Source organism: Thalassophryne amazonica, chromosome 14, assembly GCF_902500255.1.
Source record: "Thalassophryne amazonica chromosome 14, fThaAma1.1, whole genome shotgun sequence".
In the NCBI taxonomy this organism is placed as follows: Eukaryota; Metazoa; Chordata; class Actinopteri; order Batrachoidiformes; family Batrachoididae; genus Thalassophryne; species Thalassophryne amazonica.
Genome location: NC_047116.1, coordinates 18,498,831 through 18,559,778, shown reverse-complemented (window position 1 = coordinate 18,559,778; position 60,948 = coordinate 18,498,831). Strand labels below are relative to the sequence as shown.

The 60,948-nt window shown below is 40.2% G+C and overlaps 3 protein-coding genes and 1 pseudogene across 4 annotated transcripts; 2 read left to right on the top strand and 2 right to left on the bottom strand.

Annotated features, from left to right (window-relative positions):
• Positions 1-2,842: 2,842 nt before the first annotated feature.
• Positions 2,843-8,295, top strand: LOC117525170 (annotated as a pseudogene).
• A 6,596-nt stretch (positions 8,296-14,891) lies between these two features.
• LOC117525339 (protein-lysine methyltransferase METTL21E-like) lies at positions 14,892-25,461 on the bottom strand. The gene is made up of 5 exons (XM_034187177.1): positions 25,290-25,461; positions 17,852-17,902; positions 17,326-17,480; positions 17,135-17,252; positions 14,892-15,289 (listed from the first exon to the last, which is right to left on the bottom strand). The coding sequence occupies exons 1-5, from the start codon at positions 25,459-25,461 to the stop codon at positions 14,892-14,894; spliced, it is 894 nt and encodes a 297-aa protein (XP_034043068.1).
• Positions 25,462-29,567: 4,106 nt separating this feature from the next.
• Positions 29,568-30,477, bottom strand: LOC117524868 (lectin-like). 2 transcript variants are annotated; one of them, XM_034186683.1, is made up of 5 exons: positions 30,445-30,477; positions 30,273-30,361; positions 30,032-30,172; positions 29,818-29,929; positions 29,568-29,714 (listed from the first exon to the last, which is right to left on the bottom strand). In XM_034186683.1, exons 1-5 carry the CDS (start codon positions 30,449-30,451, stop codon positions 29,647-29,649), a joined length of 417 nt encoding a protein of 138 aa, XP_034042574.1. In that variant the 5' UTR covers positions 30,452-30,477; the 3' UTR covers positions 29,568-29,646. The 2 variants fall into 2 exon arrangements, with proteins under 2 accessions (XP_034042574.1, XP_034042575.1); XM_034186684.1 differs by having other exon boundaries at positions 29,824-29,929.
• A 13,763-nt stretch (positions 30,478-44,240) lies between these two features.
• Positions 44,241-58,863, top strand: jam2b (junctional adhesion molecule 2b). Its single transcript, XM_034187001.1, has 10 exons — positions 44,241-44,394; positions 49,863-49,928; positions 51,291-51,401; positions 51,572-51,721; positions 55,597-55,778; positions 55,900-56,008; positions 56,085-56,192; positions 58,243-58,261; positions 58,342-58,390; positions 58,547-58,863. The coding sequence occupies exons 1-10, from the start codon at positions 44,358-44,360 to the stop codon at positions 58,583-58,585; spliced, it is 870 nt and encodes a 289-aa protein (XP_034042892.1). The 5' UTR covers positions 44,241-44,357; the 3' UTR covers positions 58,586-58,863.
• The last annotated feature ends 2,085 nt before the right edge of the window (positions 58,864-60,948 follow it).

Below are 60,948 nucleotides of genomic sequence, written 5' to 3'. Positions count from 1 at the left end.
GATAGAAGAATAACCAGAATGGCAAGGCTCACCCATTGATCAGCTCCAGGATGATCAAAGACAGTCTGGAGTTACCTGTAAGTGCTGTGACAGAAGACGCTTGTGTGAAGCTAATTTATTTGCAATAATCCCCTCCAAAGTCCCTCTGTTAAATAAGAGACGTGCAGAAGAGGTTATAATTTTCCAAAGAACACATCAACTGGCCTAAAGAGAAATGGAGGAATATTTTGTGGACTAATGAGAGTAAAATGTTCTTTTTGGGTCCAAGGGCCGCAGACAGTTTGTGAGACGACCCCCAAACTCTGAATTCAAGCCACAGTTCACAGTGAGACAGTGAAGCATGGTGGTGCAAGCATCATGATATGGGCATGTTTCTCCTACTATGGTGTTGGGACTATATATCGCATACCAGGTATCATGGATCAGTTTGGATATGTCGAAATACTTGGAGGTCATGTTGCTTTATGCTGAAGAGGACATGCCCTTGAAATGGGTGTTTCAACAAGACAAAGACCCCAAGCACACTAGTAAACGAGCAAAATCTTAGTTCCAAACCAACAAAATTAATGCCGCGCAGATGTGAAGAAATCATGAAAAACTGTGGTTATACAACTAAATACTAGTTTAGTGATTCACAGGATTGCTAAAAAAGCAGTTTGAACATAACAGTTTTGAGTTTGTAGCATCAACAGTATATGCTACTGTTATTGTGGACACCCCCTTTTTTACTTTTTTTTTTTTTTACTAATTGCTCAATTTCATAGCCTTAAGAGTGCATATCATGAATGCTTGTTCTTGTTGGATTTGTGAGAATCTGAATCTACTGGTACCTTGTTTTCCCATGTAACAATAAGAAATATACTCAGAACCTGGATTAAATTTTTTTAGTCACATAGCACTACTATTATTGTGAACACTACACACCATTAATCCATTGCTATTTTATACCATGTTGTGGTAGATGAACATCAGTGAGGTAGCCTGATTATTACAGGAAACTTGATCGATGATCTGTCAGAACGCTAATCATCCCTCCCTTTGGATATAGAATTCTTTATACCCCGTTCTGTCCCTAATACACTAAGTCCTACTGAATGTGACCATGTACTGTATGACCATGAACTCGCAAGTCATTTAAAACAATATAGATGACTAGTCATCCTGGTAGCAGCAAAAACTGCCATGATAAGGGCACCATCAAGACTTATAAGATTACATCACCTAATAAAGGACCAGTTAAAATTAGTTAAGGTACCATGAAGTCGTGAAACTAGATACGTTGTGTCAGACACCATTAAGACGATGGTAATGTGTATGATGCAACTCCAATGGAAATGATGTCACCTGATTGGGTATAAAAGTAGCACGACAAATGCCCAGAACCCTGACTGACAGGAATAAAGAGGATTCGTCAAACTTCCACAGTTGTTTTTAAATGGTTGAACCTGTTGTGGGAGCATTTATAACATCATGACTAAGCGTGACCAAGATCACCATCAGGACCTGTTGGTATTTAAGGGTCTTAGTCTGAATCCATTCTATATGGTTTAGAAGCAGTTCTGCTTTTCCTATCAAAAACTGAAACTCAGTTTCTGAGGATGAGCCAGTTATTCTGCAAAGAAATCTCATTTAAACCCTTTGTATCCACACTGGTGTCCCTCGATAGAGAATCCACACTATCTTCTGTTATGAAGAGTTCTAGCCATAGTTGAGAAGGCATTCTTCAACTTAACAGTCTGAAGCAAGATACAAGAGATCACAAAAGACAATCCCTTGGACAAACATCCTTAAGCCAAAAATGCTACATTGTAAACAAATAGCAAAGCAAATCTGTGCCAATTTCTTGTTACACTGATGCTGCATCTGGAATAAAACTTGGGCCAAATCCACATGCAGATCGATATGATACACTTTATTGTCTTTTCCGGGAAATTTGTCATTGGACTCCAAGGGCTGCACAAATACAGTAAACTGCCATGGCATAATTACATAGCTCAGCCATATTGTGCATACCCCTGTTGCACAACAGTCTTGCATAGATGGCTCATGCATATTGCACATATCCCTAATACCATATCCAAATTGCACATACTCCTATGCACAGCAGTCTCACACACGATTCATGCATAATGCACATATCCCTAATACACATACCCATATTGCACAGCTGTCTCCCACATATGGTTAAAAAGAAAATGCTGACAATATAGTGAATGACAATAACACTGAATAGCAATGCATCTTGGGTCTGCTGTGGCGACCCCAGTGCAAACAAGGGAGAAGCCAAAGGGACTTGTATAATATTAAGTATAGATACAAGCACAAATTCATTGTTTGATTCCCCCACACCACAAACTATAGATTTCAAATTATCTGCATTGAAACTGCACAGAAATTCATGTTGGGTATTACTAATTGGATTATACCAGTGGGCTTGATTTTGATACTGTCAATGAATGCAAACACTGGTAGACCAAAATGTGGGGTTGGCAGACGTGTTTGTGTGGTCAGTGATACTACGGGAAGTCCACACACTTGTAGAAAGTTTGTATTTTTTTTAAAGGGTATTAATTGCAACCATTATATTTCACAGTATTTGATCGTTATATTTACCTCTATCTGCAGGGTTTGTTCATTGAATTGTATGGACCCATCATCTATTGTAAATTAGGGTTTGTGGTATTCAGAGTCACTCAGAATCCACTGTGGCGAGCCTGAGTAAAAGGAGAGCAACCAAACAAGAGCCATACATTACAAGCACAGGAGTGTCAAAAATGCTAAACGGAAATATGGTTTTGGTTTGTAGACCTTTTATCCTGCCTGATGTTTTAATATTCAGCAGGTGGTTGATTCCAAATGTCATGTTGGTAGTTACTTGCAAGTTACCAGTTGATTTGCTGGTAAATGTCCAGCTCCCCGCACTCTATCATTCTGTCCCACTGTACACTCTGACACTGTCTGGGGCATTAGGGTGTTAGTGGATTACAGAAGGTGTTGACTCAGGTGTGTGCGCGACTGTGAACGAGGGCGAACCTGTGCTCAATTGCTGGGACCTAGTTCGGACACCAGTCTGAATTCTCTTATTTCTACCTCTGGCTGTATGCTTTGCCATCTTTTGTTTGCTTTCTCACCTTTCCTCCCTACCTAGTACCTTTTTGTTCTCTTGATTATGTGTTCCCTTTGAGTCTTTGAGCCTTCAACATGGATATTGGTGGTCTGACCACGGTCGTAGCCAATTCTGCATACATCAATGCTCGTGGTAGCATTGATGGTACTAATGCAGCAGCTGTGCGGGATAAGAAGTACCACAGTCGGCTCAAACTACCCCACATCACTGTGTGTGAGGGCCTCAGGGAATCCTTTGGATTTGTCGTTTGACTCGGTCTGTGTGGAGCAACCGATTGGCAACGCCTCTCAGGGAGTTCTTGGATGCAAATCAGGAGTATCATGGTGCTGCCGTTTGTGGAAAGACATAGAATCCTACGACATGGCAGAGGACTCTGACAGAGCTACCAAGGCCCGAAGATGGTCCAGCGTTATCTGGATCCCTCTGCCAAGCACTACTGCCTCTTCCTGTCTGAGGATGTTATAACGAAGGTGAAGGAAAACCAGGAGGGTGTCGGGGATGACCTGTTTGCTCCAGTGTTGGCATCAGTGTTAGACTTCCTGCGTGAGGCTCCATACATGTTTTTCCTGGAGAGCATGTATTTGAAGAGGTTCCTGCAGTGGAAGTGGCTCGAGATGCAGCCCATGGATGCAGACTGGTTCCTAGACTTCCGTGTGTTGGGGAAAGGTGGGTTTGGCGAGGTCTCCGCCTGTCAGATGAAAGCCACCGGAAAACTATATGCATGTAAGAAACTTAACAAGAAGAGGCTGAAGAAGAGGAAAGGTTATGAGGTGAGTGATAAACTATTCCAAAGGTTGTCACTACCTGGATTTTGTCCAAATAATATGTCTGACAAAGTTATTTGCAAGGTCAATGTCGAACCAGTTGTACCTGAGCAAACCAGTGCGGTATGACGAGGCATTGTCAGGCTTTTGAGCTGCTGCTTGAGAGGAACATTTGAGATGCATGCAGTGATTTGATTTAGATTTATTATGGTTATGCTTTAGCGAAATGTCAAGCACTGAGCAGCAGGCTGTGACGGTGCTAATCATCTTTGTCTCTGCCTCTCTTTTTGGCTTTAGTCTGCAGTGTTACCCTGAGACGGGGGATATAGAGTGATTACTGGCTGCATTAGTGGAAAGCTCTGCTCGATGGAACTCTTTGGCACAGTTACCTCTTGCCTTTGAATTGTTTGAGGGTTACGTTTTGAAATGTACTTTTGTCCCATCATTAGCTTCCACATAGAGAGCAGCAGCTGATGAAATGTTGATGGATTTTTCACTTGCTACCTTGTGTTCCCACTCTTGGCAGGCTGATTAAACAAGTGGTTAATCAGTTGTTGTCAATTAAATGTACTTTGAAACCATCTCCCTTTAGTGTCCATTTAAATGCAAATGGGTGCCTTAAAACAGTGGAGATGGGTGTTTTGAAACGTTGGATAACTTACCAATGTTGGATAACAGGAAACCATAACTTGAACAGAGACAATACAGATAGTAGCTGTTAAATAAATGTTCATTTGAGCAAAGAAATAAGTTCCATATTGGCCCTGAGACCCATTAGTGTCTATACTGGTGGACTGTGTAGCATGGAGCAGATGAGTCTATGACTCTCCTTGAACAGGCTTTCAGTTTGCTCCTCCAGCCAAGGCTGGTACCGATTAACAGCTGGGTGGACTGGGACAGTGCAGATGAAATATTTATCCAAGGACACAGACATAGTGAATGGGAATCGAACCCCGGTCTACATATTAATAACCAAGCTTCATCCTTTGACCTACCTGTTTGTCGCCACAGCAGATCCAATATAGATCTGCATGTTGACTTAGCACAGGTTTTATGCAAGACACCCTTCTTGGTGCACCTCCACATTACATGGTGAATGGGCACAGGTGGTCTTGAACTGAGAACCTTCTGCTATGGAAACAAATGCACAAACTGCTTGGTCTACACTTCAGAGAACAAAACTCTTGTATTCTGTATTGGCCATCTGCCTCCCTGACTGCATTGGTCATTAAAACCCCATATTGGTCAGTTACTATTTCTGGCAAATGGTAATAGTATAAGACCATGTTTCTGCTTTGTTTGTCACAATATAGACTAAACAATTCAATCAGGATTTGCAAACATTAATAAAGCAATTGTTGTTCCAAGAAGACTTTCATTTATAGTTTTGGAATTTCAGCATTGTTTCATTTCTGACTTCATCCTATAGGGGGCAATGGTGGAGAAGCGGATTCTTGAGAAGGTTCACAGTCGCTTCATTGTGTCCCTGGCTTACGCCTTTCAGTCAAAGGAGGAACTCTGTCTGGTCATGACCATCATGAATGGAGGAGACCTCAAGTAACGTCACAAACATTATTAATAACTTTCATTTGGCAACCAGCACATAGATTTTCTTTTATTTTTTCGCCATCTCCAGCACCAACATTACTCACAGATGACGTGACTTTATGTCTTGTGCACATTGGTTGCTATGAACAACTGAAACTCTGTGACTGTGAAGCCAACACATTCACATAGTTATACATATGTGAATGCTTGTTTTGTGTATCTCACTAATACATATTCAGCACCAATTGCTTGACATATGCGCCAGACTGCAAATGCCTTAAATTCTTTTTAACCTTATTTTTGTCATCAAAGTGTATCTAAATATCTATGCAGCAACTGTTCCAACATCTAACCCGAATGTGTAAAATTGCACATGTGAGATTCTAACATGACATCACTGTCTTTTCTTGAAGGTACCACATTTACCTGGTGGATGAGAATAACCCGGGGTTTGAGGAGCCCAGAGCCTGCTTTTACATTGCTCAGATTATCCAAGGCCTAGAGCACCTGCACCAAAAACGAATCATCTACAGAGACCTCAAACCTGAAAATGTGCTCCTTGATAATGATGGTAATCATTTGTAGGCAAATTCAGGAAAGGTTTGTGAAAACAATTATGAAAATGGAGATGCATTGTTTTGTCCTCAAACAGGGAATGTGCGTATATCTGACCTTGGTCTTGCTGTGGAGCTGAAAGAGGGAAAGACGATGACCAAAGGTTATGCTGGAACACCAGGTTTGCTCATTTCTTTCTGTGTAATCAGTAGTAAGCAATATGTATCCTGTCGGGCAACCACCCAAGCAGACAACTGATCCATCCCCACCTCTCGAAATAACCTATCTGCCATAGTCAGGTGAAATATTGGTGTCCCCCTGGCCTTCTCTAGCCACTGTGGTCCTCAACACTGAGGCACTGGATCATGCACAGTGCCATATGGCAAAATGTCTTGTTTTACATAGCTGATGTTCCTCAACACTGTCAATGATCTCTCTAAGTAACCCATTCATTTTTGCAGTCCAAAGCCATTTCCAGGTGGATTCTCCCAACAGAGACCTCATAGTAGGGGACATTACTACTCACCTTAGGTCACCTGCTTGATGTCCCAAGTTCTCACAACCATACATTAAGATAGGAATACCAGGACCACAGAAACGGCAACACACACCTACCTGCCAACTTTGTGGATTTTGGGTTAGATTCTGGGTAAAGAGCAGATTAAGGAACTTCTACAAGGGCTTCTTTTAATGCTACAAAACGTTATGTGAGCAGAGAACTGGTGCTATAAGCACAGCCTTCTGTCTTTGACATATTGCTTCCAGGTTACATGCCTCCAGAGATGCTGAAAGGTGAAAAGTACGACCTGTTACGGTCGCCTACTTCACTCGGGCGTGACGCTCTACGAGTTCATGGCAGCTAAGAACCCTTTCAGAAACAGAGGCGAGACGGTTGCTACGTTTCTGTCCAGTCGCATCAGTTTTATATATATAGAGATGGGCTCAGTGGTTGTTCGCCTCTTGCCCAGGTCGAACGTGAGGAGATGAAAGAGCGAATTCTGACGGTGATCGTGAGCTATCCGGAGACGTTCAGTGAGAATGCTAAGTCTCTGTGTGAGGGCCTGCTAGCTAAAGATGTGAACCAGAGAATGGGTTTTAAAAATGGAAACTGTGATAAAATCAGAGCTCACCCGTTCTTCAACAGCATCAATGGAGGAAGCTGAATGCAGGTACGACACGCCATTTGATTGTTCCACTTACCCAGCTAAGGAGCACGTGACTTGTATAAGTTTGTGTATTTCACCTCTGCAGGTATCACACCTCCTCCCTTTGTTCCTGACCCCAAAGTAGTGTACGCTAAGAATTTGGATGATGTCGGTGCTTTCTCCACAGTGAGGGGTGTGGGCTTAGACGAACCTGACAGGGTCTTTTTTGATGAGTTTTCATCAGGCAACATCCCCATCCCATGGCAGGAGGAGATGATTGAAATGGGCATTTATGGGGAGCTCAACGTGTGGGGTCCTGATGGCGGTGTCCCTAATGACCTTGCGTAGGGAATCCATACTAGAAAACCAAAGTCATCAACCCTGCTGCATATCGTAGAGTCACTGAAGGAACATGGAAGATAAAAGAAGCACAGAGTGCAGACGTTCAGGAGAACACACAGTGCAGAAAATACTTTTTGTGTAAGACGCTTCTTTCATTGGAGGCGAGAACTCGTGAAGGTGGATTTCCACCTGAACAGGACCTTTTGCATCGAGGTGAAAATATCTTGACATCTTTTTACCTTCACTTTCTTCTCTCTAAGTCAATCTGTTGACTCTTCTTATTTCTTCTGCTCTTCTGTTTCATGTCGTACTATAATTTGAGTGTTTCTTTGTCTGTTTGTTCCCCTTCCCGTCTCAGGTTCCATGGCCAATTTCTACCAAACGTGGATAAAAGTTGACCCTACAGTGGCATATAAATGGTTTGTTTTTGCAAAGGTGAAGATTTACATTTTCACTCTGATATCCACCGAACTTGACATACATGTCGGTGGGTTCTGTAATTGCTCAGGATAGATCAGATTTTCCAAAGGTTAATTACTGGCATCAAGACCATTGACATCAAGACCAAAATTTCACTTTTTCAGTCCAATTTGCACAAATCATAGCAGACAGATGGAGATGGGCTCTGTAATATGCCCAGCAAGAGCAAATTTTGCTAAAAGTCAATCATTATAGTCAAGGTCATATGGATCAAAGGCTAAAATTTTGATTTTCACGCCAGTGTTCACCAAACTTGGCACTCCATAGAAGTAGGCTCCAATTCAATTCAGTTCAGTTTATTTACTGGTATATAGCGCCAAATCACAACAAAATCACCCTATTGCCATTCACAAGGGTAAGGTTTAACCACAAGGTCAAATTTGCCAAAAGTCAGTCATTGGGGTCAAAGGTCAAAATTTCATTCCAATTTGCATCAAACATGGCACAGATATAGAGGTGGGTTCTGTAAAATGATCCCCAAGGGAAATTTTTGCCAAAGGTCAATCATTGTGGTCAGAGGTCAAAATGTGTTTCTAACTACAATTTGCAGCAGGCCTGACACACATATGGACCTACATTCCAGAATTGGCCAGGCAACATCAAATTTGCCAAAAGATAATCATTGGAGTCAAGGTTATGTCTGCTTATTGGCCTCCTCTTCCCAGGTACCTTTGCTAATTTCTATCAAACTTGGCACCCCAGTGAACGTTGACCCTGAAATTACCTTTAACCTCATAAGACCCGAGCTTGAAAACGAAAACAATGATGCCATTCTATATGGATGCTGGATCTCAGGAGGGTAAAGAATTCAGTTTGGCAAAGCTCAAGATACTGATTTTCCAACCTGATTTAGACCAAATGTTCTACACACGTAGGTGGGTTCCAGAACTGCTCTGTCAAGGCCAGCCAGAGGTCAATGATTTGGGTGAAGGTCAAGGTCATTGTTACCTATGCTGTCTTCATGTCCTTTGGGTACTAGTTACTGAGTTATTCTAATGCTTAGACATTTAAAATATAATCACCTTTTTTTTTTTGAAGCAGGTATTTAGTTAAGTTGTAACTTTGGTGCTGTATGAAGGCCACTTTGTTACCTCAGCCAGTCCGGTGGGTGGGGGGGGGGGGGGGGGGTGTCGAGGGGGGTGTTTGTGATCACCCTTTTTTTGTGTGTATGTGGACAAAATGTTTCAAAAAGTAATGGACAGATTTTGTAAGAGGCTGGTGGTTAGCTGTTCTTCAGTGGGGAACTATCTCTTTCTTTACCATTCAGTGATGAGCCATTATTGAAGAAAGTTAAATCTAGTTTTACAGGAAGCTACTCCTTTTTTTTCCACCAGTATCCTAGAGTCTATGTTTTAGCCTAGATGAACGTGAGTTATTTGTACCCAAACAGCCACTAAAGGGGCGGTAGAGATCCTGTGGTACTGTCTATGTACTGTCTACAAAATGTACACATCTAGTTCAGGATCCAAGTCTAATATAATCAAGCATGCATTCTGACATAGATAACAGATAATGTTCATGAATTTACTGTATTTTAACAGGTACAGTGACAAAGATGCATTAATGTTTTTAATCATAAATTCAAATATTGCTTGGCCTTGTCAGAGGTCTGTGCTCTCTCTCATCTTATACTTATGGAATGCTTAAGTGCTCTAGAAATAAATAAGGTATCATAAAATAATCATATAAATAAATATTGTGGAGTATGGCTATTGTGTTATGGGGAAAAAACTAAATGTAATAGATCTACATGCTGTTAATCCTACCCAGTTCTTACGGTAACACTGTCCCTTACAAAGTACTGTCAAACTATTTCGCACTTTTAAATTTATTCAAAGTCACAGTGGAAAAACAGGCCTGGATTCTGAAGAATTTCACTCTCGCAGGAGGTCCATCCGTTCAGAACCATGAAACAATGGACTAAAACAGTTTTTATAAAGCGCAACATGGGCGTGACAAAGGCAAACCTTATTTTGCAAAAACTTCCCTTATTGGTCCCCGTGGGCATTCAAGCAAGGTCTCGCCCCCTGCCCATAACCCGCTCAATAACGGGACATATGATTTATATTGTAACTTGAATCTCTTTGTTCTAAGTGGTAAAACCGGTTCATCCCAGGTCGACATGCACATTCAAACAAATAACAGACTAAAAGTATATCTAAGAATAAAATGATTTAAGTAAAGTATTTACTTAATACCAAAACAAATAGCAAAGAAAACAAAATAATAGATAAGCACACTAATATATCTAACAATATCCAAATGTTACTTCATCCTTATCATCTTTATAACAATTAATTTTAGGCATTTTTGTTTCACAAAGCATATTGCTGCTCTACACCCGGCCGAGTTTGGCACAGAGTTCTTTTCCATGGCACCTCGGCCAGGGGTTCAGTGTACTGCTTGCCGTTGCTCGGCTAAGTTGGTTGTTTAAACGTGTACCAGTTGTGAACATCTTTCTAATTTTTGGGGACTCATCCAAACTCCTGGGTGCCACTGTTTTGACTCATGCTCGGTGCAAATTGGGGTCACATTTTCACTCGGAGCATAGAAGACGTTAACCAGAGATGTCAAGAGGTGAGGACATGTTTGTCTGGAGTTATGCTGTGTTGTGTTTGAGCTGCCAGAGGTCATCCCAAGCTAAGCCCAGGCCAGACTGATGCATGGAGAGTCTGAGTTCTGGGAAAAAGAGAGAGACTTTTTCTTGCTTTTGACATCCTAAGAGGACTCTGTGCTAAACCCAGCCAGGGAAGACTACTTGGGGAAATTGCCTGGGGTGCAGAGAGTTGTTACGAGAGTTATGGCATGAAATGATACCAAACATGGCTTGTGTAAGAGCTTAATCTGTTACTAGCTAATGGCATTGCTAGCTGTAGCTGCTAGCTACCACAGGCCTGGATTCTGCTCTTGTCTCTGTTAGATAATATCTGTGCTAACTCCTTTATGTTAGTGATCAAGTTTTTGCTTGGGCTATTTGATTGGACGTTTCTGGAATCTGGTTTCACATTTAAGCATAAGAGTTAAGTTTTACTTCCATCACTTATGTTTAAGTTTTAGATACAGGGAGGGCTCCCCCTATCTATGAGAGCCAACATTAGAAATGTGAGACGAAACTACACCCACTGTAAATGTCCACATTGTATAAAAAGTGCTGTATGACCCATTTTCTGGGCCTTTCACAAGATGGACACTGTCTGTGAGGGTCCCAGTCTGGTTTTCATTGTGACCTTTAATAAATTCAAAATGAGGAATACAATGGTTTGGTTCTTGGTAAGGGGCAGTAAATTACATAAAGAGCCGGGAGAAATTCCATCTCTATGGATCTTTCTCTCAATAACTGGAAATACGTAATCGTTGTGGAAACGGGGTTCCTGTCAAGTGTCAACACATCAGAAAAACATACCCAGTGTGAGAAAATGGAGCGAGTGTACATGGTGCCATTTGTTTAACCACTATTGTCGCTAACCTCTTCCTTGCTGTCGTTACGGAACTATTTGTTTACTTATTGCCGGAAAAAGGTTTCCACAATGATTTTGTATTTCCGGTCAAATACACGGAAGTTGGGTGAAAGCTCTATTAAAGATGGAAGTTTGTAATATCGATGTGCTGACAGGAGCATAACATCTACAGTGAAAGTTTAATAGCGGGTGTTATGTTTTTTTACTCGGGTGACAGCTGAAAATAAGCTTTCTGAATCTTTGAACCACATAGACCAACTACTTCACAAACAAATTCACTGTTTCAAAATGGCTGAAGGGTTTGTAAGTGCTACATTACGAACCCTAATGCAACATCTACACCATCAGCGGTGTGCCTTCAAGGGCCAAAACTGCAACCGGTCACCTCAGCATGTGGTTTCACGATTGGGCAGCATTGTCTCATTTGAGGTTTAAGTTATTATTAAGTGCTGATAATGAAAATATCAGTAAAAAGCACTTTGTCTGTGTGGAATAAATAACGACAAGAACTGCCATCTTCAATTGTTAAAAGTCCGGTTGTTGAAATTCCAGGTGCTTATAATATTCACGATATGCAAAGGTTTTGTTTTGGGTTGTGTATGTCTGTCCCATAGACTGTGGGTGTGTACATGTTTATTTGGAAGGGGGGGTAACATGAGGAGTTTTGATCCAATTTGGACCAAACTTGGTGGAATGATCAAGGGTCAGCCAAGGACAAACTGATTTGATCTTGAGCAAACCCATTTAGAGTCAAGTCCCAGGCTCAGCTCGAAATTTTGGTCTAATACTTATAAACGGGATATTTTATGACTTGTGTGAGGAATTCGTTAAAGACACACCTATGGTTACTGTCAAACATTAATATGAAGACATTTAACACCTTTGTATGGGTCACCTGACATTTGAGCTTTGGGTGATCTTGAAAGGGCAGACTCGAGTTCACAAATTATTAACTCAAATAGTTTGGAGCCGATATGGATCAAAAATGGTGGTAGGGTTGTGTGTTAGTCAAGGATAAAACGGTTGAGTTTGGGACAGAATTGATCAAATGTCAAAGCCACACAGTACCATAAATTATGGTATCAATGCATCACAAGGATTTAATTTGCATAGCTTGATGGCAAATATAAGGAATTAGTCTCATGCTCTGAATGGCCCTTTTGTTAATATGATTATTTCATCCTTATCCTTCATCCTTATTAGAGCACTTTAGCTTTCCATTACATTTAATGTTAACCCCTTAAGCCCTAGAGCCTATTTCACCAAAATCACATACCCATACATTATGATTTATTTCTCAGCTTGTACAAGGTCAAAAATGCAAAAGTTTGGATCAGCTCAAAGACAGGTCCTAGGGGATGTTGTGGATGCAAAAAATTGAAAGTAAATAATACTTGGTAGGAGTAAAAGGTTTTTTTTTTCCCAAAAAATGAATTCCAATTTATGTCTTTATTTGCTTGGCGTTTCAGCTGTGGTTAGTTGATATGTGATTGAAGTGGATACTTTTATAGAGGAGACTTCGCTTGACATTTTGATGTATAATAAGTGTATGTTGGTGTCAGTATTGGTTAGTTATGAGTGTTCAAATGTTCCAAAACAGGGCAAGTCCCCAAATTTGGGGACTCTAGAGTTTAAGAGGTTTTAAGCACATGTAGTTTGATTTAAATGGACTTTTCCCCCCTTTATTTCTTTATAAGTAATCACTGCTGTTGGATCACAGAAACTTGTGAGAAACCAGAGCTGCTACATTTTGTCAGAATGTGTTCACACGTTTCTTTCATGGTTAATAATTGATTCCTTGTACAAAAAGCCAAGACCAAAGCACTTTTGATAAAGGTGTAAGTTCAATTTTATGAGACCAATGTGAATATAACAGAAATGTTTACAGCAAAGCAAGTTGAACAATTCAAAACTATTAGATGTATGAAATAAAATAAGCAGTTGAGATAGAAGTTGGAGTTATTTGTAGTTAGTCCCCAGAAATCCATCTTTTTTTTTTTTTGTACTTGCTTTGTACTCCAGTTTTACTCCACGGGGGCTGGATCAGTCATAGGGCGTGAGGCGGGGCACACCCTGGACAGGATGCCAGTCTATCGGAATGTCACATTAAAAAGATCAAAACAGGATTTTATCCATCTATATCAGTTTCATAAAAATGGAATATCCCAGTTTTGGCGAATGGTAAATGCCCTTACATTTCTTTAACATCATATAATTCAGCTTTACTTTATTCAGGGAATCTTCTTGCTGATGCTTCTGCAAAACATCACGTCTCATGCAAGAACATTTTCATAAACATCTTTCAGATTTCTTGTATCTTTTTTACTCTTGAATTAGTGTGCAAAATCACAATAATCAAACGCTCATAAATCCAAAGAATTGCTTAAATTACAAACGTGAACCTCCTAAATTCCACCTGTAAGTCAGTGTGCGAGTAGAGTGTCCTACCATAAATAACACTCTGCACTCTGCCCACATATGTCAAAAGTGCCCAGTCAGGACAATGGAATGAGGAATACATAGGATTTTTTTTCTCCTCCTATCAGATGTGCACAGAAAACTGTGGGATTAATGAATCTGCTAAAGCCAGCAAATAGGGAAAAAATAATGAGGACATTTCCATCGCTGAAATAAAGAAGTATTGTTTGAAATTACAATAAAATAAAAGACATCTTGCCACAATGAGGCTATCACTGCCACAGCAGAGGGTCAGCGGTAAGTCTCCACCACGTAGATGAACTTAATATAATGTGCCACAAGTGATTTAAAGTTTCAACACTAGCTTGACTGAACAACCCCCGCCAGCGGCAGGGTCTTACCCATGAGGAGCACCTGGAGGGAATTTTGCATATTTTTCCGTGTGGGACTATGGAGTTTGACGATGGTACACATACCATCATCAAACTCCATGTGGCATGTTTCTCTGTGCCTGATCCAGTATGTTGAGAAGCCCAGCAGCTGGAGAAGGTTGAGGGGACTCTCACATTCCACCTGGTTGTGGGAGGTAGATGGTCACTTTCAAGAAATGGGAATGGACTGCCTGTGTGGTTGCCATCCAGGAGCTGGGGTGGTGCAGTGGATGCATCAACATGCAGCACCAGTGCTCCCAGACTTGATTTACTTGGACTGTGGAATATCTTGTAGCATATTAAACTAATGATGCTGCTGGGCTGCACGAACACATTTAGAATCATACCACATTTCAAATTGTGGAGTTACACAGGATGATGTCAACTTAATAATGATGAGAGTTATTTAGGAATTTCAAATTAAAACTGTTTCAAAATAATCACTTACTGAAAATTTCGGCTTGAAAGCAGCAGACAAACTATGGGCCTGGACCACTGTCAAAACTCTAATTGGTGAATCCAGGATGTTCTCTTAAATCACTCGTACACACCATTTATGAAAGAATCTGTTGGTGCAAGTTGTTCTTCCAGGAGGTCCATTGTTATTTCTTCTTTTAGCTCAGTCACTCCTTCGCCGTGGCTTTGTATATCCTCATCTGCTGCTGTGGCAGATCCGTCACCAGCATGGCATTAAAGCTGTTCATGAAGCATTCTGTGAACTGCAGGTCTGACGGGAAACGAATCTTATTGGCCCACAGCAGCGTAGTTTGACTTCCTGATCGGCAGAAGTGATGCATTGTTGCCAGCAGTTCCTTTAGATTGTTGTGGTGATAGACCACATCAGCTGCAAAGATGTAATCATAGTGATATGCAGCGTAGGGGAAGTCTCGATCCAGGTTCTGACCCCAGGTAAGGGCAGCCACCTGAGGTGTGTAGCGACAGCGTCCCTTGGTGTTCCTCAAAAGATTGTAGGTCAGATTTGGCAAGATGTCTGGCAGGTCAGTAGCTGTCACCCGCGCACCTGGAAAATGTGCAAAACAGTAATGTGGCTGAAGTAGAGATAGGATATATACAGGGTGTGATTGTATTGATCTTGCAGTGTTAGAATATTTCATCCAAACAAAGTTGTTGGTACAGTAACTAGTAACCAGGTCAGATAATCCACTGCAGACATATTGGATTTGACAGCCTGCACTTGGGAGTTGGACCAAACAGACCATCCTTGCACAATAGCTCATATACATCAAGATACTGGCAGACACATTTGGGATTTTCCTCATCGTTATGATTCCCTTTTTATTGTTGTCTCCTGTGCAACCTCAGAAAAAAATAAAGTGAAATAAAGATCACAACAGGCCTGGGGGAAAAAGTGACCAATCTACTTCTGTCGCTGTACATCCACAGTGCAAAAAGTATTTGCACTGTGGTGCAAATATTGCAAGTATTTGCAAGTATATACTTGCAAAATTATTCAGCCCCTTGTTATTTCACACATTTTAATTTGTTTATGACATTTCAAATACAAAAGGTAAACCAGGCTTCTCAATATAAAAATTTCTAAAATGATCTTCCTTAAACTCAAACTGAAAGTAAATCTCTACATCCTGACATAAATTAATTAAAAATATAAAAGCCAAGATGATGGGTTGCATAAGTAATGAGCCCCTTTGTTATAATACCTGTAAATATTCAGTTTAATTGCCAGTTTTCTTCAGACAAGTCAGGGGATGGATACATGAACATTTCCAAGTCACTGAATATGTCTTGAACTTTATTTACATCAGTTATGAAGAAATACAAACAGTATGACACTCTATGGTAAGTCTTGTGTAGAGTAGACAGTTCTCAAAAACTGAGTGATTGTGCAAGAAGCAGAAGAGTGAGGAAAACCACCAAGACACCCAGACAACCCAGAAGAAGTTATAATCTTCTGTGGCTGTGATTGGAGAAATTATGCACAGTGCAAGTTTTGGATTTTATATCCCCAGTTATACAGCTTCATGATGAAGTGGAGCAGATGAGGATTTTCTTAAAAAGAAGACTTGAAAGTTCACCTACAATATGCCAGAAGGTACATCTGAGATGCAAGCCTAGATTTGATGTTTTAGTGAAAGAAGACCCTCATCTATACCACTTCATCATGAAGCTCTATAACTGGAGATACCATTTCTTCAAACACAGCCACAAAACCCTAAAACGTTTTGTGGGTTGTCTGGGTGTCTTGGTGGTTTTCCTCACTGTTCTTCTTCTTGCACAGTCACTCAGTTTTTGAGAACTGTCTACTCCACACAGACTTACCATACAGTGCCATACTGTTTGTATTTCTTCATAACTGATGTAAATAAAGTTCAAGACATATTCAGTGACTTAGAAATGTTCATGTATCCATCTACTGACTTGTCTGAAGAAAACTGGCAATTAAACTGATTATTTACAGGTATTATACTAAAGGGGCTGATTACTTATGCAACCCATCATCTTGGCTTTTATATTTTTAATTAATTTATATCAAGTTGTAGAGGTTTACTTTCACTTTGAGTCTAAGGAAGATCATTTTTAGAAATTTTTATATTGAGAAGCCTGATTTACTTTTCGTATTTGAAACGCCATAAACAAATTAAAATGCGTGAAATACCAAGGGGCTGAATACTTTTGCAAGCCACTGTCATTATCAGATTATTTCATATGTGAAATTATCAGATAGCTACAAATTGTATTGAAACGCAGTTACTCAACCACCGCTGATTCCGATGACTTGATTGCCTTTGATGTGTTGAACCTAATGGGAATGTGCCTTTTGGATTCCAAAACTGGTCCAGTTCTGTATTCTGACCCTGTTCTGTAGTAGACGACTGAAATGACTTACCCAATAAACTGGCCACAATGGAGAGCAAGCCAGTCCCAGCTCCGATCTCTAACACAGTTTTGTCCATCAGATTCATTTGTTGTTGGTTATTCTCCAAGAACTGGCACAAAGCTACGGCCTGCAACACATCGGTCATTTTTACAGCTACAACAAGATGGTGAATGTTCTTTTACAATCACAGCAGTGCTTACTCCGGGACAGGTCACAGCACCATAAGTGTCCAAAGACTCTTGGATGCTGATTTCACTACTGGCAAAGTAGAAGGACTCGTTTCCCAGTGCGTAGTAAAAGCTGGGCTCCCAGACGTTCTTCCTGTCCATCGCCTCGCCTGCTATCACTTTCCTATCTGTGAGCGCTGAACAAAAGAATGTTACATGAGGATTCTGGTTTCAGTCCTGCAGCATTGATCGTTGATGTATAAAATCAGAAGGATTTAACTTTTTACACAAGTATAAAACAATTTTCAATTTCAATTTATTTTCATTTATGTAGCGCCAAATCACAACAAAGTTGCCTCAAGGTGCTTCACACAAGTAAGGTCTATCCTTACTAACCCCTAGAGCAAGCACACAAGTGACAGTGGTAAGGAAAAACTCCCTCTGAGGAAGAAACCTCAAGCAGAACAAACTCAAAGGGGTGACCCTCTGCTTGGGCCATAAACAATGAGTGAAAATATTGCAGAGCAAGCATGAACACATATGTAACTGCTAAAGTTACCTTGATCTGTGGGTTCCTGATCCACCCACGTGATCCCATCTTGGTTCTGGTCTTTCCAAGGCTCTTGCTTCTGTCAGACTGCTTGACTAATCTTGGACAGTTTCTCCATGAGGTCTAACTGTTGTAAGAAATTTGATCTTTTTTTGTTTATTACCTCCGCCAAGGAGGTTATGTTTTCGGTTGCATCTGTTTGTTTGTTGGTTCGTTGGTTGGTTGTTAGCAGGGTTACTCAAAAAATCTTCAATGGAGTTCAATGAAATTTTTACCAGGGGTGTATCTTGGCCTATTTTAGAAGTCATAAAATTTTGGTAATGATCTGGAACACGATCCGGATCCAGTAATTTTTTTAAGGATTCTTTATCATTGCAGCATAGGGCCAATTTCAACATCTTTGCATCTAACTTCATGAAGATGTGTCACAAAGGCTGAACAAAAATTAAGTTACGACACAACAATAATTTAGCATTTGGTTCTCCTCATTGAATAAACCTGTTATTAGAAAATTAAAAAAAAAACTTGTGTAGTTCATGCAGTTTCTCTTTATAAATACATTTGCTGAAGATCTAAGGGTTTAACCACTGAATCTGAAACATGACGGTAGATGCGTGAAACGACGTGGAATAAGTCTCTTTGCCAAAGGGTATTCCATGTGACGTCAGTGACCCTATGGCCTTGATGGAGGTTTGCGCTCTCCGAGTGTTTCTAGTTTGCATATTTTTTTCCTTTTTTGTTCTTAACAAATAATATCTTTTTAGACATTTTCTCCAAATATTGTTTTAAATACTGGCCATAATACCACATGACGGTTTATTCTTTATTCTGGTACTTTTATTACTATACATACATGTTTGCTAGCCGGCTGAAAAAGTAGACAGCTCCTAATTATTACTGGGGGGGGGAAATGCAACTTTACAGAACATTTGCTTATTTTCATCTGTTTCTTTGCTTTAATTACATCAATTTTCAATTGTGTGTGAATGTACAAAACAGGAGGGACTCTAGTAATAGCGCAGTAGAGGGCACAGCTAACCTAAAAGTTAGCTTTGATAACCGCTAAATGATAGACTGCTAAAACATTTAGCTGGAGCTACCACCAACTTTTATTACATGAATTTAGACTTTGGCTTTGGTGTGGCTAATTTATTCACAGTAATTATTAACCAAATAAGAAATGTTAACAATATACATATCAAATAATTGCTTTTTGACTGTTGTAATTTTTTTTTTTTTTTTTTTAACGGAACTAAATTTGGTGGAAGTTAACCAGAATGCTAATGGTTTAGCGGAAAAACTAGAACTGCTAGTGTAAACATTAGCTTTGCTATTTAGCTGTTAGCTGAACTGTGACTGCCACTGTGTAATTACATTGACACTCCAAAACAGGAACTTCCCACTAGTCCTAGGGTCGACTAGTCCCAGTCCTAATATTAAGGAGAGCATGTTGAAGTTATTTTCACATTTATGGTAGGCTATATGTTGCACTAAAGTAGGTTAAGTAATATTACAAAAGTTTGACAATTAAAAAAAAACATTTAATTATGGTGAATTACCATTTTTTGGTTGATTTTTAATTCAACAGGTTTATAGACAACAGTACAATTAAAGATGATTATTGTTATTTTTGTAAATTAAAAAAAAAAAACTGGATCTGGTTTGTTGGCTATTTGAAAGTATTACATTTAAAATGGTAAATGGACTGCATTTATATAGTGCTTTTCTATCTGCATCAGATGCTCAAAGCGCTTTATAAATAATGCCTCACATTCACCCCGATGTCAGGGGTGAATATATACAAGGCCATACAAGGCGCTCACTACACACCAGGAGCAATAGGGGATTAAAGACCTTGCCCAAGGGCCCTTAGTGATTTTCCAGTCAGGCTGGGATTTGAACCAAGTATCTCCTGGTCTCAAGCCCAACGCCTTAACCACTAGACCATCACCTTCCCTTTATTTGTGAACTTTAAATTCATTTTGGTTTGTAATGTACACCATCAAATAATATAAAGCATTTAGGACCAGTGACCCCCCCCCCCCCCCCCAAAAAAAAGAACAGTTTTGAGGCGCATCATGTCTGCATCAAAACCTATATATTACTGGATAGCAGAAGTTGTGCTGAAAAACAACACTTGAGAATCCCATCATAATTACATAGTTATAAGAGAACACTAGTGCATTACTTTAGAAGGTTAAAATCAAATGCAAAATTGCATCAAATGTATGTCAATATATTAAAAACTATAGAGGATTATTACAGTATATGAAAATAATCTTAGTAATGAACTGAATTTACTGCACTATTTGCATCCATGGGAATTTCTGCTCAACATCTGACACTGAAGTCACACGGACAGCCGGCCGGTGTCAACGCGCTGCGTGTCTTTATCAGCACGGCACTCTCATTGCATTGTTTCCCTCTTTTCTTTAGAAAAGAATTGTGTTTATTGTTGGAATGCTTGTTAAATGACTTGTATGTTTGTGTTTTATTTTAGGTCCATACGTGTTGGCGTGCTTTCATAATCGAGCTACATTTAGTTGATCTGTCCCTTTGGCTGACATTGGACTCTGGTGTTGAGGCCAGAAACAACTGTTTAAACCCTGAGGTCAAGCTACAGCTACATCACTTTTCTCTTTCCATCTCTTCCATCTACCCGACAGCACGTACAGGGTGTGGTGTCATTTCATATGACACAAAATATTTGGTAACATAATAAATAGGTGCACAAATTTCCATACTTTTCTTCTTTTCTGACACACACACACAAAAAAAATCTGTTTTGTAAAGCAATGAATACTAAGCAGTGAGATTATGTGAGACATACCTGAGTGTAGCAGCACCTGGTTTCCTTTGTGAGGTCAAGTCTGCACGTTTCTGCTGTGTTCTTGAGTTTATAGAAGCAGCATCGTATTGGAATCACCCATGAACCCGACAGGGGTCTCTGAGGCTGGGAAACTGATGTATAATGTCTGACAAAGATTCATAATCATAACCCCTCCCTGGTAATCTCTCTGCATAGACCACCTCCCATGAGGGCTTGTAGCCTGCTTGCATATTTGTGTTTACAAAAAATATTTTGGGTGCATTAGTCAGGCTTGTACATCCACAGGATTATTGCAGCTTTAAATGCAAATCCAGCAGCATCCCCCCCTGCCCCCGAGAATATCATTTATAACCTCTGGGGTAAATTTCCCACAATCCCCTGCCAACAACTACATTAGTGCAAACACTTGCTGACAAATCTGTGTACTCAGGTTTATAGAAATTGAGTTGAATGAAATGAGTCTCACACGCATGACGTGCCCTTTATTCACACAAAAGTAGAAAACTGAAAAATTTCCAGGCACATAAACTTATATAAGGCTCAGTCCGGCTTCATACCTCGCAGGGGGCTTGGCAGCAAAACACAAAGGGCTGGGCCGGTTGATTACATGAACAACAAGTGCAGACGGTTGTCTGTGCTTGGCACAATGCAGTGAGTGATCAAAGTTTGCATACACATTATTGGAAACAATGAATAGAACATCAGGAAAACAGATGTGCACCATGGTTCATTAACATGCCAGGCGAGGAGCGCAGTGTAACCTTGAGTGGTGGACATTTACATACAAACAGGTTTAAAACATGCAGGTGTGTTTCATCAACATGTGTAAGCCAGGAAACACAATGTAATTATAAGTGGCTGACATTTACATGTGAACAGGTTTAACCTCAAGCGTGCTCATGATTTAGTGAATTATGTCCCGACAACACCTTGCATGTGCACATGCATGCTACAGGTTTCTATTTTTGTTTGTCACCACATTAGTGATTTAAATATTTCAGTTGCTAACAAGGCAGGGGAAGTTAGTGATTATGTGCGTAACGTTTCGTTAAACCTTCCTTTGAAAGTCAAGAAAACGCCCCCAAAAGAAATAGTAGATAGAATAATAAATGAGACATTTATTTCAGACAGTTCACTGAATGCCAAAATAATTATGTCTTAAGAATAGAAATGAAATGCCAAAGAACCTGACAAGTTTGACCACATAGTATAGAACTTTTATTAGTTTGTTGCAGCAGTTAAAACTTTTTAACCCCATGAAATCAATCAGATGAAGAAATCAGCTGGAAATCAATGTGTCTAAGACAAAGGAGCTTGTTTTTCACACAAAGCAAGAACTGACCGTGCAGCCAGTTTCACTCGATGGCCAACTTGTTGAAACGGTTGAAACTTTTAAATATCTTGGTACAGTTCTTGATAGTCACTTGAGCTTCTTTGAAAACACTGATTTTATCTTTAAGAAATGTTCACAGCGACTCAGTCTTCTCAGAGGATTGAGTTGTCTTGGTGTTAATCCGCAGATTTTAGAGCTTGTGTATTCTGCACATATTGAGAGTATTTTAACATTTCATCTTTGTGTTTGGTTTGGTCACTTGAGTTGTAAATGTAAGGACAAATTAAATAGAATTGTAAAAATGGCGGGGAAAATTGTGGGAAAACCCCAGAAGACTCTGGCCCACATTTACACTGACAGGATGAGGAGGAAAGCTGAGAGAGTCCTGGCAGACAGCTCTCATCCTCTGTCCTGTCAGTTTGAGCTCTTGAAGTCTGGGAGGCGCTACAGAGCTCCTCTGGCCAAAGGTTCTTTCAAAAAATCTTTTATACCAAATGCCGTCACCATAATGAACTCGAAAAAGTGACCACTCCACAAATTAAACCTGAACTGCTTTACTTCTGTTTTATTTGATTTTATTAGATCTTACTGTACGTTTTATTTATCTTACTAGGTCTTATTCTATTTCTTCTTTTACTTCCATGTATTTTATGTATCTTATTTTTGTTTTATTTGTGTGTTTGTATGAATGTTTTATGACTGTTTTTTTTTTTTTGTCTTTTTTGTTCTGGTGAGCCAAAGACAATTTTCCACATCGGTGGACAATAAAGAATTATTCTATTCTATTCTATTCTATTCTATCAACCTGTTCTGTGTTTAGCAACATCTCAATAACTAAGACTTCGCTCTCACTGCTTCCGATACGCTTACAGAGTCTGCGGGCTCGGCAAGCGCCGTAGCGGGCCACTCACACCGCCCTCCTGTCTGCTGTGTGGAGCTGCGGCCAACTCCGGCAACAGATCTAGAGACTCCGCTCGCGAGAGCAGAAGTTCACATAGGTTCACGTTGCTTCTCGCGATATCAAGGCCAATAATGAGGAAGTGCCTTGTAAACAAATACCGCTTTTGGATGTGCAAGGTGTGGTTCTCAACCTCATGGATCAGTCTTTTGTTGTCCATTGTTGGAAATGAGCCAACTGGTGCTCTGCCACTAACCTTTGACCCCGTGTTAAAGGAAATAACGTATACTGTACATGAGTGGACATGGAAACACTTACTGTTTTGATGTGGAGCGCTCTGGCAGCTTGCAAGGATAGACTTCTTGTGGAAGAATCCGCAGCGTCGCATGGTCTCAGTAACCGCAGCCGCAGAGCTCCGTGGCCACTGAGAGAGGTTTGTATCTTTTTAATGACTTGGATTCTCTATGGGATCCACATCCGTACCCCACAACAGTAACACTGGAGGCAGTGTGAGTGAGGGGTAACTCCTTACACCACAGGGGTCCTGACAGTAAAACATCACTGGCTGGGCCAGTTGGTTACCTACATTTGTACCATTGTGACATTAGTTCCACTGTTACTCCTCAGTTACTGAGGCAATATGTCAGTTATAATTCTTCATACTCACACCCCAATCCATCCATTATGAAAACAAAAAGTATGCGTTAATAAAACTCCTGAGCCATGGGAGTGGCTGATAACTTGATAACTCTGAGATGGGTGTGGGTTCTGACTTTATTCATCCCGTTCAGGTCACACAGTCTTGCCCATGCTCCACCTCATTACCCATTTATGGTTTGTCCAGGATTACTCGGATTAAGTACTACCTAGCAACATGGCAGCCTACAGTGCATCCTGAAAGTATTCACAGGGCTTCACATTTTCCACATTTTATCTGCTTTATTCCAAAATTAATGAAATAATTTTTTTCCCCTCAAAATTCTACACACAATACCCCATAATGACAATGTAAAAAAGCTTTTACAAATTTTTGTAAATTTATTAAAAATTGTTGTAATGCTGCCAAGGGTGCATCAACAAAGAGTTGTGAATACTTATGTAGACGTGATTTTTTAGTTTTTTTTTTTAATTATTATTATTTTAAACAAATTTGCAAAAAAAAAAAAAATTTCACATTGTCATTATGGGGTGTTGTGAGTAGAATGTAAACCTCTAGTTTGGAATAAGGGTGTAACATAACAAAATGTGAAAAAAGTGTCACGCTGTGAATACTTTCCGGATGCACTGTATGGCCGCACTTTTTGAACTTCAAATCTGCTCTTCAGAAAACCTATGGGTGATGTCATGGAGGGTTTATCTGGTACATACACAGTTTGTGCAAAGCACATGGATTAATAGTGGCATGTGTTGTGTTGTAGCAGACTGCAGTAAAATCAGTGTTTACAGTCTAATTTGGTACAACAGACACAGTCCAGCCTGTAAATCCATGACTGACAGATGGTGCAGCGGGGTTCACAAGTCTTTTAAAGGAAAATTTACATCCTCTGTGCATGAAGACCCACAGAAAGAGACTCGGGTGAACAGCTGGCTGTGCCACATGAAGTTCCAAAATGACCTGAAATGACAGATGAGGAACAGCGGCTCTCCTCTCTAATAATAATGAGTGGCAGCGTTACTGTTTCCATCACAACATCACAGCAGAATCTCAACAGTAATAATCCGCCAAAATGTACACGTGATTTTTATCATCACTATAAGAATGTGCCGCAACGTGCCAACAAGGTGTATTCAGTTATTCATGAGCTCCTAAATCCAGCAAAAGTCACTTTTCTAAGTACGGGAACAATGAGTCTTGGCACTCGTGTGTGTGTCCGGGTCACACACTGTTTTTTTTTTCCTCTCTCTCTCTTTCTCTCTTTCTTGTCATACATGTGGTATGTACACTAAGCATGAATGAGTGTGTTTGATGATGGTGGTGTTGAGCAGCTGGCAATTAAGATAGACGAATAAAGAGCTGACCGTCGTCACCTTATAGTTGGTAATCCTCACCTCAGTGTCCAAAGGTCACAAAAAGGTCGTGTCGGCCAGTGGAAAATGAGTCACAGTCTCACACACGGCACCAACATGAGTCCCAGCAGGCTTTAGCAACCGAGCGAATCCATCAGTTAATGGGTGCTAAGCTCCTTTAATTTTGAAGGGTAGGTGAAGAGTGGAATGCTGTGCTTCCAGATACCAGCCGATGACAGGGCACGTAGACGTGTGCTGCTCTGTATGAGTGGATAACTACTCTGAAAGTTTTTCTTTTTTTGGCCTCAGAACAAATCGCTGTCTTTGCAGGATCATCGGCTCTGCTCTGATCCTGCAAAATCATCCAGACTGCCCGGACCTCCTGGGTCAGATAAGGTGACGATGTCTGTATTTGGATCCTGGATGGGCTGCAGGTCGGACGCAGGCCACAGAGTGATGATGGCACTAAAAAAGGGGCCTCTCGCTGTAGACAAAACTGACAGCTCAGAGCCCAGAGAATTTCCAAGCCCCCGGAAAAAGCCGAGGCACATGTCCTCTGAAATGCAATGAATGGATGAGTATAAAGATACACAAATGAATGAGTTCATCTCCTACAGTTTAACATGAATTCCATCATGTTGGAAGTCTTCAATTTAAAAGGGCACGTCTTAGCGTTGATACACCAGATCAATATGTATGGCAAGTTTGTTATTGCTTATATATGTCAGTCATTCCCAAAGTGTGGGCTGTGGCCCCCTGGCCGGCTGCAAATGTACTGCAGGTGTGCGGCCGCCCCCTGATGGGCTGTGAAGGTACTGCAGGAGGGCCATGAGAATTTTGTAACAAAGTATAAAATTGCTAAAAACATTTTTGATTATTTTAAAAATGTAATCAGACTCAATAAAACAAAGGCCTGGGATTTAAATTATGTGTTACTCTTCATTTACAGTGAGGAAAATAAGTATTTGAACACCCTGCAATTTTGCAAGTTCTCCCACTTAGAAATCATGGAGGGGTCTGAAATTTTCATTTTAGGTGCATGTCCACTGTGAGAGACATAAACTAAAAAAAACAAAATCTGGAAATCACAATGTATGATTTTTTAAATAATTTATTTGTATGTTACTGCTGCAAAAAAGTATTTGATCCCCTACCAACCAGCAAGAATTCTGGCTCACACAGACCTGTTAATGTTTCTTTAAGAAGCCCTCTTATTCTGCACTCTTTACCTGTATTAATTGCACCTGTTTGAACTTGTTACCTGTATAAAAGACACCTCTTCACACACTCAATAATCAATCACACTCCAACCTGTCCACCATAGCAAGACCAAAGAGCTGTCTAAGGACACCAGGGACAAAACTGTAGACCTGCACAAGGCTGGGATGGACTACAGGACAACAGGCAAGCAGCTTGGTAGAAGACAACAACTGTTATGATTATTTATTAGAAAGTGGAAGAAACACAAGATGACTGTCAGTCTCCCTCAGTCTGGGATTCCATGCAAGATCTCACTTTGTGGGTTAAGGATGATTCTGAGAAAGCTCAGAACTACACAGGAGGACCTGGTCAATGACCTGAAGAGAGTTGGGACCACAGTCACAAAGATTACATTAGTAACACATGATGCTGTCATGGTTTAAAATCCTGCAGGGCAGCAAGGTCCCCCTGCTCAAGCCAGCACATGTCCAGGCCCGTTTGAAGTTCACCAGTGACCATCTGGATGATCCAGAGGAGGCATGGGAGAAGGTCATGTGGTCAGATGAGACCAAAATAGAGCTTTTTGGAATCAACGCCACTTACCATGTTTAGAGGATGAGAAGAACCCCAAGAAAGCCATCCCAACCGTGAAGCATGGGGTGGAAACATCATACTCTGGGGGTGCTCTTCTGCAAAGGGAACAGGACGACTGCACCGTATTGAAGGGAGGATGGATGGGGTCATGTATTGTGAGATTTTGGCAAACAACCTCCTTCCCTCAGTAAGAGCATTGAAGATGGGTCATGGCTGGGTCTTCCAGCATGACAATGACCCCAAACACACAGCCAGGGCAACTAAGGAGGGGATCCGTAAGAAGCATTTCAAGGTCCTGGAGTGGCCTGGCCAGTCTCCAGACCTGAACTCAATAGAAAATCTTTGGAGGGAGCTGAAACTCCAAACCTGAAAGATTTGGAGAAGATCTGTATGGAGGAGTGGACCAAAATCCCTGCTGCAGTGTGTGAAAACCTGGTAAACTACAGAAAACGTTTGACCTCTGTAATTGCAAACAAGGGCTACTGTACCAAATATTAACAATGATTTTCACAGGTGTTCAAATACTTATTTGCAGCAGTAACATACAAATAAATTATATGAAAAAAAATCATACATTGTGATTTCCAGATTTTTTTTTTTTTTTAGATTATGTCTCTCACAGTGGACATGCACGTAAGATGAAAATTTCGGACCCCTCCATGATTTCTAAGTGGGACAACTTGCAAAATCACAGGGTGTTCAAATACTTATTTTCCTCACTGTATATGACCTTGTATATATGGAAATACTATAACTAGTCTTGTGTCAATCAAAACTGTGATTAAAGGTTTGGGTGGGGTCCAGAACATTTACAGATTTCAAAGTGGGGCCCTGTGTTCTTGAGTTTAGGAAGGACTGCCATAGGCTGTACTTATTGGACATGTCTGGGATTGTTGAAGGGAATAATTTTATCATCACGTGCATAATGGAAATTAGGAGCAAGTGTTTGTTTTTAAATTTTACAACAGAATGCAAACTACATCCACCTGTTTTTGGAACAGTTTACATTTCTGCAGTGCTGTTATAAAATTAGACCATGTGGCACGGTCAGTGACATTTTTCGATTTAAAAAAAGGAGATGTCTCCCATTGCAACAAATTACTACAACAAAGAAACAAAAATAAAGATTTTCCAGAATTTGGATCCAGAAATTGAGGAGTTGCATTGACACTGTGTTTTGTGTGACATTTTTGAATGATTTTGATACACAATATGAGGGCTGGAAACCCAAATGTTAACAAATCTGCAGTATATCTTCAGTAATAAAGGATTTAAAGTAATTTTTAGAATCCAGTTCAAAAAGAAGATCTGGAAGTGTAGTGCTGTCACAGCCGTAAAAAAAAAAAAAAAAAAAAATACTGCTCATGCTTTAAAGTGATAGTTTTCATGTTATTACAAGATACAAACATTACTTTGTAATGTGATGCTGATTATCACAGTAAAACATGAAACATTTCACATTAAAACATGATACATGTATGTTGCCCAGAAGGGAAAGGGACACAACTGTAAGTTTTGATTCTTATTTTCAGCAAAAGGTAACTTCTCAAATGAATAAACAGTGGAGACCTAGCCGCACATTTGAGCAGCTTTTGTCACCATCTAGTGGGTGATGTGAGCATTTCAGGCCTTCTGGTACATATCCTCCTCGAAACCCAAAATTCAGTACAAACAGCATTTATAAATGTTGGAAATGCATGATTTTTTTGGCACGCAAAGCTTTAACCTTCCAGTATTAATGTATAAAAATTTTGATTTTGAGAGTTTTACAGTTCTTGAGTTTTAAGATATATGAAAGTTTGCCGGAAAGATATGATTCAAGCCAGTGTCATGCTTTTTTCGTGCCCCTGTCACAAAATGAGTCACATTTTCATGACACATTTTTTTTGTTCGTTTTACAATTTCTAATCCTACCCCTTCTCTTAACTCTAATCATAACCATAATGTAAGTCTCTCCCATTCCCTAACCATACCCCCCCCCCCCCGTGTCACCCCACATTTCGTGCTCCATAACTTAACTTTTTGTAATGCCATCACGAACTGCTGTGACATTGGGTTGAATTTCTCCTGAGAAGCACAACTTGCAGTTAAGAATTAATCAGGTTTTAGTTATTCATTTATTTTAAGTGATGTGGGAGTGCTTCGCTTCCATGTAATTCAGATCACTATTTGTAGTTAATTTCCAAATGTTTCTGAGTTATTAGTGCAGACAAACAGATTCTCACATAAACAACATGCCATTATGTATTTACAGAATTTTATAGTTTAAAAAAAAAAAACCCAAACCATTGCATACATTATACTTCAGGTTTTAAAGCAATATTTAGAAGTCTGATTTTTAAATCAGAACGATCAAATTACTTTTTTTAAATCACTGGAGCCAGCCTGCCCTCCATCCGGGATTTATACCAGTCCAGGACCCGGAAGCAAGCTGGTAACATCTCTGCAGACCCCTCACACCCTGGACACACAGTGTTTAAACTCCTCCCCTCTGGTCGATGTTACAGAACTCTGTACGCCAAAACAACCAGACACAGGACCAGTTTCTTTCCACAGGCCGTCACACTGATGAACAACTTAACCTGCCAGAAAACTCATGAGTTCATCTCTCTCATGTACAGGTTAATCTGTTATCTGTCTCACACATCCTTTTTCTTTTTCTCTTATTGCACACTTTATTTTCTTGCACATTTCATTTGCACATTTTATTTTCTTGCACATTTTCTTGCATTCATTTCATTTTATTGCTGTGAGTTATTCTGTGTTTAGTGTATATTTTTACATGCCGTACAGAGAAAGTGCAAATCAAATTTCTAGTATTCTGTGGATACTTGGTGAATAAAAGCTCTTCTGATTCTTTTTTCCCCCAAGATTAGATTAGAAAAAAATCAATCAACAAATATGACATCAAACTAGAAATAAAAGCAAATCTTGCTGTGGAATCAAACTGGATAAGAGCAGATGAATGCTTGAGGTTCCCAGCATGTGAAATCGTTGAATTTCCCATTTCCTGTAAGACAACATGAGGTATGAAATCCACAGCGATGGAGATTCATATGTATTTAAATGCAAAAGTCAGGATCTGTGTGTTTTAAAGATAACATGACTTGTACCGTAGCCCAGCAGCTCCACACAGTCCTCTTTGCCTGCTGTGTTGTTGGGTTCCTCTGACAGCCAGTCAGCATAACCCCAGTGAGATTCATCCAACCAGACAAATCGACCGGTCTGACACATGACATCAGATTAATGACATTCATCCTCCACTTACAATCATCAGAAGCCTACGCCAGCCCATCATAATGAGTGATATCATCCAAACATGCTCACCTTCAGATATCGCAGTCCTCCAACCCACGTGCGCGTATGGGTGCCGCTCTCCCGCATCATCATGCTCATCACCTCCTTGTGAATGTGCTGGCTGGTGATGGAACCCAAGTGGCCTCCAGGAAAATTTTTTTGGCAGAAGAACTGCAAAGGAACCAAGACGATGAACGTGTTTCCTGATAGATGTGTGACTTTATAAATTTTGGAACATGTGGGGGTTGTGAGCTGTGTGTGTGTGAGTTACCTCAGCATCCTCAACCCTCTTTGGTCCTTTGAAGAACTGGTAGTACTTCCCCTCCAGTGCCACACCAGGATTACAGCTCCCCCTGCTGGCTACAAGGGGACAACCCCCCCCCCCCAAAGCGTTTTTAATTTCTTGCTTCAGTGTGCAGATATTTAAAAAGTTTAATATTTACCTATCATTTTTTCTGCTGCTGCAAACTTCCCTTTTGGGAAAAAGTGCTTTAAAAATGGGTCCTGTTGAACATCTGATTCAGGTTTCGCTTTAATTTCTGAATGTGCTGGATTGATTTGAACTTCAGGCTCCACTTGAAGCTCAGACTCAACTTTATCTTCTACCTCTTCAAATTGTGGTTCCAACTTGTCTTTGACCTCTCCTCCTGCTCTGACCTTTGCCCCCATGACTGACCTCCCCGGAACATCTGACATCATGTTGACTTCTGGCTTCACTTCCTCCACACCTGTTTGCTCCACCTGAACGTCTGGTTCTCCTTTGACCTGCAGAGGAATCTGCTCCTTATCCAGCAATTTGTCCTTTTCATTGAAGCCTGATATGATCTGTGATGCAGCAACGTCTTCCACCACACGACCCTGAACAGGAATCTGCAGGGCGTGCTGGTCTTCTTCTGGCAAAACAGGCTTCTGCACCATAAGTGGTGGCCTTCCCAGGAACACTGCAGAGAGAAAACATGAGTGGTGTCATTCTTAATTCCACAATTTTTTTTTTACCTTGGAAAAAGCTTCATGGTCAAATTCCTGTTAGACGTTTCTTTTCATAAGCTAATATATAAGACAAAATATAGATCAAAAGGCTTTTCAATGTTAAAAAGAATCAAATATCTACTAAATCCACAGAATAAACGTAGTCTATTCATTGAGGGTTCCAGTTTGCACCTCATTGTCACAAATGAGAGTGAATGAAGCACTTTTGATTGAGATATAATGCAAAATGTACACCAGATGGGCTTTTCAATATTAAATTCAAATGTCCACAAAATCCACAATCTGGATCAAATCCAGATTAAAGTTTTTCAGGTGATGAGTGCCAGTCTACACCTCACTTTCAAATATGAGAGTGATTGAGGCACGTTTGATTAAGATGTAATGTAAAATATTCATCAAATGGGGTTTTCAATGTTAAATTTAAATGGCCACAAAATCTGTAATCTGGATCAGATTTGGATCAAACTTTGTCAGTTGATAAAGGATACCGTCCTACATAACGCTCTCAAATGTGAAAGAAATTTGATCTTTTTTGACAGAGTTATGAATTTTTGAAAATTCGTTCACTGTTAACGACAGGGTTTTTTTTTAATTTTCCAAGATTTTTTCCTGACTTTGCCCTTTGTCCTATGACCTAGAAAACTGAATTGGTTCTTCTCTATCAGGATATGAACTTGCAGTAAAAATGTCATAACAACATATGAAAAATTGTGGGCTCCAGGCTGTCCAAAAACAAACAAACAAACAAACAAACAAACAAACAAACAAACAAACAAACAAACAAACAAACAAACAGGGGCGATAACATAACCTCCTCCAACTCTATTGGTGGAGGTAATAAGTAAACAGATTTAAATTTTTTATAGTGGTGTTCATAAATAAATTTTCTGCCACTGATGCCACATAAGCTTCAGGACAAAAACAAAGTGTCCCTCCTCAGCCACTCCTCCCCAACCAGCTCTCCTCTGTATCGAGCAGAAGGAACTCCAGTTGGAGCCTCATAACAGGTCTAACAGGTGGGAAATGTGAGATATGCATTGTCCTCCAACCATGTTTTTGGTCAGAGATATTTTGATGGGGGTAGGAGGTATTGTCAAGCATCTGCCATCCACCAGCTTGAAAAAAAACCCCATTTTTTTCAACAGCGATGTGATGTGTTGTGAGTACTGTATTAATGGGGTGAAGGGCAACGGTTTCACAAGGCAGGAGTCACATGCACTAAATTTCATGCACTAAAGCAGGAAGTTAAACAGAACATTTTCTGCACAGAATGCCACAAAGCCACAGAATAGTTACATGATAAATAGTTGGCTAGTTGTTTTGGACACTTTTAACAAAAAATTTTTAAAAACAATTTGGGCTCCTCTAAAATTACACATGATATAAACTTAAAAAAAAAAAAAAAAAAAATCAACAATAGACTGCATGAGCACCCTTCACTTTTAGTTTTCTATCGAATATGTCTTTGACTTAATTTACAACAAGAATTAAGAAATACAAGCAGCATAATTCTGAAGAAGTTATAGGTTTCTGTGGTTGTTTTGCGATACTGTGCAACTTTTGTGTGTTTCATCACCGGTTATACAGCTTCACGATGGAGTGGAGCAGAGAAAGACATTGTTAAAAGAAAACAAGTCAAATCTCAGCTCGAGTCTCACATGTGCCTTCTGGCAAACTAGCAGAAATTTCATATCTTTAATAAGTTCCTCTGTAAAAGTGAATGTACGATCAACATGTTGAAATATAATAGAAATTGAAGTAGTACTCAGTCGTAAGAATTTAAAGTAGGGAAACCTAAAGTATGATGAATGACAGTGACACCAGTCTTCATTTTGATCTGGTTAAGTGGTTAAAATGGTTGAATTGGAACGGTATGATGTGCTGTCTGTAGACCCAACCTCTATGACTGCTGGTTAGCTGTGAGTACCTTTTTATCTTTTTCTGGTTATCTTTATGAAGGCCATTATCTTGGTAAGCTTATCCTGCCCAAATCCAACATTTCCCCCCTTTTGTTTCCGCATCTGATGTGTAAAATGGTAGAAAGTTCAAGATCTTTAAGACTCCCCGAAAGATGTAAACAGCCATAAAATCAGAAAACTTACAGGATAAAAATTTGGTATGTTATAGAGCAAGGATTGATTCTTGGATCACTGTTCTTCAATTTACAAATGGTTCCATGTGGTTGTTTGCCTATGGACATCGGATCTAGGGTTTGGGAGTGAGGCAAACTGAAAAGCTCATTTCAAGATATATATACAGTGAGGAAAATAAGTATTTGAACACCTTGCAATTTTGCAAGTTCTCCCACTTAGAAATCATGGAGAGGTCTGAAATTTTCATCTTAGGTGCATGTACACAGTGTATTTGAACACCTGTGAAAATCAGTGTTAATATTTGGTACAGTAGCCTTTGTTTGCAATTACAGAGGATTTTGGTCCACTCCTCCATACAGATCTTCTCTAGATCTTTCAGGTTTGGGGTTTCAGCTCCCTCCAAAGATTTTCTATTGAGTTCAGGTCTGGAGACTGGCCAGGCCACTCCAGGACCTTGAAATGCTTCTTATGGAGCCCCTCCTTAGTTGCCCTGGCTGTGTGTTTGGGTCATTGTCATGCTGGAAGACCCAGTCATGACCCATCTTCAATGCTCTTACTGAGGGAAGGAGGTTGTTTGCCAAAATCTCGCAATACAATCCCTTCAATACGGTGCAGTCGTCCTGTCCCCTTTGCAGAACAGCACCCCCAGAGTATGATGTTTCCACCCCATGCTTCATGGTTGGGATGGTTTTCTTGGGGTTGTTCTCATCCTCTAAACATGGTAAGTGGAGTTGATTCCAAAAAGCTCTATTCTGGTCTCATCTGACCACATGACCTTCTCCCATGCCTCCTCTGGATCATCCAGATGGTCACTGGTGAACTTCAAACAGGCCTGGACATGTGCTGGCTTGAGCAGGGGGACCTTGCTGCCCTGCAGGATTTTAAACCATGACAGCATCATGTGTTACTAATGTAATCTTTGTGACTGTGGTCCCAGCTCTCTTCAGGTCATTGACCAGGTCCTCCTGTGTAGTTCTGAGCTTTCTCAGAATCATCCTTACCCCACAATGTGAGATCTTGCATGGAATCCCAGACCGAGGAATATTGACAGTCATCTTGTGTTTCTTCCACTTTCTAATAAATGGCCATAGCAGTTGTTGTCTTCTACCAAGCTGCTTGCCTGTTGTCCTGTAGTCCATCCCAATTTCAATTTATTTTCATTTATATAGCGCCAAATCACAACAGAGTTGCCTCAAACTGCTTCACACAGGTAAGGTCTAACCTTACCAACCCCCAGAGCAACAATGGTAAGGAAAAACTCCCTCTGAGGAAGAAACCTCAAGCAGACCAGACTCAAAGGGGTGTGCAGGTCTACAGTTTTGTCCCTGGTGTCCTTAGACAGCTCTTTGGTCTTGGCTATGGTGGACAGGTTGGAGTGTGATTGATTGAGTGTGTGAACAGGTGTCTTTTATACAGGTAACGAGTTCAAACAGGAGCAATTAATACAGGTAATGAGTGCAGAATAAGAGGGCTTCTTAAAGAAAAATTAACAGGTCTGTGTGAGCCAGAATTCTTGCTGGTTGGTAGGGGTTCAAATACTTATTTTCAGCAGTAACATACAAATAAATTATAAAAAAATCATATATTGTGATTTCTGGATTTTTTGTTTTTTTAGATTATGTCTCTCACAGTGGACATGCATCTAAGATGAAAATTTCAGACCCCTCCATGATTTCTAAGAGGGAGAACTTGCAAAACAGCAGGGTGTTCAAATACTTATTTTCCTCACTGTAACTTCAAAACTGCACATATGTTGAGAGTGGAGGATTTCTTTGAGCGTGATCCAGTTCACAGGTGCCTCAGAGTTGAGGACCACAGTAACTGGAGAAGGCCAAGGGGAGTTCCATGTTTCACCCGACTGCAGCAAATGTTTGCTGACTTTTGAGTAGTGGAGATGGAGTAGTTGTTTGCCTCTGTTGCTGCAGACTGGCAACTGGAGACAGACTCAGATGCAATGAGGCAAGTTTGGTGGTAAAAATCAGGTAACAATTTATTGAGAATGTGCAGTTGGAGTGGATGAGGTGGAGACCAGGAGGTGGAATCACTGTAGGACAGGTCATAGGTGCAGGTTAGCAGGTAGGCCAGCGGAGCACATGGCAGCTACAGACTGCAATAAAGAATAAACACAGTGATGAGTACACGGGGGAAAAAAAACACCAGCGAAACACATGGAAAAATGAGCAAGGAGACTAGAGCACAATTTGGAAACCAGTTTACCAAGATCTGGCGGTGTCCTCCAGTTCAGCCCATGCTTAAATAGTACGCCGCTAATCAAAGCAGGTATGTCGCAGCCGCTGGTGATGTCAATCCACTCCACTGGCAGGGAAACACAGAAGGGAGGGGGAGACAAACACAGAACCCAGACCAATTTCTCAGACCACAACAGGATCCCCCCTTCAATGGGATTCCCCGGGTGACCTACTCGGACTGTCAGGATGAGCACGATGAAAGTCCTGGACGAGCTCGGGATCCAGGATGAGGGCATGGGACATCCAGGAGCGCTCGTCAGGCCTATAACCCTCTCAGTCCACCAGATATTGGAAGCTCCAACCCCGATGGCGCAGGTGCAGGAGATGGTGCATAATCCAGGCCAGATGGCCATTCGTGAGCCAGGCTGGGTGGGGTTCCGACCAGAGGGCACAGAGGACTGGTCCGGATTGGCCATAGGCAGGAGACGTAGAAGTCCAGGTGGATCCGAAGAGACCTCGGGAGGTGATAGTGGAATGCCACAGGGTTGATTATCTGGTCCACCACAAAAGGTCCCAGGAACCGTGGAGCCAGTTTGTGGGACTCCGCCTGCAGCGGGATGTCAGCGGAGGACAGCCACACCTCCTCCCTGGGATGATAGAGTGGGGTTGAGGACCGATGGTGGTCTGCATGGTGATGAACCCAGTCCCTGGATCCCAACAAGGTGGAACGGGCAGTGGCCCAGACCTTGCGGTAATGCCGGAGGTGTGCCTGGATAGAGGGCATGGCCAAATCCTACTCTTGTTCCAGGAACAGTGGTGGTTGGTAACCCAAAGAACATTCAAATGGAGTCTGTCCAGTGGCTGTGCACACCTGCAAGCTATGGGGATACTCTATCCTAGGTAGATGATCACTTCATGCCACAGGGTCCTTGGCGGTGGTGCAGTGAAGTGCAGATTTCAGGTCCTGGTTGGCCCATTCTGCTGGGGTGTAGGACTGGGGTGGAACCCTGAAGACAGACTGACCGTGGCCCCCAATGCTGCACAGAATGCCTTCCAGGCTTGGGATGTAAACAATCCGACACTATGTCCACGATGCCATGCAGATGGAACACATGGTGGACCAGGAGGTCACCAGTTTCCTGGGCTGTGGGAAGTTTGACAAGGGGGGACAAGTGTACTGCCTTGGCGAACCGGTTGACTATAGTTAGGATGACCATGTGCCCATGAGAAGATGAGAGTCCAGTGACGAAATGCTATCCAATGTGCGACTAGCGACAATGTGGAACTGGGAGTGGACAGAGGAGACCAGTGGGAGGTTGGTGTGATGTTTTGCTTCAGGCACACACAGAACAAGACAACACAAAATCCCTGCAGTCCCCAGCCATGGAAGGCCACCAAAAATGTCTCTTGAATGTATCCAACAAGCGATTAATTCCAGGATGACAGATGAGTTTTGATGAGTGATAAAATTGAAGTACCTGGGAAACCATGGTCGGAGGAACGAAGAGCTGTCCTGGGGGTCCGGACGTTCTCTCTGGGCATACAGGATATGGTGCTTAATCTCCCAAGTGAGGGTCCCCATGATGATGGATGGAGATAGGATGTAGTCTGGGGTGCTGAGACCTGTCTCAGTGGAAAACTGTCGGGAGAGGGCATCTGGTTTTGTGTTCTTTAAGCCTGGTCTGTAAGTGATGGAGAAATTAAAATGTCCAAAAACAGGACCCACCTGGCTTGATGGGCATTGAGTCTTTGGTATTCTATTCTGTATTATGTGAGGTTTTGTGATCCGTCCAGACATGAATAGTGTGGTACACCCCTCCAATCAGTAAAGCCACTCTTCCAAGGCCTCCTTGATAGCTAACAGTTCCCGGTTACCAACATTGTAACTGACCTCAGCTGGGGACAGGTGGCGTGAAAAGAACACACAAGGATGAAAACCGTTATCAACCCTGTCCGGTGAAAGTACCACCCCATACCACTATCGGGCGCATTGACCTCCACCCTAAACTGGCAGCCATGGTCCGGTATGGGCGCGGTATTAAACAGGTGTTTTGGGTGTGTGAAGGCCTGAGCGGTGGCAGATGTCCAACTAAAAGGAGTTTTGGGAGAGGTGAGGGCTGTGAGAGGTGAGGCTATCTGACTATAGGTATAAATTTGAGATAGAAATTTGAGAACCTGAGGAAACATTACAATTGCTTATGGTTGGTACATGTCGGCCATTCGCTGGGGGATCTGATGAACAAGCGTCTGATGTTCTGCTCAGTCTTTGGAAAAAATAATGATGTGGTCAAGGTAGAGGTATCACAAATCGGTCAAGGAAATCACGCAGCACATTATTGACAAGGGCCTGAAAGGTTGCAAGAGCATTGGTAAGCCAGAAGGGCATTACCAAGTATTCGAAGTGACCCAGAGGGGCCTTAAAGGCCATCTTCCACTTGTCTCCCTCTCTCATGCAAATTAAATGGTAGGCATTGCAGAGGTCCAGTTTAGTGAAAATGGACCTCTGCAATGCCTACCATTGCAGGAGCATTGGTAAGCCCGAAGGGCACTACCAAGTATTCGAAGTGACCCAGAGGGGTCTTAAAAGCCATCTTCCACTTCTCTCCCTCTCTCATGCGGATTAAATGGTAGGCATTGCAGAGGTCCAGTTTAGTGAAAATGGACACTCAAAGGTAGAGCTAAGGAGGGAGAGTGGATACTTGTTCTCGATGGTTATGATACCTGACATGAGGGACTCCTGTATATACTATTCCATCGATTCGCATACCCGGTGGCTAACATTGAATAACCTGCTAGACGGTAAGGTGGCGCCGCAAAGCAAATTGATGGAACAGTCGTAGGGATGATGAGGGGGTAGTGACAGGGCCCTGTGTTTACTACAGATAGGGCCTATGTCATGATAAATGGCAGGGATCTGAGACAAATCCAGTGGGGAGTCTACAGAGGATGGAACGGGTGACTGTGGCTACTGGGAAAGGCAGAACATAAGTAGAGGGAGTGGCACCTCCTGAGTACTCGGCTACGCTTGAAGCACCCTAGCGAATCTGCAGCAGCTGCTCGGAAGTTGTCTGCCCCCCGATCCCATCTTCACAGTCACTCATATCTTTATATGTCCCAAATTTTTTCTGCTTCCAGCAAATCAACTTTGAGGATAAAATGTTGTCTTGCTGCCTAATATATCTGACACACTCACAGGTGTCATTGTAACGATATAATCAATGTTATCCACGTCACCTCCCAGTGGTCACAGTGTGATGGCTGATCGGTGTGTGTGCTTCCACTTGGTTAATATAAATAACACTGCTGCTTTGGTGGTTGTTAATGATGATGTTGATATTATCACTGCAGGAAGTTACAGAGACAGTTATTCTCTGGTCTTTATCTCGGTAGCCTTATCATGTCAAAAGCCCTTTATTTCCCCCGCTTTTGTTTCCGCATGTGATGTGCCATAATTAAGAGGGTAGAAAGTTCATGTCTTCAAGAATCAACTGAAAGAGTAAACAGATGTAAAGGCAAATCGGTACAATAAACTGTTGTAAATTGGCAAAAAATGAAATACTTGCAAAGTTAAATTGACCTCAGTTGTTAACGCCTCCAGACATAACAGTCTCATAGTTTGTATTTCATAATGATTCATGTTCATGATGTATAACACAAAGTCAGCGATTTGGAAATGTTTATGTATCCATCCCGTGACATGTCTAAAGAAAACTGGCTGTAAAAGTGATTATTTACTGTAAATTCATTAATGCGTGCATTTTATGTCTGTATTTGTTTGCACTGAAAGCATTTTGTTTTGTTGTTCAATAACTGTGACCATTTTATTGCATTGTGTTGATTATGTGTGTGAGTGAGAGAAAGAGAGAAGAAAATAACCAGTTATTAGACTTAGTGGGACCAGACAAGTTAACCTTTGGAAAAGACTGGTCAAAAGTCAAGCAAAACATAGTCCCAAAAACACGTTCAGTGGAATATCTCCACCACCAATGTGGCTCAAACTGATCAGTAAAATATTTGTGATCAATTGACATGTGACTTCATGATTAATTCACAAAAAAGTCAAAATATAAAGTCAAACAGTTAAAATAAACCCATATGCACAGCATGCAGCAGCCCTCTGATTGACCAAAAACATACATTAGTCTAAACTTTTGGAGTCCACAAATCAAGCGTGTGTAAAGCTGAAACGCAAGTTCACCTGTATACTACATTTATCTCTGAATACAGTAGTGTTCAGAATAACAGTAGCACTATGTGACTAAAAAGATTAATCCAGGTTTTGAGTATATTTCTTATTGTTACATGGGAAACAAGGTACCAGTAGATTCAGTAGATTCTCACAAAGCCAACAAGAACAAGCATTCATGATATGCACACTCTTAAGGTTATGAAATTGGGCTATTAGTAAAAAAAAGTAGAAAAGGGGGTGTTCACAATAATAGTAGTGTGGCATTCAGTCAGTGAGTTCATCATTTTTGTGGAACAAACAGGTGTGAATCAGGTGTCCCCTATTTAAGGATGAAGCCAGCACCTGTTGAACATCCTTTTCTCTTTGAAAGACTGAGGAAAATGGGACGTTCAAGACATTGTTCAGAAGAACAGCGTAGTTTGATTAAAAAGTTGATTGGAGAGGGGAAAACCTATACGCAGGTGCAAGAAATTATAGGCTGTTCATCTACAATGATCTCCAATGCTTTAAAATGGACAAAAAACAAACAAACAAACAAAAAAACAGAGACGCATGGAAGAAAACGGAAAACAACCATCAAAATGGATAGAAGAATAACGACAGTCTGGAGTTACCTGTAAGTGCTGTGACAGTTAGAAGACGCCTGTGTAAAGCTAATTTATTTGCAAGAATCCCCCGCAAAGTCCCCCTGTTAAATAAAAGACGTGCAGAAGAGGTTACAATTTGCCAAAGAACACATCAACTGGCCTAAAGAGAAATGGAGGAATATTTTGTGGACTGATGAGAGTAAAATTGTTCTTTTTGGGTCCAAGGGCCGCAGACAGTTTGTGAGACGACCCCCAAACTCTGAATTCAAGCCACAGTTCAGTGAAGACAGTGAAGCATGGTGGTGCAAGCATCATGATATGGGCATGTTTCTCCTACTATGGTGTTGGGTCTATATATCGCATACCAGGTATCATGGATCAGGTTGGATATGTCAAAATACTTGAAGAGATCATGTTGCCTTATGCTGAAGAGGACATGCCCTTGAAATGGGTGTTTCAACAAGACAATGACCCCAAGCACACTATTAAACAAGCAAAATCTTGGTTCCAAACCAACAAAATTAATGCCTCGCAGATGTGAAGAAATCATGAAAAACTGTGGTTATACAACTAAATACTAGTTTAGTGATTCACAGGATTGTTAAAAAAGCAGTTTCAACATAATAGTTTTGAGTTTGTAGTGTCAACAGCAGATGGTACTATTATTGTGAACACCCCCTTTTCTACTTTTTTTTTTTTTACTAATAGCCCAATTTCATAGTCTTAAGAGTGTGCATATCATGAATGCTTGGTCTTGTTGGATTTGTGAGAATCTACTGAATCTACTGGTACCTTGTTTCCCATGTAACAATAAGAAATATACTCAAAACCTGGATTAATCTTTTTAGTCACATAGCACTACTATTATTCTGAACACTACTATATATTTTAAGCAGTGTGTTTCTGAGCCGGACTGGAGTTTACTGCCGCTCATGTGGAGGTGTTGAGTCTCATGTTGGAATAAATGGCACCAGCAGTCATAGCTGCTTCTTTTTTAAGAATACATGTAGATTTGTGGTTTTTCTGCAGTAGAATTATCTTTGGTTTAATCCTAGTTGGCGCAAAGTCCTCCAGGCGCTTTGCTAATATTTTTGCAACGACTCTAAACTGTCAGGTTACCAAAAATCCTGATGCATTCAGAGTTGCTTTGCTCGTGTGGATCCTTTCTTGAGTCCGCTGATGGCGAACCTGTTGTCGCGGACACTGGCGTGTGATGAACGTGTGCAACATGCGATCAGCGCGAGCAGCTGGAAGTGCTGATGGTCAACAGGTGGTGCCGTGCACATTCTGTGTTACTGTGTTTCTCTGAGGTCAGGCGTGCACACGTGCCTTCATCTACGGCCTGTTTGTGTGTCTCTGTGTGCACAAATGGAAGCATGTGTGCACCCTGGAGTAACAATGTGCCGTTGTGCAGAGGCGCTGGTGCTGAGAAACCTTATAGCCTCAACAGTGAAGCCCCAAAAACACAGTAGCTCAGCAGCAGCTGTTCGTGCTGAGTCTCTGCAGCTCCGATTACAACTGCTGTCATGTATCAACACCGCACAAGTGTACACTCAGTGATTCCAGGTTTTAACTTCACTTGACCCATTATGTGAGTCAATACGGGCTGGAAAAACGAGATTTTATGACATTAATGCAACAGAGAAGCACTCCTGAGAGTACATCCAACAGCTGATGATTGAAAAAAGGAATTAATTTTTTTTGTAACTTAAAAATATAACTCAATGCTAAAATTCCCTCAACTGTATGAGCATTATGTTCTTTATAATTTGCAGTTGTTTAACATGTTCAGTAAAGCCTCTCTATCAATCAGTGAATCAAAAACAATACATACCTTTTAATGGCATCTGCAGGATGGCAAGCGTGTGCGCATATATGAGATTTCGACATGAGCGGAAGTTGTCAATTAATGAGACAAATTTAACTCCATAGGAAGTTAGCTTTGAGTTAGCAGAGGTTAGTGTGCACGCTAACGTCAGCGAATTGTCTTGTAAATCAGTTCAGCGGCATTATTAGGTTCCAAAAACAGCATTGTCAGTTTTAGAAGTGTTTATTTCTCACTAACCTTTACGTAATATATGAGAAAGGTGTTATTTCTAGCCAGAAACGAAGCAAAGTTAGCAGCTAGCGACACCAGGAAGTGGTGTCACCACGCTAACATTTGCAAGATCATACCATAAATTTAGGTACAGAATGTGACTTTTTAACCTTTTAAAATACCTCTTAAAATAGTTCAATGTTAGACATCTTTGAACTTGTCCAAGGTCTGTGTCTCAAGAATGTTCCCTGTGAATTTGAAGACCCTGGCAGTCAAGGGCGCAATTTAGAACTAGAAATTGGGGGGACAAAGTGCGAGGTACACAGGGCCGAAGCCCATAGGCCGGGGTCTGGGGGCCGCTTTAGGCCCCCAGAAGCCAACAGTTTCTAGATAAGCTCAGATGCATTCTGACCATCCAGAACAGTAATTTTAATGTTTTGAAAAGACCATAAAGTGGACATCATTTGACTTATGCAATTTGAAACTGTGGATATAAGTACTTTATTCTGAGAATAGCCAGCACTGATTTTATTAACATCCTGGTGTAAATAAGGTATCACCACATGTGTAGAACTCAAAAAGAATGATAGGTTGAGTGTTCATTAAAAAAAAAAACTGCAATGTGGTAAAATGTATTCATAAATATGAAAGAACAGGCTCTTAATAATTTTTAACTATTGCATACTGTATTTTTTTTCCCTCAAGATTTGTTTTTGCATAAGTTTGAAAAAACAACAGATCAGAATTTTAGGATAAATTACTTATCATGAATTTAATTTTCGAAGTGGCACTAATGACAACACTCATACTGAACATAATTTCGCTTGCATAGACTGATTTTGGAGATCAAGCAATAATTGCAGATGGGCTTTCTGAGGTCCCAGATAGCTTTTCTGATTTCCTTTTCTAACTTTCAGAATTGAGTAAATTAGCATATGGTCCATTGATACTTATGTGTAGACACTAGTCCCTAGAGGCAACTATTTTTGGTTTCAAATCTGGGCAAATGCAGTCCCAGAAAATTCCGAATGTGACAAACAAGAAACAGGTGTTGTAAACAAGTCAATGCTGCTAAAAATACAAACTTTCAGAAACAAAGATACTATTCTGACATGGTTTTGCACATAAGACTGACATGGTTTGCACATAAGACTGGCATAGCATGTTTCAAGTACACACATATATGTCAGAAGGTGGTGGGACATATCATATTCTGTTTCCCCTGGTTGAAAAGGTGGGGGGGGACATGTCCCCCCTATCCCCACCAAATTGCGCCCATGCTGGCAGTAATAAGACTGGACTTATGCTGAGCACAGACAGACAGGCGCAGAGCCTTTGCAATACCCAATGGCCATATTTGAAAGATAAGTCTTGAATGTTAGCTCATCTTCAGAGCGTGCACCGCCGCTAGGTGTTACTGCATCCAGCGCCTCACTGAGCTGCTTCAGCCTGGTCCAGTTTCTGGGATCCACACGATTAGGGAAAACGTGGCACGTGACCGTAGCACTGCACCTGAATGCCTCTCACGATCAGAGGCAGGGACAGTTAACCGAAAAGTTAGCTTGGATAACGTCTAATCTGCTAAGTGAAAAGTTAACTGTTAAAGTTTTAAAAGAATTCAGCTGAAGCTGTGCTCGTCAGTCAGTGAGACCTTTTCTGCAGAGAAAGTACTACATCAGAGACGTAAACATTACTTTCTAATTGTTTCCACAGTGATTAAGTTCTAAAAACTGTATGTACACTCATACCTTCACACAAACCCTGTCAAAAGGTTGTATGAATGAAACCAGAACAGATGCTTCTTCCATCCTCTCTCTCTCTCGCGCGCGCTCAGTGTATGTGGTTTTGAAGTTGTCAGATCCTTTCATTTCCAAAGCCTTAAGTCTGGTGGCCACAAAGGTCACCGCTGTAGGCTGCAGAACTTTGCATAAAAGTACACAGAAGACCTCCTTAACTCTACCCTGTGCACAAATGCAGTTTAATATGAATGATCGTTAAATGTCTTCCACAGGTTAACAAATGTGCTACGTGCACAGTAGAAGTTGGTTGCATGGTTCTAACATCTTCTGCCTGCAGAGAGGATCATGGTATGTCAGCTGCACTCCTGCTCATGCACGCGCCGTGTCATTTGTCCACGAGAGTGTGCACGTGCTGTAATTCAAACTGGTAGCTGCAGATGGTTTGAGGTAAACCAGTCCCATCCAGACTGAGCAGACACACACAGACCTCTGATCCAGATTCATCCTGACTCAACACGATCTGCAGTAAAGATGCTGCTGCCTCTTTTCATCATCACTTTATTACACAGTAAGTGACATTATTTGATTGGATAAAGTATTCCATAACTAACTGTGTTGTGATAGAACTTCTACATGTTCTGGTATTCTTTTGCTTCTTTTTTCCTTTTCTTTCTTTCTTTTTTTTTTTTTTTATAATATGTGCTGTGTCTATAACATTCTTTAATGTTTCTGGTGTTTCTTTTATTAACAAATCTCAGAATTCAGCCTATGACTGCAGTGTTAAAAAAAAAAACACGTTAATAATAATTTAATGGCCACAATGGCAGAGTTTGGTTTGATTTTAATTTTTGCAAAAGATTTTGTTGCAGAAAAAAAGACAAAACATTTCAAAATAGTGCACAAACCCACCCAACAAAAAAACCCAACAAAACCCCAAATTTAAAAAAATCCAAGCAAAAAATTTGAAAAAAAGATTATTATTATATGTTATTTAAACAATTCAGCATTGAAATTAAATTTTCTCACATTTTTATTCCACCTAAGATCTATTTTTTCAATCTGTCAGTTGGATTTTTTCACCAATATTATAAGCAAAGGAATTTTAAATTTTAATTTTAATTTTTATTTATTTATTTATTTTTGACAAACGATGGCAAACTGATACAATCAAAGACAGGAAATAATAATAATAATCATAACCCAGTGCTGTTGTTTTGCTGCTGTTTGTTTGTTGTTTAGATTGATAGATGATTTTTGTTTGTTTGTATTATCTGTGTGTTCAGTCCTGCACACATGCAGAGGAGGTGTGATGTGTTTAGGGACTGTAGGATCTGAGATAACGCAGGGAGCGGCTGGACTTTATGTGTTTACATTTGAACGCTGTGATGCTGTTTCAAGTTGAGATCCACAGACTGATGAGACGCATCACGTGACCTTCGAGAGGAGTCTCAGATCTTCCAGTTTCAAGATAACCCCAGAGTGACCCGGCTGGACTGAGATGAAAATGATGAAAAGAAAACAATTTGAAGGCCTTTCGTTGTGTGTGTGTGTGTGTGTGTGTGTGAGAGAGGGAGAAAGAGAGAGAGACAGAGGGAGAGAGAAATATAATAAACAGAGATTGTGTCCCAAACAACATTCCTTAGTTAGATAACGATGTCTGACATCTGAATAAGAAATCTGAAAATCAAAACATATATACGTGTGTGTGTGTGTAATTAAAAAATACATTTCAGATTTCAGTGTATTTAGTTAAAAACAATTATATTTTGAAGTGCTTTCAGGTACATTCAAATCACAAAATGATGCATTGAAAAACATTTTTCACAGCCTAGAAGATACATGTTTCTGTGTAGGCTCTCAGTTGTCCAGGTGGTTTCCATAGTAGAGAAGCTTGAATCTTCGACTGGACTGGGTTGCTTGACGTGAGGACATTTTGCTTCAAATCACAGAAGCTTCCTCAGCTAAAATTCTTGCTCTGGTAGTCTGACTTCTGTCTTGACTCTTGTAGAGAAGAATAAACCAGAAGCCAACAAAAGCTGGAGTTTTTTAACCTAACCAGACTCCTCCTACCTAGAGGCCGACTGCTATAGGCTGGTGACTAAACAATAGCTCTAATTAGAGCTATTGTTTAGTCACCAGTCACCTATAACTGAGGAAACTTCTGTGATTTGAAGCGAAACGTCCTCACGTCAAGCAACCCAGTCCAGTCGAAGATTCAAGCTTCTCTACTAGAAGATACATCTTGAAATATGAAATGCAAAATCACATAAAAAAAAGAATTTGTAAAATGCATAAATATTGTAATGAATAAAAAGTAATAATAAATAGATGTCTTCCATTAGTAGATGATATGGAGCTATTTTTCATTTGCAGTGTATTAAAAAACAAACATCATATATGCACATAATATCACATGCAGGTAACACAAGTTGATGCAAGTACTCGGGTCAGAGGTTAAAGGTCACTCAGTAATTGCTCAAGTTGAAAACATCACTGAACAATCCGACAGAGTGAATTTTGCAGTGTTAAATCAACACTGCAGTAAGCACGTATAGACCATTTTAAAGTGTTAAATCAGCTTTATCACAAGTTAAATGAACTCTGATAGTGCTGATCAACTTTATTTAACCCATATGGAAAAGCAATAGAAAAAACTTACAAGAAGTTACATCAGTTCCAATAATAAACTTTATGTTTGACATGTGTTGTGCTTATAAGTCTCAGTTTGATATTACACATGTCTACTAAGGATTCTGTATGTGGAATTACTGTCATATGTTGTTCTTTTAAGTTCCCAGTTTATGTAAGTTACATATTGTACAAATTTACAAAAGATCTTATATCTGGTTTGACTGTCACATGCATTACTTACAAGTTCCAGATAGAACAGATACAAACTTTATAAAATTTATGTATATCTTTTCCATATGTGAACACTTTAATAAAGTTGATTTAACACCAAGTTGGACCTGATTTAACATTAATTAGAATGGGACCACATATGCACTCGAAAAGTGTTAAATAACTAAGAATTTTCTAAATTTATGAAAATTTACTGCATATTTTTCATTCTCCTGGATCTGTTTTTGTTTTGTAATAGTGCACATCCATGCTCACATTTCAAAACAAATAAGTTTGAAAACGTATGGCAGGGGGCGCTGTTTGGAGCTCCAGAATGTCTCTTTCAAAGGTATCGTGTTCGAGGTCAATAAATCCTGAAGAGAGATGATGGATGTGTGACGGCTTTGCGCCCTCTGTTGAGCCAGCTGATGGTGTAACGTTTCTGTCATAAAGAGCGGCTTTGTCTGCATGTAAAACCCACACAGCCTGTGCACGTACAGGGCCGCAGCCAGAATCTGAAAAGGAGGGCCGGGGGGGGGAGCTTTTTGTGAAAGTGATCCATTTTTTTGCACATTTTCACATTTTCTTTGTCTTTACCTCAAATTGATATCACAACCTACATGTTTGTTTGATACGATTACAATCAATCAATCAGTCGTCTTTTTAAAAAGTGGTGAGTCAGAAATAGTGGGTAAATTCGGGATCTGCCCCTGGTGAGGATAAGAACAGACCGGTGCACAGACTTTGAAAGAAAAGAAAAAAAGTTGAAAAAAGAAATATGTTTGAAAAACCTGCACTAAACTTTAGAAAAGATTTAAAAAGTCTTTTCAACTGATCTTTTGAGTTCTTTAACCATATTTATCACTGCCAAAGTGTTATCCAAGAACGTTCTTGTTTTGGAAGATGATGTCTCTGGACTCATAATTTTGAGTTCAAATTCATTGTGTTTTTTTTTAAATAAATTTTTCTTTGTTCCACTTCACCAAGAAGAATGGACTGATGATAATCACAGCCACAACTGTAGGAAAGTAACAATAAAAAAGTAATGAGGACAAAAAACAAAAAACAAACAAACAAATCCAAGTCTATCCCTCACACTAACCATTAACCCAACTGTAACTCCGAGCTCAACCCTGACACTACCTCTAACCCATGCAAAATCCTAAACCAACCCTATTCCTAACACTAACCAAACTGTAACCCTTAACCCACTGTGGACCATAACCCCACCCAAACCCCTAACTCATGAGCCAACACTAATCCAACTCTATCCCTAACATTAACCACTCACCCAACTGTAACCCCTAAGTCAACCTTGACACTACCCTAACACAACCCTCTCACTAACCTAACTGTAACCCTTAACCCAATGTGGACACTAAAGGCACCTTGACACTTGTACAAATTTTGGCTCCGCATTGCCGCACAATTCATCGTGCCAATGCGTGTCATTAGATGGCACGCACCTTGATACTTGCACGAATTTGATCCCCGCACTGGCACAGAATCTTGCGCGCTAATGAGTAAACTTGCCGTAAACTGTGCACGCAAGGATGTGTAGTGACATGTAGTGTTTGCAAATAGGTTGCGCAATGTTCACAGCTAGTTCACGCAAGTGGCATGAAATTTATGTGTGCCAGAAATTTTAAACTTTTCAAAATCTTCATTGCGCACAGTTCACAGACAGTTTACAACAGTTTACATCTAGTTTACTCATCGGCACGTTAAATTGCGTGCCAGTGCAGGGACCAAATTTGTGCAAGTATCAAGGTAACACCACCCAACCCCCTAACCCATGAGCCAACTGAAACCCCAACCCAATCCTAAAGGTGCACTGATACGTGCGTGGCTTTGATTCACACACTTGCATGCACGTCGTTGTAATGATCCCACCCGCTGTGTTCCCAGCTGGACACGGTGCTTTGTTCCACCACCCCCCACACGCTCTACACTGGACTCTGCATATATAAAATAATTATTTCATAGTGGATTAATCATTTTCTCTGCAAGTTGTCTGTTGAAAACGGCTCCAATCGCTTCCTGAATCACAGAGGACCGCTCCAGCAGCGCTGTACGCACATGCGCTAAAAGAGCTGGAGAAAGCATTTGGAGTCATCTAAAAAGGTAATTATTTGTTGTGGCTTGATAAAACAGTTGCATTTTCTTTCCTTCTTGTCTGCAGCTGTTAAAGTATGTTTGTGATAGATTTAACATCTCGTTATAATCGTTCAGAGGAGCTGCGCTCTGATGTGATCCGCTAACACAACCCACTCGCTCTGTTCACTTCCTCTTTACTTGACGAGCTGCACGTAGTGTTGGCGATCAGATCTCACCACGTAGCATGACATTTATGCGTGAAGGATTTTTTGAACATTTCAAAATTCTCTGCGCAATTGCATGTGCCGGCGCCCCTGTCATGTTCAGTCTGCACAAGACGAGTTTACTCTCCGGCAGGACACAGGTCGTGCAAGTGTGTGAATCAAAGTCATGCACGTGTCTGTGCACCTTAAACTTAAACCCAACCCTGACACTAACCCACTCAAACCCTGAATGGGCCTTTCACACCCAAAGTGCAAAATGATGCAAATTTTGCATTTGGTGTGAAAGCCCTTAACTCTGATCTTTATCAACATGCTTTTTTTTCATCACTGTCTTCAGGTTATTTTAAAATAATGCCCATAATCTGCGGGTAGCTCAGTGACTCATCAGATCACTCTGTAATTATGCAGACTGAAGTGAAACATTAGTGTGTTAATGTGTCTACAGTCACAGCATTTTACATATTAAAACAAAATATTAACTCAGCGGGGTGTTTTGTCAAAATAACCAAATTGATGCACCCTCTATATGCATTCGTCAATAAATTGTGTGTGTGTGTGTGTGAGTGATCGGTGACAGATGATTGAACAAGGTTATCTGTTTGTGTTAAGAGAAGCTTGTCAGAGAGTGATCCATCACCTGCATTCCTGCACAGCGCTGCTCCTTGCACCACTCTGTGCACACAAACACACCGAAACAAATCTGAAGTGAAGCGATCTTCAAATATGAGAAGAACACCGAGGTGTTAATATGACTGCAGTTGTTTGTTTTTTTTAAGTGAACTGAGCCTACAGCATGCACAGCTCCAGTAAGTTGCATTTGAAATAATTGTGAAAACTGCTTTCTGACAGCTGAATGATCATCTTAACCCTGCAGGTCCTGCCTGCCTGTCGGTGACAGTAAGCAGCAGTAAACCCAACGTGGAGGTCCACGAGCACACTGGTGAGACTTCACAGCACTGCAACTCTGATGCCAACATTTCTCATTGAAATATTTCAGCCAGAAATGGAAAAATCCAATTTTACGGTTTCTTTTTGTTAAAAAAAAAAAACCCTTGCTGGATTTCTATTCCTCAAAAGGTGTCTTTGATTAAAAAAAGTTTAATTCCAACATATTCTCCAACAGCATGAACTTTTACGATTTTCTGTCAATGATTCAAGTGTAAAAACAAAGATGGTGGATAGAAAAAATGACATAAGACTCACCCCATCTTTCTATCCCTGTATTGGTTAAGGAGTAGGATGGCCAGATGTCCTCCTTTTTGCCACAAATTGAAATGGTTTCCAGCGTTGCTTCAGTTTTGAAATGATTGTTTGAAACATGCATTTTTAAAACACACATTTCAAAACTGAAGCTGGTCTGTCAATAACAACGCCGGAAACCATCTCAATTTGTGGCAAAAAGGAGGCCATCTGGCCACCCTATTAAGGAGATATCTTAAAAAATGTGTTTTTCTCACTATACTTTTGACACCCTTGATCTTTACTTTCAACCAAACTGTTCCAAAAGTTAATCATCTATAGCAGAGGTGGCCAAGTTTGGTCCTCAAGAGCCACATTCCTGACACTGTTAGTTGTCTCCCTGCTCCAACACACCTGAATCCAATGAAGGGCTCATTAAAAGTCTGCTAACGAGTCTTTCATTGGATTCAGGTGTGTTGGAGCAGGGAGACAACTAACAGTGTCAGGAATGTGGCTCTTGAGGACCAAACTTGGCCACCCCTGATCTATAGACACTCCCTCAGTGAATATTCCAACCAGGATTGGTGAAAATCTGCTTGCAGTAGAGGTGGGCGATACCGGGAATTTTGGTATTGATCCGATACCAAGTAAATACAGGCCCAGTATCGTCGATATCAATACCGATACCGATAGTTTTTCATATTTAAGCTTCATAGATCCAAAGGATCCAAAAGACTTCGCCAAACATTGTACGTGACAACAAAATCCTTTATTATCACAATCAACATTTTTGTTTGAAAAATATCACTCAACACAACTTAAAATCTCCTGAGGTAGAGGGCTGACAAATCACAATACAAGGGTGCGCTGCCCCGTGTTGTGTGACACAGCGCAGCGGTGCTCTTACAGACGGAGAGTAGACTTTGATGAATCTGTGTGCGCAGCAGTCAGTGCGTGCGAGAGAGAAAAAAAGCTTGAGTATCGATCTTTTTACACGAGGATCGTTCAGTATCAATACCAGCGTTGGTATCGATATTATCAATATTGGGATTGATCCGCCCACCTCTAGCTTGCAGGTTTATAATGGTGCAAAATAAGAGAAACAAATGTCCTTATCTTTCAGATGCTGTTCTGTCCTGTGAATTCAGGACAGAAAAAGACCAGAACCCTCGAATAGAATGGAAGAAGAAAGGAAAGGCTGTGACGTTTGTGTATTTTGATCACAAATTTACTGGTGAGCAACAGATATTTCCAGCATCCGGTTGCTTCCTGTTTATTCGGGTAAATCGAGCTTTGTAGAGCTGCAACATTATTTGATAAACTCTTGAGTTTGGTGTCCATGTTTCATTAATATTATCTATCTAAGTGTGGTGGTGTGTGGCTTTCTCTTCGTTATTATTCGAGGCTCTTACGTGGGACGGGCCAAGATAGACGGCGCGACGCTGACCATCCACGCCGTTACCCAGAAGGACTCGGGGGAGTATCGATGTGAGGTCACTGCCAGCGAAGACCACATCACCCTGGGAGAAACCACCGTCACCCTCACTGTGCTTGGTATGACATCACACCTGTGCATACGTGAACATGCACTTTTACTTACACGTATGTACGTGACATGTGAAAAGGACACAGTTTTTACTTTAAAAGTGCTGTCATATGGAAATTGGGCGAACATTAAGGTTGTCACTTACACATCATGCTCAATGCTTACGTGATGTGAAGAAACAGACAAAATAAGCAGATGTCCCTTTTTGTAAAAGTGTGAATCGTTTTGCTTTTTCTGCTTTTCAAGGAAAGAGGGAAGGAAGGAATGGAATTTCAGGAATGGGGAAAATTGTGTAGGATGGCTTTATGTTAGATTTCCTCCAGTGGAGCTGCAAAACCGAACAAGTCACACTGTGGTTCCAACGTCAGTGTGTGTAAAAGTACGAATGAATAGAAGGATGCAACGAAAGTAATATTTTTTTTGTTTCAAAATAAAACATGAAATTAATATAATGACAACAGGGTGTATGAAGGTAATTTTTTCATTAAAACACGCGTAGCTTTTCCTTGATTTAGTTTCAAAGGATGAAATAACAAGAAAATGGAAAAGCAGCAATTGAATTAAGATCTGTTTAATGTTCTCATTTTGCCATTTAAAACAAAAACACAATATTGGAACTATGCAAGTTTTTTTTTCCTGTTATTTATTTTAAAAAGATAAAATAACGAGAATGTAGAAAAATTTAAATTGAATCAGTATATGCTCCACTACAAAGTAACAGACATGCAGGCAATTTTGTACACTTTAGTTTTAACATAAAAAGCCAAAATAACAAGAAATTTGAAAACAGAGCTTGAAGCAACATATTCTTAATTCTTTCAATTTAATGTTTTAAAAAAAATAATGGTAATACAGTTATTTTTCCATGATTTATTCCCAAAAACCAGACAAAATAATGAGGAAAAGGGAAAACAAAAATGAAGACTGAATGAAGGAATATGTTAGCAGGTAATTTAAATTTAAACACAGGAGAACACACGTGGTTTTGAAGGTGATGTTGGTTTATTTGCAGGTGTAGGTATTTTTGTTTACATTGCAGGAGCAGGGCTGCAACAACAGACAGACCTGACATCAGGTAAAGGAAGCAGCTGCGGTGTGGAAACAGCTGGTAGACAGATAAACATCCACAATGAACTGACAAAGATAGAAAATGTGACAGGCCATCTGGTGCCACTCAGGTGAGTGATGCCAAGGAGAGAATGAGCAAAACCACCAAAATATACAAACAGGCAGGAAACCAAAGACCGGACAGACAGCTAAACAATGATTATGTTTTTCTGTGATTTAATTTCAATGCCTGTTCAAGCTTTCTGATATTGATGAAATAAGCAGTAGGTTAACGTCCCAGTTGTTCAGTGTCCACCAGATGGTGGTATTTCAGTCTTATGATTTGTTTTGTTTCCATGCAAGATACTGAATCTATACATACAACCCCTGGCAAAAATTATGGAATCACCGGCCTCAGAGGATGTTCATTCAGTTGTTTAATTTTGTAGAAAAAAAGCAGATCACAGACATGACACAAAACTAAAGTCATTTCAAATGGCAACTTTCTGGCTTTAAGAAACACTATAAGAAATCAAGAAAAAAAAAGATTGTGGCAGTCAGTAACGGTTACTTTTTTAGACCAAGCAGAGGAAAAAAATATGGAATCACTCAATTCTGAGGAAAAAATTATGGAATCACCCTGTAAATTTTCATCCTCAAAACTAACACCTGCATCATATCAGATCTGCTCGTTAGTCTGCATCTAAAAAGGAGTGATCACACCTTGAAGAGCTGTTGCACCAAGTGGACTGACATCAATCATGGCTCCAACACGAGATATGTCAATTGAAACAAAGGAGAGGATTATCAAACTCTTAAAAGAGAGTAAATCATCACGCAATGTTGCAAAAGATGTTGGTTGTTCACAGTCAGCTGTGTCTAAACTCTGGACCAAATACAAACAACATGGGAAGGTTGTTAAAGGCAAACATACTGGTAGACCAAGGAAGACAAAGTGTCAAGACAGAAAACTTAAAGCAATATGTCTCAAAAATCTAAAAATGTACAACAAAACAAATGAGGAATGAATGGGAGGAAACTGGAGTCAACGTCTGTGACCGAACTGTAAGAAACCGCCTAAAGGAAATGGGATTTACATACAGAAAAGCTAAACGAAAGGCATCATTAACACCTAAACAGATGGGGCTGCATGTCAGGTAAAGGCACTGGGGAGATGGCTGTCATTACATCATCAATAAATGCACAAGTTTATGTTGATATTTTGGACAATTGAAAGGATGTTTGGGGATGATGAAATCATTTTTCAAGATGATAATGCATCTTGCCATAGAGCAAAAACTGCAAAAACATTCCTTGCAAAAAGACACATAGGGTCAATGTCATGGCATAGGGTCAATGTCAATGAGCAGATCTGATTTGATGCAGGTGTTAATTTGGGGGATGAAAATTTACAAGGTGATTCCATAATTTTTTCCTCAGAATTGAGTGATTCCATATTTTTTTCCTCTGCTTGGTCTAAAAAGTAACCGTTACTGACTGCCACAATCTTTTTTTCTTGATTTCTTATAGTGTTTCTTAAAGCCAGAAAGTTGCCATTTGAAATGACTTTAGTTTTGTGTCATGTCTGTGATCTGCTTTTTTTCTACAAAATTAAACAACTGAATGAACATCCTCTGAGGCCGGTGATTCCATAATTTTTGCCAGGGGTTGTACTAGAGCTCTATCCCGACAACAAGCCTGAATTAGGTCGGGCACCTATCTCGCTCTCTTAGCCTGTGATTGGTTGGCAGCCAAGATGCTGACGTCAGCGTTGGTCAGCCTCAATTTGGTCAAGTTTGGGGGTGTGGCGCGAGCGCTGCTCTCCTATTGGTCATTTAGGAGCGGAGAATTCCTACTCCTAAACGGCGGCCAGTATCCGGCCTAATTCAGGCTGGTTGTCGGGCTACTAGAGCTCTTGGTGAGATTCTATTGCACCTGCATTAATTCTATTGTATCTGCATTAATGATAAATGCCCATCAGGAGGCGATATTGCTCCATTTCAAGAATGTTCAAATTCAAATCCAAATTCAAATCACTTTATTTAATTCCCATGGGGCAATTTTAAAAAGGCACAAAGACTTTAAAATAAATAAATAAAAAAAAAAATAAAAAAAAAATAAATAAAAGCATACACACAGTACACAACCATCAATGCTGGATTATGAAGTGCTTTTAAATAAAGTGCTATTAAAATGTGCTTCAAACATCAGTTTCTAGCCATGAGGGGGTTAAAGTTCCTGTTGCTTATAGTCGTAAATATATGGTTATTCAAACTGAATGGCACATAGGCAAATGTATTATTTTCAAATTTGATCTTTAACCTTGAGTTTTCACCTTGATCTTAAAAAATGTCCATAAATTAGGGCTTAATTGATCTAGTGTGCCTAAACAAAAAACCCAAAATATCCAGGAACATGTCCTCCACAATTTTAAAATGGACCCATGTTTGCCAAAGGTCAAGGTCAAATTTGAGGAAAACATCAAGATGAAAATAAAGAATATAGTAGATATAGTCCCTGGTGTTGAGTTTAGCTTTCAAAAGTCAAGAATAGTATTTTCTGGCCATAACTGGGGTGAGTTTTGAACATTGATAGACAGGTACTTCAGCATTTCTCCCTGGTGGAAATGCTTTAAGATTGCTTTGTTCTTCTTGAAGGTGTACCATATATATATATATATATATATATATATATATATATATATATATATATATATATATATATATATATATATATATATATATATATATATATATATATATATATATATATATTCTGCACTTTCTGCAGTAGTTCAGCCTGTTTTTTGTTTGTTTTTGTACTTCTTCTCCCTCAGTGCCTCCTCACATCCCGTCGTGCGACGTTCCGAGCTCTGTGTTTGCAGGTTCCGATTTGGAGCTTCTCTGTAAGGACAAGCTGAGCATACCACCTGCCACCTACAGCTGGTACAAAGACAACAAGGCCCTGAGCGCCACAGCAGACTTGCCTTACAGCATCGACAAACAGAAGGGCACACTCGTGAGTGCACGTTAACAAAAACACTCACGCACGCACAACTGCACGCTCACACGTTGATGTGAATAAAGTTTCTCACATGCATCATGTCCTCTCTCACATTGTCTCCATCCACCTGGAGCAGAAGTTTAAGAGTGTTTCTAAAGTGGATGCTGGCATGTACCGCTGTGAGTCCTCTAACAGTGTGGGGGCGCCAAAGAGCTGCGTGGCTCAACAGCTGAAAGTCATCGACTGTAAGTGTCTGTCTTACTAAAGTTTTGTGTGAAAATAAATAAAGAAAACAAGTATTCAAAATTCTGTTCCCCGCAGATCCGCTGAACAAGACCACACTGATTGCTGGTTCTGTAGGTCTTGTCTTGTTTATCTTCATCTGCGGCCTCAGTGTGTGTGTCTGCCGACGTCGAGGCTACTGTAAGAGTGAGTATCATTTTGTTCACCGGTTTGAGAATTGTACCGGGTAAGATTTGTGCAAAAGGATTAAAGAGGTGCATTATGCAGCACAGTGGTGGACACAGTTCCACTAATCGCTAATGATCAAATATAATGTTTACATTATTGGATTAGCTTTTCAGATAACTTTGAAAACCATCATTGGACCAATTATCTCACGATAAGTTTTGGTCCAATAATTTTTAGACCACTAACATTTTTGCAGATGTAGCTTTTTGTAGTAGATGCGCAGTTCTATTCTCTGTAAATAGAGGAGAGCTGGTTCCAGAAAAAAAAAACCCTCTGTCCCCTGCAGGCAAAGGAAAACTGGTCATAAAAAAGAAAAAGTTCATTTTTTTGACCCCCCTACTAATATGCTGGCAATCCAGAGGCATACAGTTTTAACTTATGGTTAAAATTTTAACCAGACTAATTTCGGATGGGTTATTTAAATTAATGTCACGTCTGAAGTTTTCTAAAGTGAAAATATCAGATATATGTTTCAGTTTTAAAGTAATGCAGTAATGTTGAATTTTTTAGTGTGGACATACTGTGTCCAGGTGCATTATGGGTATTATTATTATATCTGGCTCTGTTCTGCAGCTCCACTTCATTTTAAATTGGGTGGATTTAGTCTCAGGCTATTTTTATTTATTATTGCTCTTGTGTTGGGGCTCTATTTGTAGAAAAGCATATATGCATGTTTAGGTACATGTAGGTGTTATATGGATCAGTTGATGCTTGGTTCCCATTTTAAATTGGGCACATTTAGATTTGAGTGATTTAAGACCACATCTGAATAACCTAGACTTGGTGTTGGTCTCTGTTATTAAAGCACAATTAAATTTTGCAATGCAGTTTAATGAATACAGTTTTGTACATCTGGTGTCAGGAATTCTAATGGTGAGTTTCAGCTTGTTTCTAAACAATACACCATTGTAAGACTTTGCGATGAAGTACCTATTTTGCCTTCCAAAATGGCGGCTTCAGTAGTGATCGCCCAGGGTGTAGAGACACTCGTTACATCCAAATACGCTTACAAGCTTATTGAAAAGTTGGCAAAAACCAGTATGTTACAATCTGTAGGGTGTCCAAACACCGCAGCACACATTTACTTGCAGTCTAACGGTACCCAGATGATCTTCTACCGCCATAGTATGCCAATGGACTACACTGCGTTATTGCATGGTGCAATCAGAACCTGGTAACTGAAGAGGAACTTTCCAAGAAAAATTCAAAGAAGATAGTGGACTTATGTGAAAATGGTAGCAGCATCCTTGGATGTATGAATAATTGCATGAGAAGAAAGGTGGAACATTCCATCTTTCAACGCATGGACATATTCTTTCCATTGCACGAGTGAAAAACTCACTATTTGTTTTATATGACACCTAACTAGATCGCCATCATTTGATATTTTACTTAAAATTCTACAGGCGTTTTTTTCTTAGAATAGAAAGCCAACAGTAGTAGGGCACAGACGGTTCTTTGTCCACATGACCTGACTCCACCCCACAGGTGACAGGGCAACACACCATCGATTAAGTGAGTGCTGCTGAGGAGTGGAGCAGCTCTTGGTACGCTTGGTGGCGTGCATGGGGCATACATCTGTTTTCCTCAATGTATCGAAAAATTACAATTAGAAGTTGTCCAATTCATCACCTGATAGCACTTTTACAGCAACTAAAGATGTCCTGCAGCTTATGGGGAACTGGATGTAGCTTCCTCATATCATGGATGTATTTTGTAAAAAAAGCTAAAGGAGCTGTTCAATGGAGCGAAACGTATGGGACAAAAATGCGTAGACCCAAAATACACGGTACATGATGTCAGTCAAACAATGGGACAAATAATGAATGTCACGTGACATACAGTGCACCAATCAAATGACAACGATCTATTTAGATGTCATATAATATATACCATCTGATGTTAGTATATACTAAGTATTTGGATGCAAGGAATGTCTTTGGTATTCGTGAAATATTGTGCATTTAATGTTTTTTTTTTTTACTTCTCTTATTGTGTCTTTGAACAGAGGAAAAGAAAACAAAAAGGTAAGAGCTTTGTCTTGAAGGTTTTGCCCAATACGTTATTGACTGATAATGAGCTCAACAGAATGCCTTTTGCCTTTCAGTATAAACTACTACAGTCCTCCTCCTCCACCTCCATTTCCTGGTCTCAACGTAAGTGATCAAAGTGATCGCTATCGTGTGTCGCTGCTTGTTTTGTTTGCTGCCATAAATTTGGGTTGTCATTAAACACTTCTGATAATCAGCAGATTAGCATGTCTTTTTCAAGCAAATGAAAGGAAATAATTCGTTGTGTATCTTTGTCCCCAGCTAAAGAACTACAAACAAACTCAGTCGTTCATGATCTGAAGGAGAAGCGATGAACTCTAAAGTGTACGCTTACTGTACTTGGACAACGCACTGGAATGTTACTGTCATGGCCGCTGACTTTCTGGCTAACAAAGGCAAAACAACAACAGGAAACTTCTTAAATAGATCTATTGACTGTATTGACCTACCCGAGTGTCGAGTGGAAGTAACTGCCCGCGTGCACCGTAGCAACCGCAGGCTGGTTGAAAACAAAAAAGCACCACTACGGCAGTTATTTTATAATAAGCTAACATTCAAATCAAACAATAGTGCAAAAATACCAGTGTTGTTGTGTGTAGAAAAAAAAAATATGATGCCACGTTTTACAGTTAGCTTCACAGTGTTCCTGGAAAAGACAAACAAATGAGTCAAATAGGACAGATGGGTGGCAGCGATTCAACAAATAAAAAAAGCAAGTCATGGTGTTAGCTTACAAGGGGAGCGCATTTGGAAAATAGTGTGCTGTATTTTATTTTGATTGCTGGAAGACTGTTGCTTTCTTAAGGCTTAAAGGTCTCAATTTTTAATGTTTGTTAAATTCATATATATATATATAGTTGTCACACAGGCATGGTAACATTGTCGATATTGGCTGTTGAAAAAAACAACGCTTCATGTACCATGTACCACACGATTTAAAGCAAAAAGGACCGTATTGCTTCCAGCTTTTGTTGAAGCTTTTGGCCATTTTGAGCACTCTAGTTTTGGGTAGATTGCAGCGCCCTCTGATGGTCATGGTCAAAAAGCATGCTTGCCACCAGTGTGTTGTGTTTGACTCCTCTGGAGCAGGTCTCACAGAGTGGAGGTGGACGTAGAGCTGGCCCCCCAGACTAATTTTTTTATAATTTTGTGACCGCTCTGGTAGGTCAATATTTGCCTAACATTCAGGTTTCATGTCAGCGTTTTCAAAGCCTATGGAAGAGGTTTCATCATGCTGTTTTTAATCTTTCGCCTCAACATTTTAAAATGATTTTCTCTTTTTTTTTTTTTTTTTTTTTTGTTTGTGAGACTTCATGAGATATGCAACACTTTTAGACTCTAGCTTGTGTGCAACACCTAGCGGTCAGGTGTATCATTACTACACTGATGACAGCATGTGTACAGATTAACTAATTTGATTATTTTTACCTTTAATTATATATACAGTTATACAAGAGAAATGTGTTTTTTCCTTCTTTTATGTAGCAGTGTTTTTAAGATTTTAAAACATCAAATGTCTTTTTTTAAAAATGAAAGCTAGTGGGGCAGCACTGTGGCTTAGCGGTTAGCACTGTTGCCTCACAAGAAGGCCATGGGATCGATTCCCACCTGTGGCCTTTCTGTGTGGCGTTTGCATGTTCTCACTGTGTTTGTGTGGGTTCCCTCCGGGTGCTCCGGCTTCCTCCCACATCCAAAGACATGCAGGTTAGGTGGATTGGAAACTTTAAATTGTGCGGGCGGGGGGAAATGTGTTTATTTGTCTATATGTGACCCTGTGACAGACTGGCATCCTGTCCAGGGTGTACCCTGCCTCACGCCCTGTGACTGCTGGGATAGACTCCAGTCCTCCGTGACCCTTAATTGGAGCAAGCAGATGAAGATGAGTGAGTGAGTGAAAGCCAGTGTGTTTTCCCCTGTTGTTTAATGTGGATGAAGTGACAAGTGAACAGGTGTCTGCACACACTGAATGTTGTCGTAGATGCTTTTCAATCTGCAGTATTTTTTACGTTTGTTTTCTTGAACAAAAAAGGCATGTAACCATTTTTACCATAGTCACTGTATTGTTTTTTTTTTTTAATTATTGTTCTTTACATTCTAATAATTTCCTGTATTTCACCTTAATTTCACACACTGAATATTTCAGTATTTTCTTTTCCACTTCATGGTTACGTGAGAGAAATAAAGTGAATTATTTCCTCCTTATTCTCACACAATGTAAGAATGAACACGGAGCAATTATATCCTTTTAGAAAATAAACTCACTTTTCTATTGTTGAAAATCAGACACTTTTTACAACTCTTATTGTTTAAAAAATTAAATTAATAATAATTATAATAGTAATAATAATCCTAAATATTATTATTATAGACACAAATTCTCACCATTTCAATTGGTTGAAGTAAACATTGGCTGCATAAATTGACCACTAGGTGGCAGCGCAGCACCGACTGTGTCTTGCACCACAGGAGCAGACTGTATTACGTACTTCTTGTGTACTCATTGTTCACCTGACTGTACTGTCGACAAATAAACACTGACTTTCAATAGTGTTTGTGTGCAGCTCAGTTCTCGTGTGGTTTTTGAATTGAAATGGCTGCCAAGTGCCTGTCAGCTTTCAAGATTTTGATGTACTTTGGATATTTCTGCACCTGTTCTGTGCACA

Bases quoted from the DNA above. Each gene is read 5' to 3' on its own strand.
- LOC117525339 (XM_034187177.1), bottom strand. From the start codon at position 25,461: ATGTGCCTCGGCTTTTTCCGGGGGCTTGGAAATTCTCTGGGCTCTGAG. The intron at 17,903-25,289 runs GTCCGGGCAGTC...AGCCTTGGAAAG, and splicing joins CACCTTATCTGACCCAGGAG to ACCAGAACCAAGATGGGATC. The intron at 17,481-17,851 runs GTAACTTTAGCA...CAGCGCTCACAG, and splicing joins TCAGGAACCCACAGATCAAG to ATAGGAAAGTGATAGCAGGC.
- LOC117524868 (XM_034186683.1), bottom strand. The intron at 30,173-30,272 runs GTAACTCACACA...GTTCCTTTGCAG, and splicing joins AGAGGGTTGAGGATGCTGAG to TTCTTCTGCCAAAAAAATTT. The intron at 29,715-29,817 runs GTACAAGTCATG...GTTGTCTTACAG, and splicing joins TGTGGAGCTGCTGGGCTACG to GAAATGGGAAATTCAACGAT.
- jam2b (XM_034187001.1), top strand. From the start codon at position 44,358: ATGCTGCTGCCTCTTTTCATCATCACTTTATTACACA. The intron at 55,779-55,899 runs GTGAGTGCACGT...CACCTGGAGCAG, and splicing joins ACAAACAGAAGGGCACACTC to AAGTTTAAGAGTGTTTCTAA. The intron at 56,009-56,084 runs GTAAGTGTCTGT...TGTTCCCCGCAG, and splicing joins ACAGCTGAAAGTCATCGACT to ATCCGCTGAACAAGACCACA.